The following is a 70,695-nucleotide window of genomic DNA, read 5'->3' as shown; positions in this document are numbered from 1 at the left end:
TGCTGCCCTGGAATGCCCGGCTCCTGGCTCCACACGCAGTGCCCTCCATCTGCCAGCAGGTAGAAAGAAAGGCACCTGGCTGAGCAGTCTGTGTCCCTGCCAAGGACTCCATCAAGGGCTTGGGGTGACGATGGGAGACGATACTTCTGGAGCAGGCAAGAAACATCCTTAAGACATCACCAGCTCGCCAATTTCCAAAAGTTCAGAAGTGGTATTCATTACCTCTGCTGGAAAACCTCAGAAAAATGTAGGATCCCCACGCACTCGGCAAAATGTCCCAGGAGGAGCCTCCCAGATGATTGGGGTCATAGTCATGCTGGGATTCTCTTTACCCCACTTCACATAAATTTGCAACCAAGGAAGAGAGCATGGGTAGCACCACGGGTGCTTTCCACGGGGAGTACCAAGGAGCCAGACCGGCGTTGCGGAGCAGGCACTTCCTCTGTGCTAATTCTCTGTCTGGACTGCTAAAGCCGCCCAGACGTGCCAAGTTTTAGTGGCAACAGGTTTGCCTGCCAGGAACCAGCCTCCTCGGCCTCCTGCCCCAAGCACCTACCTGCTGGACAATGCCAGCTCTCCCCTTCCCGTGCCAGGCGGAGCGGATGAGACCTCACAATGGACAGCAGAGTAGAGTGCCAACAGCCAGAGCCTTGCCCAAAGACTGGCAGGAAAGGGACCAAGCTCAGACTATGCCATTTGGCTCTTTGGCATCTGCTGTGGAAAAGAACTGGCTGAGAAGAGGTAAAAGCTGTTGGCAAAATATAAAGTTCGGGTTCTCTTGGTCCCAGCTCAGCAGGGATAATCATGAGCTGGCTTGGCTTCTGTGTGTGTGTATATGTGTCTTCACATGTTTTTAACAGTTATAAAATGAAGACAAAATCAGGCCAAAAGTTCACTTGTAAAAGAGAAAGCACCCAGGGCCTTGGATAAAATCACAACCATTCTTAGACTGGGTCACCAGGATGCGTGAACAATGAATTAGTTCATCCAATTAGAACAACCAATTGGTTCCTTCAATTCAAACAACCACCTGATCCCACCAATGAAAAAAATAAATGTCAGTTGTTAGAGCCTTTGTTGACCAAACACTCAAGGAGTTGGCTGAATTGATCTTTTACCAACTAAATGTTGTGACGCAGTACAGACACAGCTTTGGAATCACCTCTTCCAGGGTGTCACTTTGCTGAAAGAAAGGTTTCCTGCTTCTATTTCTAAATGTGTAATATTCACAATAACAATAACAATAATGCATACATGGGTACATCCATCATGAGTCAGTTCTCCATTGTGTGCTTCATATACTTGCTTTCAAGTCATCTTCACAGCCCTATGAAATCAGTATTATCATCATCTTGACTCTAAAGATGAGAAAACTGCAGTTCAACACAGTTAAGTAACTTGCCCAAGGTCACACAGCTAGTAAATGACACGTCCAAGGCTCAGACCCAGATCTATCCAGTTTTCCTCTTTACACTTGTTCACATGTATGCCCTTGCCTCTCCAACTAGATTGTAAGCTCCATGACACAAGGGACCTCGATTCTCACATCTAAAACAGTGCCAAAGACTTCCCTGGTGGTCCAGTGGTAAAGAATCTGCCTTCCAATGCAGGGGATGAGGGTTTGATCCCTGGTCGGGGAATTAAGATCCCACAAGCCTTGGGGCAACTAAGGCCGCGCACCACAACTACTGAACTCTCATGCCTCACCGAAAGAGCCCACGTGCCGCAAACTGCAGAGCCCACACGCTCTGGAGCCTGTGCACCATAACTAGAGAGAGAAAACCCGCACACCCCAACCAGAGAGAAGCCCGCACGCCGCAACGAAGAACCCGCGCTGCAACGAAAGATCCCGCGTGCCAGAAGTAAGACCTGACGCAGCCAAAAAAATAAAGAAAATAAATATTTTTAAAAATAAATAAATAAAACCAAAAAATAAAACACTGCCAGCATACAGGCAGAGAAAAGGCTCTCAATAAATATTGAATAAGTGAATGGTTGAATGAATGAATGAATCAGCTCCACCGTAACTGTGTCATGAAACCAATCAGCTCCATATCCGCCCCCTGACCTGAAGCCCCAAACATAGAGAGTACCCAATGATGGGCATCGGGACATGGCACTCCCAGAGGGCAAAGGTGAGGTATGCCCATGTTCTCTGCTGTCAGCAGGGGACAGGAGAGCAAAGACTGCCTGCCTTCCTGTCTCCTGGATATTTACTTTATCCCATCCCAATGAGAGTTTCCCATCAGTCACATGTCTCCCTGATAGGCCCCTGTGCTGGGAATGCCCTGTGCCACTCGGCACCCATTACCACAGCACTGGCATCCATGCTCCATCTTGCCAAACAGCTGTCAGAGCCAGGCAGTGGGTGGCCGCGGCAATCTTGGCAATCCAGCCAGACAAGTTTCTACCTGAACTTTGGCTCTGCCAGTGACTGGATGGAGGAGCCAGAATGGAGATGTAGGCAAAGGAAAGTGCCTTCTCATTTCTGATTCCCAACCATACAGGACCAAGGGAAAGGGATGTGCTAATGGTGGTGGGGAAACACCAATAAGAGGAGACATTCTTTGGGCAGATAGGAGCTCAGATCTCCCATTCATCCCCTTGCTGCCAGGCTCGCCTGCACACAACTCACCCAGGACAGACCTGTTCCTCCATGGCTCCCAGACAGAAAGCTCCTCTGATAACACGTCTCATCAGCCACATTCAGAACTGCAGCCCTTCCCAACGGGCAATGGCACAGGAGTGGAGAAAACCAACAGTCTGATGATTCTCTCCTGCCACAGGATGGAGAAAGCACCAATTCTCAACTTAGCCTCTCAAATACATGTGCTGTTACTGCTGCTATTTTCAAAGACCCTGGCCCTACTTATGCCTTCTCCCATGCACTTCCCTCTTAGGACACGAGAAACTGAATAAAAAAGAAGGCAGTCTTAACCTTTCCCTTGACAGGGATAGGGACTTGTCAGAGATGAGTAGGAGTGAGTTTGCAAGACGAATACCTTGGGCTTGCACAAGGTTTTATATTTGACAAAGCATTTTCTCATTTGAGCCTTACAGCTGTGAGATGCATAATACAGTATAAGCCCATATTACAGACGAGAAAACAGAGGCTAGGCCAAGGCCACAAATGTTGTTCTAAGCCTCCTTTCCTCTCCTCATTACCCAGGTTCTAGGTCCCTGGAGAGCAGGAGAAGAGAAACGGTGGTACTAACAGGCCATGTTAATTGCAGCGTTGCCCAGCTGGCAGAAGGTTGTGTGTTACTCAGTCTGCTGCAGGCTGTTCTCCTTCTGCCCTGTGAGATGAAGGGCCTGTGATGGTTAATTTTATGGGTCAACTTGACTGGGCCCTGGAGTGCCCAGATATTTGGCCGAACGTTATTCTGGTTGTGTCTGTGAGGATGTTTCTGGATGAGATGAACATCTGAACCTGCAGACTGAATAAAGCAGATTGCCCTCCCCGGTGTGGGTGGGCCTCATCTAATCAGATGAAGACCTGAATAGAACAAAAAGGCTGAGTAAGAGGGAACCCCTGCTGCATGGCTGTTGAACTGGGACATTCGTTTTTTCCTGCCTCTGAACTTGAATGGAAACATCGGCTCTTCCTAGGTCTTAAGCCTGCTGGCTTTCAGACTGGAACTGCACCACCAGCTCCCCTGGGTCCCCAGCTTGCCGACTGCAGGCCTTGGGACTTGTCAGCCTCCATAATCACATGAGCCAATTACTTATAATAACTCTCCTTCTATATCTCTATAGCTATAGCTATGCATATATCTTTTGGTTCTGTTTCTCTGGAGAATCCTGACTGCTTTCAGACAGGCTCTGATATAGGAGATGAGCTGGAAAGCTGGGCTGGACTGAGGCAGGAGGCCTCCCATCCCCACATCAATCGAGAAAGGAAAGGTTGTCTGCTCTTGCACAGACTCCTTTGAGAAGCTGCCCTTCCTCCCACAAAGAATTTCTTCAAAAATATTTACTTACCCCTGCCTTGTGGCAGGCACTGTTTTGGGAGTATGAGTATATCAGTGAATGAAACAAAGATCCCTGCCCTCGTGACACTCAGTTTCCATTGCAGACGTAATCAGGAAATTAGTATATTACAAGGTGGGAAACACTATGAAAAAATTAAAAATTGATCAAGGGGAGGGGGATCAGGTGCATTGGAGTGGGAGCGAGAGTGTTGAATCAAGGACGGCCTTGATGGGGAGGTGAGATTGGAGTGGATCTGAAGGAGGTGAAGGAGCAAGCCAAGGAGATGTTTGAAGGAAGAGCATTCCAAACAGGAAACAGCCAGTGCGAAGTCCCTAAGAGCCGAGGTGCCTAGTGAGCACAAGGGACCACAAAGAGGCTAGCTCGGCTGACTCCGAGAGAGAGAGAGTAAACAAGGGCAGAGTGGCAGGAGACAGGGACGAGGTAGCAGGAGGCTGGGTCATGCAGGGCTATTGTAGAGATTTGAAGGGAAGCCATGGCAGGGCTTCTGGTAGAGGAGGACATGATCTGATTTTGTTTTTTAACAAGATCCCTCTGGCTGTCTGTTGAGAACAGACTGTAAAGGGGGCAAGGATAGAAATGGGGAGACCAGTTAGGAGGCTCTTGTCAAAATCCAGACAAAGATGATGGTGGCCCCTCCCAAGGTAGTGTCAGAGGTCTGATTCTGGATGGAGTCAGCCAACAGGTGGAGACACCCCCCAAAGCAGAGCAGGCAAGTTCCAGGGTCTTGGGTCCTTCCGCTCTCTGCCCAGGGATGTGTCCCAATGACATCTTCTCTCCTGGGGCACAACTAGGAATCCACCTTCTTTGGAGGGGGCTGTGGAGGAGGATGAGACAGCCAAGTTCTAGCCCCTTCCTCCACATCTGGTGCAGCCATTAAAGGCTGATGACACCATACAAGTCCTAGAGCCAGAGTGGGGGGCAAAGAGGAAGGGGATGAGGGTCTCTCCCATAAGTACAGTCAGTGGTGTGCTGGTCAGTGGTAAAGGTTTAACAACTGGCTCTCCAGGAAAAAAAGAAAAGTGTGTGAATATGGGTATTTGTGATTTTACTGATATAAAGGGTACATTGCATATATTTTACAAAAATAATAAAATATACAACACTCTTTATTGTAAATTCCACATATCCAATTGGTTTTCACAGAATGCTTCTGCTGATTTTTGCAGAACTCTTCTATCCGTAGCCAACCTATGGCTGCAATTGACAAATGAGTGTAGTTCTCACATGAATGTTGGTTAATATTTGCATTTACATTAATGGGTAAAAAGAAAGTGAAAGGACAAAGACATTTGTGGGAACCTCCTTCGTCAATGATGTGACTCCTTTGCTGCGTCAGAAAATAGTTTTCAATTACTGCAAGAATATTTCCACAATTTTTTTGTGCTATTTACAATGTAATAGCTACACACACCACATACTTTTAGGTTTAATCTGCATCATTAAGATTTTCTCCATCACTGTTTTTAGGTCTAAACAAATAACAAAACAATAAATGAAGTCCTGACTTACGGCATTTGCCAATTTCCATGTTGCGAATACCCCTACTCTGGCTGATTTCAAGCTACCAAGGTGATGTCATTGAATGCGGAGTTGGAAAGAGATGCTTAGCAGTGAGTCATTACACAGCATTTCCAACATACAGATACAATCGACGTAAATAACCTCAAGAGCACAGATAATAGTAAAGTAATTAGGAAGTAATGAGTTTTGAGTATTTATTACCTCTGTGTTTAATGTAACTTATTTAATTGTAAGTTTATATAGTTTAATTTTTAATAATGGACATGTTTATCAACCGGCTCGCAAAAATCACTGAAAGTTTAACAACTGACTCTTGTGAGTCGATACCAGCCAGCTCTGGCACCCTACTGACTGTATGGTGCTTTCACAGAAATCACCCATCTTCTCAACTGGGACACCAAAAATGGGGAAACTGAGGCTCAGAGGGGTGAGGTGATTTGCCCAAGGCACCTGGCAGCTGATGGCCTTGAGCGAGGGTGGCCTTGGGTGTCTGGTACGGGGTGAGGGGAGGATGGTGGAAACCCCAGAGAGCCAGAAGAAGTTTCATACAAGGGAAGGGAGGGTCGATAGAGGCTGTGGATGGGAGGGACCCTCAAGCCCACACCCCCATTGCCACCACCTGCTCCCCCAGCTGCCAGGCTAGCCTCTCAGGATGGGACCTTGGTAGATTTCCGTGGAGAGACAGCCGCACCTAAGTTACATAGGCTGTGGTTGATTAACAAATTAGCTGTTAATCATGCACCAATCAACGTAAATAACAGGTTTGTCCACAGGATGGAAGATGTGCCAGGGCCAGCCTCTTTGGTTGGGCTCGTCATGAGGTCAGCATGTGGGGATCAGGCCAAAGGGAATCAGGTAGAGTGTCTGGCCCGCTGGCCCAATGCACTAGCGTTTCATTGTCCCAGAAATGAGCTAGGGGCCAAGGGAGGGGTTGAGAGGCAGGAGCTAGCCCCAAAGATCCCAGCTGCGCCTGGGAGGACGGCCCCCTCCCTTAAGTCCTCAGCATCCTGTTTTTGTTCCCCAAGTTCCTTCTCTACCAATCACTGTCTCCAAAATGCCTACTTGACCCTCTGGGTCCCAGAAGTGAGAGTTATGATAGCAAGGCCGGGCCCTCCCCAGACTCCCCAGGCCTACCCAGGTCCTGGACGTGGAGGGAGAAGCAGTGCGTAGTCCTAAACCCCAGGGAGGCCTTTGGTGGGGTCACTCTGAATTTGACCCAGCTCAGAAGCTGAGGGCAGAGCAGGCCTCCTGAAGTTGGGGATGCTGGAGGGGCAAGGGCAGCAGGGAGAGTGTAGCCAGGGACTGGCCAGAGCTTGGCCCACACCCTAGCTTCTGTGCACAGGACGGAGAGCCCACCAGCCTAGAGCTGTATTTTCTGAATCCATTAGCTGTGTGACCTTGGGCAAGTTAAAGAACTTCTCTGAGTTTCCATTTTCTCCATGTTAGAAAATGAGTTCACAATACACTAAATTCTGGGTTTTCATAAATTTTCTATTGTTTTTAACTATTTAATGATCTGGATGTTTTTCTGGGCAGTACCCCCTCGTGGGCCCTGTTTGCCTTCCCAGAAGCCCTTGGTCTCCTGCTTCACTAGCTCTGATAGGAGCATGGGAAGAAGGATTCAGTGTCTGCTTCTAGCCTCCATCCCCTGACTCCTCAGTCTAGAAGCTCACTCCCCCTGAATTTTCCTTCCCCACAGGATCTCAAATCTGCATTACGGCAGCCGGCAGCCGGCAGCCGGCAGCCGGCAGCCGGTGCTTTGCAATTGGTAGCAAAGCACCAGGACCTCCGCACAGGGGTCTGCATGGCCCTGAGGGGGCAGCTCTGCCCCCAGTCCCAGTGTCCAGGCTTTTTCAGCCCTGGAGATGGGGAAAACATAAGCCTGGGAGTCCCACAGACTGAGTCTCAGAGCTGGTCCTGCCACTGAACAGGTGACAGGAACCGAAGCCTCCAGGCCCCCTCCCCTCCTTTTCCACCAAGGGCCTCAGGGCAGCTCTCCCGGGACCACGGGAGGGGTGGGGCAGGGCAGGGGGAGCTCCTCATTAGCACTTCACCCCCCTCAGATCTCTCAGCAGCTAGGGACGGCTCAGCCCAGAAAGGAGTTGAAAGTAGGCCCAGCTCAGCCTGGGGCAACTCACTCTGGGAGGGGAGAACCAGTGAGAGGTGAGCGGCAGCATTGGGAGAAACAGGTGAGAAGCTGAAATGGGGGCTGGGGAGAGACCAGAGCGGGAGGTAGGAGGGGAGGGAGGCGCTGACACAGCACTGGCTGTGCACATTGCTGCCATAAATCACTCTCGGAGAGGCCTGGGAGCCCTCCCAGCGGGAGGGAGAAGACCGGAAATCCCAGATCCTAAGTGAAATCTCCATTCCCCTGGAGGCCTGGGGCCGCCCTTTGTTCTTGCCAGGGGCCTCCGTTTACCCCACTGCAGAATGGGGAGCACGGTCCCCTCCTCTTAGACCCTGGGCAGAGACTGTGTCCTGGGGACATCGAGGTCCCCACGCAGAGGTACGTGGACAAGCAACGGGCTTAGTAGTAGTAATTCTCATTCCTAACAGTATTAATTTAAAAAAAACAACCTCATACGGAGCTCTGGGACACGCCTGCTCTGGGGTGTGGAACAATAACTAACGTTTATGTAGCGCCTCCCAGCATGAAAGCCAGGGTGTATTTCTCTCCTGTGATTCCCACAATAAGGTAGGTATGCAGGTAGGGTGGAGGGCTTCTCCTTGTTTTACAAGCCAGGAATTCCCAGTTCAAAGAAGCCCCGGTATGGGGAGGGGGAAGGGTAAGTTGTGACAAAGAGAGAGAGTGGCATGGACATATATACACTACCAAACGTAAAATAGATAGCTAGTGGGAAGCAGCCGCATAGCACAGGGAGATCAGCTCTGTGCTTTGTGACCACCTAGAGGGGTGGGATAGGGAGGGCGGGAGGGAGGGAGATGCAAGAGGGAAGAGATATGGGGATATATGTATATGTATAACTGATTCACTTTGTTATAAAGCAGAAACTAGCACACCATTGTAAAGCAATTATACTCCAATGAAGATGTTAAAAAAAAAAAAAAAAAAAGAAGCCCTGGGCTGCCCAGGGCCATGGAACCAGGTAGCTGGGGGGAGCAGGAACTACACCCCAACCTTGCCCTTTCTGTGGGTCACACGGGAAAACCCGGTTAAGGTGACCGAATCCTGGGAAGGAGAGAGATCACAGGACGTTGGGGTCTGTGCCACTTCCTTGTTATAATGAAGATAATACCAACCCCCTAGGGTTATTGGGAGCATTAGGAGAGAGAATGGATTCAAAGGGCTTAGCAAAGCTCCTAGCAGAGAGTACGTGCTCAATTGACGTGAGCAATGGATTTATCATTCCTAAGATTTAAGGGAAGGGGGGTTTGCCCTGCTGGTTTGCCTGCCACTCATTGGCCAAGAGATGGACATAATGACCCTCCAGTTCTCTCCCAGGGTGAGGGGCCCAGAAAGTCATTTTCACGGCCTTTCTCATTTTCCCCTAGAGTGCCCTCCCTGTGCAGCTTTTGGGGCTTAGACGCCCACAGCCAGAGGACATTACCAAGGTGTCCTAAGCTAAAGCGAAGGAAACAGGGCTCTAGACCCTGGGGAGTTAAGAGGCTTCTGCCCTGACCTTGGGCTTGGAGCCCACCTGAGCCCAAGGCAGACCCCGGATAGATTTGTACCTCATCAAAGCTATGACTGGGGAGGAAGCTTGGGGCAGTGCGAGAGCGTGGGCTCTGGATCCCAACAGATCTGAAACCTAACTCTGCCTCAGTTTCCTTATCTGTAAAGTGGGGTTATAATAGCCATAGTGGGGATTGAATGTGGTTACCAGGGTTAAGAGTTCCCCTCCCTCTCCCTTCCCTCACTGTGGAGGCCAGAATAAAGCCTAGGATGCCAGACCACTGGGCAGAGCTACCCGACACTCTCTGTGTGGACATCCTGGGGTCAGGTTCCCTGGGAGGCAGGACTCTCATCAGGCAGGACCAGCAGGTGGGATGCTGGTCACAGGAGCATCCTGGCCTCTCCATTTTCTTCAGGTCTGGCACCTGCCCCAGTCTTCCAGGATGTACCACCCTCCTGAGGCTATGGACCCTCGGAGACGGCCCTGCCCGAGTGCCCCGGCCCCCGGCCCTCCTCCAGGGTCCCCCTGACCCCTGTGCCGCACATGAGCATCACACGTGGCCTCTTCCTGCAGCAGGTGAGCAAGTCAGGTGACACGTTCGGAGGCTCTGAGGGCCCCGCCACTAAGTGGTGTAATTTAGCTTGGGGTCTGTGTTTTGATTCTGCCCAGCTGCGTCTGTGTGCGTTTAGATTAATCCTGTTAGCTAGCGGAAGCGGGGCTACCTGCTGTTTATCAAGAGCGCTTGTGTGATTCCCGTTGAACATGCAGCCACCTTCCCTGTGCACAGAAGCCTCCTGCCTCCTCCCTCCCGCCGGAACCGGGAGAGGCGGACGGGTCCACGGAAGGGGCTGCCAGAGCCACCCACACTCGGCCTAGCACAGACCCACCTCACTTCCATCCTCAGCACCTCCCCACGGCACCACCTTCATTGCAAGGCCTTTCATCTGCTGCATCTTAGAGTCTAGAAGCCTCCAGGATTATGGGTGTGAGTGCTCTAAAGCCAGCAGGAGTCCGGGTGCTCTGAATAATGTTTGGAGACACATCCCTGACTCTCAGTTTTCTCACCTGTAAGACGGGGCTAGTGATACCCATCCTACTTACGCAGAAGCTTGTCCTGAAGGTGAAATGAGAGTATTTGCCCACAGTGCTTTGTGAGGTGTCAGCCCTGCTGCGTTGTCAGGTGCAAGGCATCCCAGAGGCAGGGTCCAGTTCTGTCCTCCCTCTCGGCAATGTGCCCTTCGACGAGTCACCAAGACACGTGGCCTCTGTGATACCTCATGTAATAGCTGCCCCATCTACTCACAGGGTTGATGCCAAGACCAACTGAGATCAGTTTTCACCCATCACTGGAACTCCTCCTACCAGGTGCTTTCAACACAGCATCTAATTTCATGCAGGGCAACCCAAGGAGGGGGAAATGACCACCCCAGACTACTGATAAGGAGCCTGAGGTCAGAGAGGTCCTCTGCCTCCAAACTCAAGCTCCCATCATTTGTGCTCCAGTCATGGGGACATGGACTGGGTCAAGTTCTGTCCCTCTGCACAAGGTCACATCAGTGGTGTGATGACCTCCAGCTGGAGGTAGATGGGTGGGCAGGGCCACTGCTCCTTGGAGCTGCAGGCACCTCATCAGAACCCCAGATCCCCCTACCGAACACCGACCCGCCCTCTCCTGCTGGAGGGTTTGAGGGCTGCCAGAGGCCACCGGTTCAGCCCTCTGCCTGCCCCGACACCTCCCAGGGGTTCACCTGCCTGAGTGACACCTCTTCCTCCATGAAGGCATTCCCCCAGGGTCCATCATCCATCCCTTGGGAAATGCTTCCTGAGTAAGGTCATCCCCCCACCACCAAGCCCTCCATTAGCAACTCCCCAGCCTCTGTCTCCACCCATACCTCGCCCCTCAGCCTCAGTTTTTTTCTATGGATTTTTTTCTCTTTTTTGAACAGCTTTATTGAGATACAACCCAAATACCCTATAATTCACCTATTTAAAGTCCACAATTGAATGGTTTTTAGTTTATTCACAAACGTGTGCGAGCACCACCACAGTTCACTTTAGAACATTTTCATCATCTCAAAAAGAAACCCCGTACCTTTCAGCCATCACCCCTCCATCCCCCCAGCCCCACTCAAGTCCCTAAGCAACCATTAACCTACTTTCTGTCCCCACAGATTTGCTTATTCTGGACTTTTGTAGGCACAGAATTGCATACTAGGTGGACTTTGGGGACTGCCTTCTTCCACCTAAGGTTTTCGATGTTCATCCACGTGGTAGCATGTGTCAGGACTCCATTCCTTTCACGGCTGGATGCTATTGTGCGGATACACACATTTTGGTCACCCATTCATCACTTGGTGAACAACTGGCTTGTTTCTACCTTTTGGCTACAATGAAGAAAGCTGCTATAAACGTTGGCATACAAGGTTTTGTGTGGATGTATGTTTTCTGTTCTCCTGAGTATATACCTAAGAGTGGAAGTGCTGGGTTATACAGTAACTATGTTTAACCATTTGAGGAACTGCCAGACTGGTTTCCAAAGTGGCTGCACCGTTTCACACTCTTACCAGCAGTGTATGAGGTTCTAATTTCTCCACATCCCTGACAGCGCTTGCTATTATGTGTCTTCTCGATTATCACCAACCTACTGGACGTGAAGTAGCATCTCATTGCGGTTTTGATTTGCGTTTCCCCGACGACTAACGGTGTTGAGCATCTTTTCACGTGCTTATTGGTCATGTGTAATTCCTTGGAGAAATATGTATTTTTTTTAAAAAGGAATTCCTTTATTTTTATTTATTATTTTTATTTATTTATTTTTGGCTGTGTTGGGTCTTCGTTTCTGCGCAAGGGCTTTCTCTAGTTGTGGCAAGCGGGGGCCACTCTTCATCGTGGTGCGCGGGCCTCTCACTGTCGCGGCCTCTCTTGTTGCGGAGCACAGGCTCCAGATGCGCAGGCTCAGTAGTTGTGGCTCACGGGCCTAGTCGCTCCGCGGCATGTGGGATCTTCCCAGACCAGGGCTCGAACCCATGTCCCCTGCATTCGCAGGCAGACTCTCAACCACTGCGCCACCAGGGAAGCCCCGAGAAATATGTATTCTGATACTTTGTCCACTTTTTAATTGGGTTGTCTTTTTATTATGGAGTTGTAAGTGTTCTTTATATACTCTAGATATAAGTCCCTTAGTCTCAGATTTTAACACCTAACTGGCATAGCTTTATGGTCAAGGGGGAGGACCATGGGCTCTGAAATGAGACCAGCTTGAGTTCAAATCCCCACTCAGGCACTGAGTCGCAGAGAATTTATTTAACTCATCTATAGAATAGAGGTAATGGCACCTGGGAAATAACACGTGCTGCTCGTGTTTAGCTGGTGCTGAGCATGGGGCTGAGAGTCTTTACAATTCTCCCACTGAGATAGGTAAGGAACTGTTATTATTCCTGTTTTGCAGGGGAGGCAACCCAGGCACAGAGAACTTGCTAAAGACTGTGAAGTGGCAGAGCGGGGAGACCCCACATCTGGGGGACTCTAGTGCTGAGAGCCACAGTGGTGTATTGCCTTCCCAAGGCAGACAATCGACAGGGGTTAAATGAATGAGTGAATGCATGCCTTCACTGACGGGGACCTCACTACTCACAAAGCCATCTGCTCTACTTTTGGACATTCCTAGTTACTGCAAATTCTTTCTTTCATTGAGCAAAACTTGCCTCCCTCATCATAACCTCTCCCACTGGCCCTGGTTCTGCCCTCTAGCAGACTCCTGATGTGCAGGGGCTTGGGTCACTGCTGCTAACTCCAACCCTGGTGTAGAAGAGGTCCCCTCTGTCCCACATTCATGCACGAGCCCCAGCCCTGCCCTGCCGACCATGCTCCAGGGTTGAGTCTGGGGAGTGACCACTCCCACTGGCCTATCCGGCCCTCCCACTGGATACAGAGAGAGCCAGATTCCCCTCCCCAGGAACCAGGGGCTGAGCCCTCCACAGGGAGATGAGGCCCTCGTCAACTGTGACGTGGGAGCCATGAGGCTTTGAGACCAGGTCGGGTTAAGGCAGGAGCGAGATTCAGGCGAGAGCCGGAGGAGCCTGTGGCTGGCTGGTGGGAGGGGGTGTACACGGGGAGCTGCTCATTCTAGCAATCTGAGCAATCCCACGCTTGGTTAGCTCTGCGAGTGACGTTGCTTCGGAGCTGACCTGTTGTGGCCCCCAGGCTGACCCAACCAGTGGGCTGTGAGACCCAATCTTGGGCTGGGAGGCCTGGGAGGCAGCAGGGGTGGACTTCAGTGCGGGAACCTCCCCCCACAATCCCCCAAGGAGCTCAATCAGCCTGTCGTGCCTTCAGGCGGGACAGCGCACCTGAGCCCCTCTGCCAGCCCCTCCAGACAAGGAGGGAGCCCCACCTCTGTCTCTTCACCACAGCAGGGGTCCTGGGGTGGGGTTCCCTTATGCCCGCCCTTGAGAATTCAGGCTGTGCTAGACAGGCTAGGGCCATAACCCCCAACAATCCAGGGCCAGGACCTCCAGCTGTGTCCTGGATGCGGAGGGAGCTCCCCTGACATGGGCAGACCCACGTTTCCAACAATACCTGCAGCTCAGTGTTAGCTGAGAGGCTGGCTTGGGAGTCAGGATGACCCAAGCTTGAATCCTGCCTCTGCAAGTTACTTCCCTGGCCTCAACTTGCATTTCTGTGGAATGGGGATAGGGATGCTTACGTTGCTGGGGTGTTGTGAGGATTAAATGAGTCCTTCAAGCCAAAACCACAAGATTACACACTCTACGATTCTATTCATTTGGCATTCTTGATACCAAAATGATAGAAATGGAGAACAGATCAGTGGTTGGCAGGGATCAGGAAAGAGGGAGGAAGGGGGAGGTAAGGGTGCCTATAAAGGGCAACAGAAAAGATCCTTTTGCTGATGGAAATCCTCTGTATGTTGACCGTATCCCTGTCAGTATCCCGGGTGTGATACTGTACTAAGGTTGTGCAAGATGGGGGGAACTGGACACAGGATACACGGGCTCTCTCTGTGTTATTTCTTACAACTGCATGTGAAACTACAAGCATCTCAAAATTAAAAGTTTAATTTTTTAAAAAGAGAGTTATCTCGTGAAGAAGATATCTGTAGAAGAATAGCATCTATCACATTAGCTATTCTTGCTCTCCGTTCCTCTGGGTTCCGCCATGAACTGGTATGGCCTGGGAATTGGCATTATATGAAGCTGTCACAGCAAAAGAGGGAAGGAGGTGAGAAGAGCCTGACTATGTGTTAGCATCTTTCACTTCTGTGCCTGCCATGAGTGCGTAATAAATGCATGAGTGAGTGAGTGAATGAGTGAATGGTCATTACAGCCAGTGAGCAGGAAATGAAATGGGCTTAAAGCAAGTGATATTTGGGGTAGACACAGGGCCAATCTTGCAGCTACTAGGATGGCCAGCCCAGGACCCTACCGTGGCTGGTCACCCCAGGCTGTGTTGTGAGGTGTGTCGGGAGCAGGTTGTGTGCCTGCACAGACAGCACTTTAATTAGTGCAAGAGTCCGTCACGTCGGACGAGGAGAGCCCCGACTTCTCCCGGCAGCATGGGGAAAATGGAAGCCTAGCATTTTCAATTTAAGGTTTAGTTACATAATGCCTATTGGTGCTAGTAGATTACAGAGTGGATATTAAATCCTGCAGGATTTGGAATCGGAGCGTACAAGTGGAATCCGTAAGTAGGAGGAAGCCGCCAGAAGGAGCTGGCACGCCGTCCTCAGCTAAGGAGAAAGCCTCTCTGTGAAGCACAGGCCTGGATCCTATAGCTTCCACTCCAGGACCATGAGGGTTGGTGATCACTGAAGTTCTAGGGGCTGGAATCGCTTTCCTTACTGGCTCCCTGAGTGGATTCTTCCCACGTTACAGATGGGAACGCTAGGGCCCGAATGCACCCCAGGGTTTTGCCGTCCAAATAGGAACTCACACTTCAAGCCCGTCCAGCCCTTCTCTCTCCTCTCCATCTGGTGGACCCCTACACTACCTTCAAAATGGCCCAAGACCCCCTCCTCCAGGCAGCTCCTGAACTACCCACTGGGGTTCGTCCGTGAGCTCAAGGGCTTTCAGGCATTCCATTCACCACGGTTATTATCACCCAGGACTTTCCTCGCTCCCCACCCCTTCTTTGAAGGGAGCATCATGACTTACCCTCCTGCAGCCTCACCACCAGGCACACAGGAGTATCCAACAAACGTGCTGGATACAAACGGGGTTTTTACATTACATTTGTATTTGTTGTTGAACAGCTGACGTTTTTTGAATATGTGATGCATTCACAGCGCTCAAGACTCAAGAGGTACAGAAGGATTAGGGTGAAAGTCTCCCTCCGCCTGCCTTGCAGCCCCAGCTCCTCCCTGGGGGCAGCCAGTCTCCTGTGTACCCATCCAGGCTTTATCCTTCAAGCAAACACGCACATGCTTCTCTCCGTTTCTTAACCGAACAGAATAGGATACACGTTATCCTCCCTTCACTATCTTCACTTTACCACCTTTCTTGGAGGCTATTTCTTATCCCTGCCCAGAGGATGTGTTCATGTCCCCAGTCATCTTTGTACCAGACCCCGCAGCTTCAGGAAGGGGAGCTGCGGGGCTGGGGGCTGCAAGGATGGACTCCCAGTTCTCCCTTTACTCCCAGACAGGTCTGAGGTTGCTTGGGCACCTTGAGACGGCCTCTGAGGCTGACCTGGACCAGCACCCTCAGAAGCGTGGACATAGGGCCTCCAAGCCTTGGGCGCAGCCCACGGGACGGCAGTGGGGAATGTGACAGCTTCCCTGGGGCCAGGATGACAGCCCAGCATGAAGGCTCAGGCTCAGGCTCAGTGGAGAAGGAGGATATAGAAGCTTATTAGTTTAAGCAGGATGAAATGTGTAAATTAATTACCCCGGCCACTGATGCGTGTAGCGGCCAGCCCCGCGTGCTGGGAGGAGGCACACCAGCCTCCATCCTTCCCGTGCGCGGGTTGCCTCCCCTGCCACATGCAGCCAGAGGGCCCGTGGCTGCATGCCCAGGCGGGGAAGGAGGGGCCCAGACTCATCTCGTCCCCAGAAACCAGAGTGGGTGGTCTTAAGGGATGGGCAGGCCCTCCCCTGGAATGGTGAGGTTGGATTCTGCCACCAGCAGCAGCAAGAGCAGGGTCAGAAGAGAACAGCGAAGCCCGACACCCACTCACCGAACACTTATTTCTCGAGGGATAAGGTGCCAGGAACTGTGGCAACGCTTTCCTTACTTCCTTTCATTTAATTCTCACAAAACACACAGGTGGTTGCGATTACTAGCCCCATTTCGCAGATGAGAAAACTGAGGGCCAGGATCTTGAGATGCCACGAATCCTGGGAATGAACGAAGGAGCTCCCACCAGTCCTGCTGCCACACGAATCCCCATTCCCGCCCCTCTGCTCTCACCTGGATCTGCGCCAGGTCATCTAGTCCAGATCCCACTCTAGGCAGGTCCCCACCTAAGCCCCCAAAGACCCACAACCTCACCTCTCGAGGAATAATCGTGAGTCCCACGTCTTCCACTGCCAGATCCGCCTTCAGAAAGTTACCAATCAGTCATGGGTTTTGCAGTCCACTGAGCGTCTTAACACGAGGATGCAACCAACCTCAGAGAAATAGTTAGCTCCCCAAGGCCAACCGCAAGGCCAGTGGGGAAACAAATTATCAGTCTACTTGGGATTAATTTCCTAATAAGCATGAGCTAGCCGAAGACCTCCCCGTCCTCCTTCACCTGGCTCCTTGTCCTCCCTGGAGAGCCTCAGGGACCCATGGCATCCTTCTCATCCCCTGGGGAGGGGGTCCTGGCTCCCCCACCCATTGCCACATCCTCTTGCAAGAGGGTCTAGTGGCTCCCAGGGTCCTGGCCCCAGCGCCTCCTCCTTCCCTTGCCTCTCTCAACCTCAGCCTAGGCAAGGTGACGAATTAGGAGCCAGGAGTTAGCACATCCATCCAGCAATTAGCATTTATCTCTCTTGATCGTGTGGCTGGACAACAGTTCATTTTCAGACTTAATAATCAACACTCAGAAAGGTAAACCTGCCTGGGTCACTCCTGGGAGGTGATGTGAGGGTTTGGTGGGAAGACGAGGACAGGGTAGGAGCTCAGCCCACATCTTTGCCTCCAAGCTCCCACCCCTCCCCAGAGTTATTCCTGAGGCCTCTGCCCTCCCTACATAGTTGATCAGGAGGAATGTACAAGATCCCCCATTCCGTGTGGGCAGGAAATCTGCGGATGACAGACATCAATGGGCTCTGCAGTTTGCAGCCCTTCGGTTTTTTCTCACTTTGGATTTCAAGGGCTCTTCCATCTCGCAGTTCACTTGGGGGTCTGCCTTGTACAGAGTCCTGCCTTCGGGGGCTGCAGAAGTGACCCTGACCAGCCCACCCAGCCCCCTTCCTCAGGCCCACAAAGACAGCGCAAGGGCAGCAGTGCCCACGTGGAGGGGACCCTCCCCATGCACCACGCTGCAACCTTCATGCCAGGCTGGACAGGGTTTGATGGGGTGAACAGCAAGCCCCTCCTTCCTGCTCAGCTGTCGTGATGCATTCCACAGCCTAGGACCTCAGGGTCTATTTAGCTAATGCAGAAAGAGGGAAGAAAGGGGCTCCCCTTGAGGGGCCATTCCTGACTGCAGGGCTAGGGGAGGGAGGCTTAGTGCCCATTTACTGTGGTGAAATGCTGCCACCTTCTGGCCATATGTCAGAACTGCAGGGATCCCTGGGGCTGGTCAGGCGACCAGAAACCGCCCAGCGGCCTGCCAGTATCCCCTGTCCAATTGCAGAAGGTTGAAAGGACCAGAAAACCGAGCTTGCTCTCAGGTTTGGATGTTGATTTGACAACAATCATATTGTCATGTATCAATTATTGGGCGCTTGCTGTGCCAGGTGCTTTTCACACATTCCCAACAATCCTGTACGATGCCTTTACGGAATGTACCCTCCTACAGGCCAGGAAGCTCACCAAGGTCACACAGCTGCTGAGCAGTACAGTCGAGACTAACTCAGGCCGTCTGGCTCCAGACTCTGTACTCCAAACTCCGAAGCCCACGTTTCGGTTCCCCACACGATGGAATGTCCCAGATAGCCCCTCACTGGACCTCTCCCCAACTCCCCTGTTTTTTCTTTCATCCCCCCGCTGCCACCCCCTCCCCCCAGATAGCTGCTTCTCCGCCTCCAAGTCCTGTCCACACGCCCACTTTCCTCTAGGAGAAGAAAACAGAGTAACCCCTGATATCACGGAGCCCATATTCCAGTGGGTCCTGAAGATCCAGGTCCAGAGCAGAGCTCCACGCTTCTGAGACCCCAGCCTCCCCCTCCTTCTGAACAGGAAAGACGTCTCCTCAGGGAAGGCCCAAGCCCCATACTGTCGGGGTCTAAAGGTGAGGTGGGGCAGCCGGGTGGGTAAGGGGAGGCCTGGGGATTCAGGAGTCCAATCCACCTGGCTCTCGACCAGGTCCTGATCAGATCCCTCACCTGGGACCAAGCTCCATTCTTCAGTCCCTTCCAACCACTCACACTATGACCTTCACTGCACAGAGCTGGGGAAGGACCCCAGGAATGATCCAGTGAAAACACCTCATTTTTTAGATGGGGAAGGTCGGGACCAGAGAGGGCAAGCAGATCACACAGCCCAAAGTGATGGAGTCAGGAAAAGAAATCCCAACTACCTGGCCCAGCTCCCTGCTGAGCCCCAGCTCTGCCGCGCCGCCTCCTCCAGCCCAGACCCCATGGGTCCAGCCCCCTGTGCCGGCAGGCTACCCGCAGCACCCCCGGAATCGCCTAAGGCACAGAGCTGGTGAGGACAGGGCACAGGGGAGCATGGATCTGAGAGAAACTAGAATAGAAATGGAGTCTTGCTTCTCTCCTTTCTCTCCCATTCTGGGGAGAGACGCCTCCCCTCCCATTCCCTGAGCCACTTGGGGCCTGCGATAGTCCCAATGTTTTCATTCACGCTGAGCAGGGAGGCTTTCTAAGAAGTGGGAAGAAAGGATTCCCTTGATTGCTTTACAATCACAGCTCTGGCGGTAATGGAACCGGTGGGGATGGATGTGGGAGCACCGTGCTTGGGGGACGTCCCCACCCAGGTCCCAGCAGAGGGCCCAGGGCCCACAGGCTGCAGGTGGCCACTCCTGGGGAGGCCCAGGCCTTGGACAGGCAGGGGCCCAGCTGCCCCCCATGGCTCTCAGCCCGGAGAATTCAGCAGGACCAGGGTCCATTTCCCCTCCTCGAGCTGGCGGGCTTGGGGAAGGGCCCAAAATGTGGGCAGACAGGCCTTTTCTCAGAGCATCTGGGCGCCCCTGGAGCCCGGGAACGGGGGTGGTGGCCCTCTTCACCATGACAGCCACAGGGACTGCAGGTCCTAAAGAAGGTGGGGGAGGCCACGGGGTGCTGGGTGCCACTGAGATGGACCTGCTGGGAGGGGAACGCTCCTCAGAGGGCATCGCTCATGGAACCAGCCCCCGGGGCTGCGGGGAAGCAGCAGCCAAGGCCGAGGACGCTGCTCCCAGACCTCAAGGGAGGGCACCAAGGTGGCAGAGCATCCCACGTGCAGTCGGCCCTGCTTCCTGACGATGGCAGGAGGTTCTCCCTTCACCTTCCCTTCCTTCCTTCCCCTCTTTCCTCCCAGTCATCCTCTTATCCGTTTCTCCTGATTCCAAGGAGCCCCCTTCTGGGAAGTCTGGCTGCTGGCTGGCATCCCAAAGCTGCCCGGCCCAGCAGGGCAGGGAGGGGAAGAAGAGGGTGTTGCCCCTCCACGATGGACCAGCTGTGAGCTCACTGAGGGTCTCTTACTGAGGTGGGTGGGGCTGCTCCCCTGGGATCATTTGGCCCCTGGCGGGGAGCAAAGAAGGACATGAGAATGGAGGGACCTGGGGGGTCCCAGCCATACCAGGGCAGGGGTGTAATTTTCTTGCACCCTCTTTCCCTCCCTCCCAAGTCATGCTTCCTTCTGTTTTGCTTGCCTCTTCCAGGGAGCCTTCCCTGACTGCCTCCCCAGGCGTCTCTGGGTTCCCAGGGACTGGAAGGCCTCATCTCCTTTCCCCATGACCCAAATTCAGGATGGCGCTGCCCTCGGGAGCTGGGCTCCCCTGCCAGGCCTCGGCTGTGAGCTCCCCTGCCCAGGAAGCCCTCCCCCTACTAAGAAAGCTCTCAGGTCTGAAGCCTCTGCTTGGCCTCCACCCCAGCCCGTGGGTAGCCACTCCTGGGCCTGGCTCCCCTCTGGGGACTCTGGGGTAGGCTGGCCAGGGGCTCTGAGCTCTCACAGCCCTCGGGGTATTCAGGTGATCCCCCGGACCCCACCTGCACCATCCTCCCTTCTGCTCACTGTTAACCAAGGCCGCTTCAGAAAGGTCCAGCGTCCTGTGTTGCCCGCTAGGGACTCAGGTGGACGTGGGGAGGGGCGGGAGGGAGACCCAAAGGAAGCACGTCTTCTGGAGGAAAGAGGGGAAACGACCACATACTCATCAGAGGTGGAAAAAGTGTGCTCCGAAGAGCTGCAGCCAGTCCGTTTGGTGACCCTCAGGGAAACGCTTGTTCAATACAAAGAAGTGAGTGATCAATGGTTTATTCAGGAGGGGAAAGCCCAAGCTGAATGTCTCCCTCCCTCCCTCTTCCATCCCCCCCTCCCTCCCTCCCTCTCCCACCCCTGCCAGCTGGCCCCCCTCCCCGTAGCCCCCATAGGCCCTTGGGAGGGGGACGGCGAGAGGAGGGATGACCCCACCTTGGTGCTGCTGGTGTGAGCTCCTCTCAAGGCCCTGGGCCCCATGACAACATGTAACATGGAGGGTAGTCAGAGGGAAGAGGGAGACTCTAGTGGGGGCAGTGGATGGGGGTGTGGCGGGGTGTAAGGCACCATTGTAAATAAGCACCTGCGGCTACCAGCCCAGCCACACTTTCGCCAGCCTGCTCACTTCCCATTCTCAGGGAGAAACACAATTATGAAACCAATGAAACATTTCCCTCGGAGCAGCTGGGCCGGTGGCTATTTTCATGGGTGGAGTATATCACCTCAAGGGAATCGCTTATCTCAGCAGGTAGAAGAAAGGAATATCTTGGCGAAGATCATCCTGCCAGCCAGGAGAGCCCGTCCTCAGGGACCGCAGACTCGCGGTGGATGTGGGGAGACCCAAGGCCGGGCAGGTTGATGCCAAGACACTGAGAGCTTTTCCACTGTGGTGGCCAAGGGCTGCAGGCCCCACCAGGCTGAGCCTGGGTAGGTAGGACCAGAGCAGGGCACACGGGGCCAGTCTTCTCCTAGGGGGCCAGGCTGCTGGGAAGAAGTGGGCCCGTGTGGGTGGGAGATGGGCAGCTGTCATGGCCAGGCACCTACTGACAGCATCACGGGCTAAGGGGCCTTGGAGAGAAATGGCCAACAGACCTGAAGACAGCAGGGGCCTGGGCGGGGGAAGCAGGCTGGTACTGTGTGGGCACCCACTACCGGCCCCAAGGATCCCACCCAAAAGGAGGAATGTGGCGGGTTAGGGGAGAAAAGCCTTATCTCTCACCCGCATGAGGGTTGGCCTCTGAGCACAGGCAAGATGGTGATCCTTAGTCACAAAGCAGGAGGGGGCCTGGATGGAGCTGATGGGAAGGAGGGGGAGGCCAGGCAGCCCTGAGAGAGCAGGGGAAGGCGGGGCGGGGGGAGGGCCAGGCCCCCTCCCACCCAGGTGAGAAGAGTAGCAAGAAGAGCAGGGCCGGCTGGGGAGGGCAGGGGTGGCGGTGCCTCGTTCCTGCCTGCCTGGCGCTCATGGGGCCTCGTTGGACCGGATACCATTGCCTTTGTTGACGGAGAAGGGCCGGTAGTTCGACTGCGGGGGAAACAGGAGTAGTTAGGGAGGTCGGATGGCACTCGAGCTTACCAGCCAGACGCCCACCCCCTAACCTCTGCCAGGAAGCAGCAGTGGTCTGAACCCCAATAATTCTAGGGCCCTGTGGCCCAACCCGCAAGCTCCATCTACCCTGGGATTGGAGTTGGGCCCCAGTATTATCAGAGTCTCTGGGTTCACATCCTAATTAGAATTCACTCCATCAGTCGACTGGTGAGCTTGAACTTCAGCCTCGTCAACCGGTCTCTCCACACCCAGGAAGCCCCTGCCAGCACCAGCGTAGCTCCCATTAATATGGTGTTCTCTACTCTACAGAACTGGTATGAGGGCTTTCCATAGACGGACTCACTGAATTTTCACAGCTACCCAATTAAGTGGGTTACTATTATCGTACCCATTTTATACATGAACAAACCAAGGCACAGAGAGGCTAAGCAACTTGCCCAAGGTCACCCAGCTGGCAAGCAGAGGAGTTGGGATTCGAGACCCAGCAATCTGGCTCCAGAGCTCAACCCCCAGCCCCTTCCATGTCAACGCACCTCTTCTGAGTCTCAAGACTTGGTCTCTGCTCTCTCTGCATAATTCTCCCTGAGAGAAGGGGTGCAGAGAGGGCAAACCACCGCCCCAGCCCAACACAGACTGGGGGCTTCCCATCCCAGACCTTCCGCCTCTCTCATCCCGGAACCCTCACAGGGATTCAGGGAGCATCTCTCAGGACAGGGCCAGCGACAACTTTCTTGCCAGCCTGTGTATTACATCCCGCAGCAATTTCACAAAATCAGCACTCCCTTCTCCTCCCAATCACTTCGTCAGGGCCCTGAGAAATCGCCCTCCAGGCTGCAATGGAAGAGCACATTTTAGCTGATGCTTGCCCCTGCGAGCACCCTTGGCCCCTAGAGGGCCTCCAGAAGTGGCTTCGCCCTTGAGCTGGGTCAGAGCCTGGGCCCGCCTCACAACCCAATGACCCCAGTACAGGAGACCCCAAGGGTGATCCCAGCCCCTGCCCTGGACCTGCCTGCCTGGAAATCTGTATCTACAGTAGCTCCTTGCCTACATCTGGTCCACAGCAGGACTGGGGGCCTGTGGGATGCGGGGGCTGAGGGAACTTAGCTCAGGCCTTGGTTAAAACACTTATTAAACAGCGGAAGAGATGGAGACCCAGGGCGGGGAAAGACATAGCCAAAGTTACTCAGCTACTCAGTGGCAGAGCAGGGCCTGGACCAGGTCTCCTAATCCCCAGGTGCCAGCCTGGACCCCAAAGGAGTCAGTAAGGCAAAGTGAATAGACCCAGAAATGGCTGAAGCCTTTCTTACAGGAAGGCTGGGTCAATCAAATGGATCGCAGGCCAGTGAATGGTGCTGTCTTGTCAAGAGTCCAGGGTGCTGGGCGGGCACAAACAGAGCACCTGGGCAGGGTGCTCTCTGCACACACCACCCCCCCATCCCCTGCCCCGTTCCCTCCCTGGCTCAGGGTCACAGCACATGAAAGTTGGAAGAGCTATGAAAGCATCCAGGCCATCTGCCTTATGTTACAGATGGGGAGACTGAGGCACAGGGGAAGAATGACTCGCATGGCAAGCTGGTGAGAGGACTGGGGCCAGACCCCAGGCCAGCCTCTTCCTACACTAGCACCTGCCTCCATTCCCCCAGTGCTGGGTGCCAGCTGGGGACCCCAGAACCCTGCCCTGCCAGGCATCTCAAGGTGATGTTGAGCCTTCTCTGCTGGGATCAGGGCTCTGGGAGGGAGGGAAAGTAGTGGGAGGGAGGGGAAGGACCAAGTCCAGGAAGAGAAAGCTTCCTTTTTCTCTCCATATCTGCTTTTTGCAGCCCTGCTGTTGCAGTGGCCCTGGGCCTGGCTCAGATTACACACACCATCACTTAGCTCCATCGCCAGCAAATTAAAGATTCTCTCCAATTAAACCAGCCCCAGTCACTCTTTGTGACCTGAAGCAAATCACCTCTCCATGCTCTGACCTCCAAATGCAAAGACAGAAGGGAGCCGGGGGGCTCCAGCCCTTGGGCCCAGCAGATGCCACCCCCATCCCAAGGCAGCTGGCTGACTCCTTCAGCAGGGCCTGGCATGGGCCTTGGAGGAGAGCATGCGGGGAAGTGAAGGCACAGCACATGAAGGACAACCCCTGATCGCTGAGGTCTCGGGCAGGGCTCAGGCATGTCAGGTCTACAGGTATTAGAGTTCAACCCCATCTCAGCACCGCATTATAGAGTCCCAGAGGGCTCTGACCCACTCAGGACCCCACAGTCAGCAGGCGGCTGGACCCCAAGACCATGCTTCCTCTCGTGCTGCTCTTTGATGCCCCAGCTCAGGGTCATTAGCTATCGAACCCTAAATATATCTATTCCTAACTTTGCAGCCTCTGCCTTACCCACGCTATCATCCCAATGGCTTCTATGCTGTCAGAGCTGGCCCCCAGGGAAGCGAGACTCATCTCTAGGATGCCCGTCCCCTGGACTCAGCATTTTGGCCATCATTCAACAAGCATAGGCAGCAAACAACCATCTGCACATAAAAAAAATCCTGGGCCGCTTTACAGATCACTTTACAGATTAGAAAACCGAGGCCCAAAAAGTATATGTTTACCCAGGCCCCCTGCCTATTAGCCCTGGGTCTTTCTTTACTACCCTTTGCTGTATGCAGGTATTCAGGCCACTGCCACCTCCATCCCATGGCCCAGAGATGTCACCATCCTCCCACAGGCCCTGGGCAAGTGATGACCAGTTGCTCCTGGGAGCCCCATTCAGTGCCCATTCTGCACATGCTCATGCCCAGGCAGGCTCTCCACTCACCAGATAATTCTGCTTGCTGGATTTCCAAGTCTGGGGCTGGGCCTTGGGGCTCTGGTTCCTGAGGAGGGAAGGATAGCCTGGGGAGAAAAGAGGCTCTGGTCAGAGGGAGCATGGGCTGGCGGTCAGGGGCCCAGGGCCGGAGCACAGACGCCACCTCCAAAGTGACTGCCAAGCTCCATCCAGCCCATTACCAAGTGCAGCCAACCCTGAGGAGGCATGCAGGAGTCAGGAGGGTTGCAATGTAAAATCTTGAGGAGGTGGGCCAAGGGGAGGGGGCACCAAGGCAGACAGAAGGAGGAGGAACAGGCCAGGTGGGCTGGGCCAGGCGGCAGGGGAGTGTCACCCCCAATCCAGGTCAGAATCACACCACTTGCTGAGATTTCCCCCACCTACCCTGAAGCCTCACCCCACAGACCCCTCCCCTCCCCAAAGCCCAGGGAAGCCACTTTATAAGCACGACCTGCCAGGATTTCCACCATTAGGCACTCATCCCAACTCCCTCCCCCCCACTGTGTGGATGAGGCTCCCCATTTATTGGCTCCACTCGTGCCAGGCACTGTGCTGGGACTCGCATAGGTTTTCCCTGTCTCTGTTGCCCTGAGCTGCACAGCTAATAATCAATGGTCAGAATTAGAACCCAGGTTTGCTGGACTCCAAAACCCATCCTCACGTCCTGTCTGCCTAGTCTGGCTCCCTCTTCCCTGCTTCACGAGCAGGAGGCTGGGGCCCAGAGAGGGGCAGCAATGTGGCTGCGGTCCAGGGTTAAAAGAGCGAGCCCAAGGGGGCCTGGAGCACATGGGCGCCATCTGGGCCTGGGGTCCTCGAGGCGCTGGTCCGGGGCAGCGCTGCCCAAGTCCACCTCCCCACCCCTCCCCCTCAGCCCAGCGGGTCTGTAAGGAGCTGCAGTCCCCAGAACTGTGAAAAGTGCCCTCAGTGTCAGCCCTCAGCCTGCAGGGACCGGCGGTGGTGCCTGGGAAGGAACGGGCTGTGACCTGGACATGGAGGAGCTCAAGAAATAAACAGCATCTGGCCTTGGCAGGGCCAGGCTGGAGCCCTGCAGGCTGGGCAGCCCTGGGCAGGCTGGCCTGCTCAAAGGCGGATGAGCTGGTCGGGCCCAGAAACCACCTGCAGCACTGCCAGACTGCCAGAGAGGCCGGCCCTTCCCCGGGTTGGCAAGGGGGTGGAAACAGAGCAGAGAACCCAGCGGTCTCCCTGCATCTGGGGATGGGGGCAGCCTTGGGAAGAGAGGGTTCCTCAGGTCCTGAGTGGGAGGTTGAGAGGGGGGGAATTCAGGTCTCACTTCTCAGTTCCCAGAAAGAAAATCCCAAGCCAGCCATGAGAGAGGTGGGGATGGGGACGGGGCAGGGGTGTGGTCCAGGAGACCAGCCTGTATAGCAGGCAGCATGCAGGGGCAGGTGGGCTAGGGATGGCAGGGGGCGAGGGGCATGCATCCTCTTCCAGGGGGCTCTGGGGAGGAGGGACCAGGACACCCTAGAAGTGGCAGAGAGCCCCATAGGGTGTCCCATTTGCCCTGCTGTGGGAGGGAAAAGGTGGGGGGGATGTAAAACAGGCAGCCCCTGCCCAGAACCCCCATATAGGCCATTCCGAGCAGATCTGGGGAGCTGATCTGCATGAAGGTGACAACATGTGTCCCCGGGTCCTGGTGTTTTTTGAGGAGAGGCTCTCCTAGGACAAGGCCTTCGCCTGGGGAGACTGCAGGCCAACTGGGAGATGCAAGGGAGCGTGAAATCTCCAAATCACACCTAAGGGCGGCCGTCTTCCCTGCCGGGGATCAGAGCCCTGACCTGCCGGTCAATCCAAGCTTGACCAGAGAGCAGGGATGATCTGTTGGAAGCCAGACAGGCCAAGGCAAGTCCCAGAACTCCCCAGGCCTGCGGGTCCTGCAGGCTGGGACCCTCTAGTCATATCTACTTGCTGGTAGATCCAAGAATCCCAGCCCTGGGTATAGGCTGGGAACCAGCCCGGAAGGGAATGCTGGATGATAAAGTCACCATTGGAGGCCACTGCCGGGAGGTCCGCCTGCCCCTTTCCCACCCCCTCCACCTGAGCCCACCCAGCCTGCTTATCCTGTCTCCCAGGCCGGATGTCTCTAAGCCAGAAGGCAGACAGGCCTGCTCCCACCTCAGCCCACCAGAGCTGCCCCATGCACCTTTCAGAAGAGATGGGAGGGCCGTGGGCCCCACTGTGAGCTGGGGCCTGGCTCAGACCTGCCCCTCAGGATGACCCCATCCCCAGGAGACAGGAGGCATCGGCTGCTCAGCCTTGTCAAAGAGCTCTGGGGGGCAGAATCAGACTTGGCAGGCCTTAGAGATCATCTCATCTGCCTCTCCCAGCAGGGACTCGGCAGGACTCTGGCTCCATGGGATGGTGACAGGTGCCATGTGGTCACAGGGTTCTAGAGTCAACCAAGGCTGGGAGTCACTGGGTGACTAAGTTAAGTAAACTTTCTGCAGTAGGAAGACTCGGTGCCTGATGGAAGCACCCTGGGGATGTCTGGGGTGGGGGGGTGTAGAGGGTGTCGTGTGTCCGCACCTCCCTGACACCGAGGCCTGTATCACAGCACATCCTGAGGGACCGGCGTGTGGTGGCCCAGCCCTCCTGACAGCAGAGATGTGGAGGCAGGGCTCTGATCCCTACAAGGTAAGAACTTGTGAGTAGAGTCCAAGGCACTCTGGACAGGGCGAGCTCACCTTTCAGGGAGAAGGAAGAGCTGCCTTGCACGGCAGGCAGGTCATCGGAGCTCTGAATGGTGGAGGAGTAGTCCCAGACCCGGGAGGTGTAGTTACCTGGGCGGGGAAAGGAAGAAGCATCAGCTCTGGACAGCTTGGCATGGGGGACGGAGGCCGGGACACGGCCATTTCTGTGAATCTCTCCAGCCCCCGCACGTCTCCAGCCAGGATACTGCTGGGCCCTCGTCACAGTTCTGGCCAATCCTTCCTGCCATCAAGTTGTCCTTCTAAACTATAAAGTGTTGTCAGGTCCTTGCCCTACCTAACAGCCCACTGCCCTCAGATTAAGGTACAAAGTCTTTAGCACGGCCCTCAGCTCTTTCATGAGGCCCTCACCCCTCCCCACTGTCTCCACTTTCTGCCTTCGCCTGGAGGCGGGCCTCCATCACTCAATGTTCCAACCAGGCTGCGCTCTGAGCTCTTGACACACACCAGGCTCTCTCTTGCCCCAGGCTTTTTGCACAGACCAGGTCCTCTGCCTAGAATAGCCCACCTGCTCCCCCATGCGTAGCAAATTCAGGTGTCGGGGCTTCAGGTGTCAGCTTCCATGTCACCTCCCCCAAGTCTGCATGTGTCTCAGCCCCATGCCCCGTATGGCATTGTAACTGCACGTTTAATGGTCCACGTCCCCCACTGGGATCTGTGGGGGCAGGTAGAATGCCCGTCTGGCCCAGCATCACACCCAATGCCTGGCACCCAGCCTGCTTCCTGGAAGGTGCTCATTGTACAGCTGATGGATGGATGAATGAGTAAAGGAACAAATAAATACAAACACAGGCTAAAACTTGGAGGCGGAAGCAGCTGATACAAGTCCTGAAATTCTGTTTGCCAGGTTGAACAGGCTGCAAGTGTCCATTTGCAGGTGGAAAAAAAGAGGCCGTGGGGACGGTGTGGCAGGGACAGCAGGGGCACCGTGAGGGCCTTCGAGAGCCCCTGTGGGCAGTGCACCCTCTCAGCAGCCCGGAGCGTGGGGGACTCCCCCTTAGTTGAGCTCACTCCACAGCGGAGCTCACCAGCCCTGGCGATTTTCTCCTGCTGCTGCCTGCGGGGTGGAGCTGGGTCAGTGGTTACATGGGGTTGGGGCGGGCGGCCTGCCCCGTCATGGACGCCCTCCCACAGGTATCTCAGGCAGACTCTGCAGCAAGGCCCTCACTGAGCACGCCTGTCAAGTCTCCAAGGGGCCAACCACCTTGCCCTTTCCTTCGCCCATTCATTGGTCCCCTCTTCCTCTCATTCAACAAATGTTTGCTGAGCCCCACCTTCTTCTGGACCCTGGGATCGCGTCGGGGAACAGGACAGACCCAGCGTCTGCCCTCACGGAGCTCACAGTCTCCTGTGCTTGTGGTGAAGCCAGTCCTGCACCTAGAGGCTTGGGCACTGCCCTGCCCACGGTGCCCCTGACCTTCCAGATCTCCGGGGGCCTGGTCCTCTCTACCGAGCCCTGACTCCCTTCCTCTTCTCTTCAGACGTCCCGGTGCTGTGTCCGAGGGGGACTCTGGCAGAGCTGGCCCGGTCCCCTCCCCCCACCGCAAGTGGCACCCATCGCAGGAGCCCCCAGAAGCCGGGCTCATCGAGGGTCGGCCCTGCCCTCAGCGCAGCGGTGCCCTCAGCGCTGTGGGCAGAGGGGACCCTGCGCTCAGCAGCTCTCCCTGGGGAAGCCGTGTCTCTACCCCCATTCCACCCCTCCCGGGTCTTAAGGATGAGTCACCCACACAACTCCCTGACAACGATACCTCCTGGGTTTCCAGGGACGGCCCATTTCATAGCATGCCTGACTTCTCGTTTCCTGCTCCCCTAGTTTGTCTTAACCACTGTATGACTTTCCGACCCAGGAGTACACAAATCAGGAGAAGTCCTCTGTGGTCCCCAGCCCCGACATCTGCTGAGGGAAGTCCCCACACCTAACCCCGGGGTTCACTTCCCCCTGACTCAGCCTTCAGGGAGAAGATCCTACGGACTCGGGGATTTCCAGGGATGCCGAGGTGCCCGGCTGCCTTTCCTCAGCCTAACGACGTCACACACACGCACACTCACGCCTGTACATGCGTATACATGCGCACACGCCCTAAGCCCACTAGGACCCCTCGTCACCCGTCTCTGGGTCCCCAACCCCACCCCAGCTCCCCACATTCACCTCACGTGGGGAGCCCAGGCCCCCTGCCCATGACCCAGCCCGCAGCCCCTCCTGCATGGCTCCCATACAGGCCCTGCCCACCCCCCAGCTGAGCTGCCTCCTACCCTTGGTGCCATACAGATTGTTGAAGGTCTTCTCCTTGGAGAGGCGGCTGGGGGACACTGGCTGGTATGATGTCTTGGCCCCACCTGTGAAGTACACGAGGAGGGGCTCTCATTGCAGAAAGGGGGACCTGGCTCAGTCGGGGGCCTGTGGCTCTGACCTGAGGGGTGTACTGCAGGATTCCTTGCCCCCAGACAGCGACCTCTGCCTGTGCCAGGGCCTGTTCCCCCACCAAGACAGCTCCCTTGGGTCTAGGATAAGGTGACCACGTAAGTTACCCTTCCAATCAGAATGGTTCTGAGTGTGAAAGGGGTGCTATGAATAGTTATGCGGAGAGTACCGAGTGTAAACCTGGAGAGTCCTAGATGGACTAAGATGTATGGTTGTCCTAATTAGGGGCTTTGAGGGTCACCAGAGCCTTCCTGAGCCAGGCCCTGTGTGACTGAGACTCCAGAGGCTGGGAAATGGGGTGCCCGTGAGGAAGCTGGGCCATGGCCACCATGGGGCAGAGGTGTAGGGCCGAATGAGGGCTGCCACCTGGAGGGGCCTGATGAGCTTGTGCCACAAATACCTCCCCCACTACGGGGATGCTTTCCCCAGGGACGAGCTCTAAATGGCACAGGTGTTTCCCTCCCTCCCCCATTCGGGCTCCACACCCCTACTTCACAGGTGAAGACAACGCGTTCCCCACGTGCGTCTGCATGGGTCAGAGTCCTCCATCAGCTCCTGCCCTCCCGCCTAGCCAGCCCCACTCCCGTTCTGGCTGAGCACCAGCTGGTCCTTCTGTAAACCCGCACCCCTGCAGTCCATCCCTCTCGCCCTGCGCCCTCTGTCCATCACAGCCACGCCCTCTCTACCGAGCCCTTGGCCCCTCTTGCAGGGAGCCTGGAAACTAACCTCTCCTGGAAGTCTCACTGCCCAGCCCCACTGCCCCAAAGCTCCCAGACTCAGGCCACTGTCCCTTGGTGGCCTTGCTTCCTGATCTCCTTGCTGACTCCCTTGGCCCCTCCCTTGCCTCTACCCTGAGCCCGGGGCTCCCAGATTTCCTCCCTCCCGTCCCCAGTGCAGGGGCGGAGACACCGGACGAACCTGTTTCTTCTCCCTACAAGTGTCACAGCCTGACTCACGGTAACAGAGCTGGAAGCTCTCCTAACAGCTGAGTCCAACCTCCTTCTTCTCAGATGAGGATACTGAGGGGGCAGTGACCAGCCCAAGGTCACAAGGCCCGGGCTCTCGGGTGACATCTGGGGGGGTCCATGCTCTTTCCTCAATCCCCCATTATTGCTCTGCTCCCCTCCGCCTTCTACAGAGCAGGCCAGCCAAGCAGGGGCCAGTCGGGGGACTTGATACCACCCCAGGGTCTGATCCTCAGAAGCTGGGGAGCCAGAAGGGTCTGGGTCAGGGCCAGTGATGCTGGAATGGGGCTGGTTAATGCAGCTCACCCTCTCACAGAACTAGACCCAAAGGACAGCACCCCGGGGGAGGGAAGGGAGCAGGACCGGCCGGCCGGGCCCAGGCCCCACCAGGAATGTAGGGCCGGGTACTCAGTTCCAGCTTCTTTGCTGGAAGCCCAGGTGTTGTTTTCAAGTTGGGAGGGGCGGCCAAGGTTCCTCTCTGCTGAGCTCATCTCCCCTGGGGCCCTCCCACCGGTCCGTGTGTGTGTGCGCGCGCGCGCGCGCGCGTCTGAGGCGTGTGGATCAGTGCCCAGGGCTCAAGGCTCCGCGCTCCAGGCCCTGGCGTCTTCCCCACGTCTCCTCTCTCCCCCTTCCCTGCACGCCCTCTCCTGTCCCGACCCCTGGGCCCTCACAACACACACACATGCACACACCCCTCTATCCACCGGGCACACCCACCCTTACGTAACGGGCATCGCTGTGGTTTGTTGCTGGTGCCAAAGAATGTGACGGGCTACCGCAGGGCAAGGACAGGCAGGCGCTGGTCTCTACCCATGCCCAGCTGGGCTGCCACCCCTCAGGCGGCGCCTCGCCAGGGCCTGGGAAGGAGGGCTGAGGGGCTGGCTTGCAAGGGGTGGGGGGCGGGTTGAGGAGTTTAAAAGAGCAGCCGTCAGCCCCCCTGCCTTGAGGAGCAGGATGGCTCTGGAGAAGCCAGCCCTCCCTCAGGACCACAGAAACCTCGGCAGAAGCAAAACGCAGCTCAGCCTGGTGGATGGGAGTGGCTGAGGCCAGCAGCCAGGAGCCCCTCCGGAAGGAAGGAGAAGGAGGGTGTGGGCTGGAGGCGAGGGGGTGGGAGGGGTGGACACAGGCCAGGGAAGCTGAGGAGCAGGTGCCAGACAGAGGGCGAGAGGAGGTGCCGCTACGTACACCGGGAAGCAGGTACGCGCCAGGACCTTCCCAGGCCCATCCACGAGGGTCACGCCCCAGGGGAGCCCGCTGCGTCTCTCCTGGACCACCCCCTCAGCGGAGGATCTGCTCCCTTCCCTTACCCTTGGGTGTGAGGTACATGGAGTATTTCTTCACCGTGTCTGGAGCACTCCACTCGCTGCTGTAGCTGTTATTGTAGCTGTTCATGTAGCGATGGTCACCCCCTGGGAAGCAGAGAGGCCGGGTCAGCAGAGGGGCAGGGGGTGGGGGATGAGCTGGCCCACTGAGGGCGTCGCTGAGTCAGCCCATAGCCCCTCTGTCCCAGGGAGAGGCGAGGTCCCTAACCTGGGAGAAGGTGGCCCCCTGCCCAGCATCCCCTCCGGCCCTGAGCTCCTGGGGGGGCGAGAGAGGGTCTGTGTGGTGGGCCATCCGCCCTCCCTGGGACTGAGCCCCTGTGAGGAAGACGTGTGCACGGCACTTTGCAGTTTGCAAGGTGCTACTGAGTTTCATTTCTTGTTTGATGTGTGCATCAACCCTTGGGCTGGTATGAAGATGCCCAGGTGACAGATAAGGAAACTGAGGCTCAGGAGGTGAGTGAAGCCACTGCCCCATGGCCAATGAGGGCAGATGTGGGGCTCGAGCCTTCATCCCTGTTTCCCGGCTCTGTCTCAGCCACTGCTGGCAGCCCAGGAAGGAGACGGAATGAAGTCCCAGCACTGGCCTCCATGGCCAGGGATCAAGCTGCGGAGCCGTGCAGGGGAGAGTGAGCTACTCAGGAGGGGTAGCTAACCCTAACTGACTCCCCCCTACACCCACCGGCAGACCCCTGAACCCAAACAAATCTGTGGCTCCAAGTTTGCCTTTCCCCAACTGCCCTCTGCCCCAGTCCGTTCTCCTGCTACTTCCCCATCTCCTACCTTCCCTCTGCCCTTCCCTCTCCCTCTCTCCCGGGCAAGAGGAGGAGTGAGGATACTCATCCTTCGTCTCCATCACGTGTGCCAAGCCGGGGCCTGGCACGCAGTAGGCACTTCACGACAAATGGAAATCCTCCTCGATGTTGGCCCCGCCCCGTCCCCGCCAAGCCCAGGATGAAGATACTCTGGTGCGTCTCAGACCCCACACCTCTGATGGTGGGGATTGAGTCCCTGGTCTGTCCGGTGGGCAGGCCACAATCAAGGGAGAGAAGACGGTCACTCCAAGGTCTGATTTACCGGCGACCCACGCCCCACCTCCTACAGCCAGACACACTCCCAAGCACACAGCAGTGACAAAACGCCAACGTGGAGGCCTGGGGCCCCAGGCACAGGTGCAGGGCTACTGACGTCAGTAACGCCCATCCTCTCCTGGCAGCCGCTTCCCAGCACACCTTGGACAGGACACAGGGCCCCACTTGCACAGAGGCCATGGCCAGCACAATCATGACCTAGAAATGGCAGAGTGGGCGGGCCGCAGGCAGGGGGCGGGGGCGGGGGCGGTCCCTGTGAGGCTCACGGGCCACCCCAACCCAGTCGGGGCTGTCCTCATCGGTCCGGCCAGACCTCAGTGGAGGGGCTCCCGAACCAGGTGTGTACCCCAGGGGTCATGATCATCACACTCCCAGCTCCTCTGCACGGCCACCAGCAGCAGCTGCTTCTCAGGTGAGAGGACACCGGGTGGGGGTGTTGAACAGCGGAGCGTGAAACCCAGCTCGCCCCCTGCTTAGCTGTGTGCCCTTTGAAAAGCTTCTTCTCTGAGTCTCAGCCTTCTCATCTGTGACGTGCAATTCATCCCACAGGGAGACTAAGATAATGTAAGGGAGGCGTTCACACAAAGCCAGCATCCAGGGAACACCCAGTCGCTGTGAGCCGTCCCCTCAGGACGGTCGCCATGGTCATTAGGAGGATTTCAGGACCCAGGTGCCACTTGAAGCCAAATGATGGTCTTGCTGCAATGGCTTATCTGTCCTCAGGTGTGACTGAATGTCCCTCACATCTCACGGGGACGCTATGTGACGTCACCATCCCCAAGATATACAGACGCTGCCCCCTGAGTCCCAGCCCTTCTGCGCACTATTACCCCCTTCTCATCTCCCAAAGAATCACATGCTCCCTTCGGAGACCAAAGACCAGGGTCACTGCCTTCGGGGTGCTGGGGCAAGAAGTCATTAGTTAGGCTGCAACCTCAAGGCCCGGGCCACTGGGTGGGGCTTGGGGAAAGTGTCCAGCTTCAGGCCCTAAAGGGACTGGGCTGGGACTGGTGGAAAAGCATTTAATGGGGCAGTTTCTCATGTTAGGACGCTGTGAGATGATTCAGTTGCCTCTGCAGAGGACAGAGTGATTCAGTAGAGAAACTGACTTCAGGGGAGCTGGTGAGTCACCGAGACACGCTGTGCCCAACCATCCCCAGCCGGGCCACCAGGCCAAGTCCACCTCTGGGCTCAACACTGCTCAGCACGGCCATGGTGACAGGCAAGTTCTCCCTCCAAGCACGCATGCAGTTCTAGGTCATGTCCACTGGAACCTGCAAAGCCACCAGGTTGGAGTCTGGCCCTTACAAGCTGCAGCATGTACACAGCTGCTGGATTGGGTGCGCCAAGCAGACACAGAGCTGAATGAAACCAATCCCTGAGTTTGATGGACAACCCACAGAGAGGACATTTGTGCAGCCAGTGCCTGGGATGCTTCCTGCCCTGGAGGCCCCTTGTAATAGCTGCGTAACTGTGGCAGCAACTTCAAGGGAGGGGGGCACCATCCCTGAATCCTAGTCCAAACACCCTTAAGTGGGATGGGTGGCTGGGAACAGTGAGGGGCCAGCTGGCTCGATGTCGGCCTGCACGAGGCAGCAGGAATTGACCTGGGAGGAAACATCCACGGCCTTGGGGCCTGCCCACAAGAGGGGACTCACCGTCCTCCATGTGGTTCCTCTCGATGAAGTTACGGCTCAGGTCCGCCTTGCACATCTTCTCAATATGGCGCATGCACACATTAAGCAGGTCGTCCTTGAAGTTGCCCAGCGACTGCCCCAGGCCCTCCCCCTCCAATAGAACATGATAGGTGGGCAGGGGCGGGGGGAGGGAGTAACTGCTCATCAAGGCGCCAAATTCCTACCAGGAAAGGAAAGAAGCCATTAACTTTCTGGGTCTTTGGGAGCTATGGGGACCTTTCTCTGCACGGGGCTTTCATGGTCCAGCTGGAAGACTCAGTACAGGAGGCAGAGGAGCTGGTCTCTAGATCTAGCTCTGCTACTAACTAGTCCCACTTTTTCCCACTAGGCGCTTGTTTCTTATTCTTCTGTAAAATGAAAGGGTTCAACTAAAATCCACTAGATGCTAATATCCCTAATGGCACTAGCACCGAGACGTGTGACTCCGTGGTTCCCATCTCTTAAACTGGGTGTGTTGTGCCTACCTCACAGGGGTTTATGGGTGTGACACAAGCTGTGAAGTCTTTGGGCGTGAAAGCACCAAAGAAAGGCAAGGAATTACTAGCGTGTGGGTCGCTCATGGTGGTTTCTCCCCCTGCACATGCCCACTCACTGCCTCTACACTTTGGCACTTCTCACCTCCCTTCCCTCTCACTGGAGAATCCCTTCATCTCAAGTCCTAACGGGCCTTCAAGACCCAGTTCAAATTCCACCGCCTCCACAAAGCTGTCTCCAGCCTGTTTGCCCTTCCCAGAGCTTCCACAGGCTCTTATCTCCTGAACCATAGGCTTTATCACTTAATTACACTCTCTTCTATATTGTTCTCTAATTGTACATGTCTTATCTTCCCAGCCGATTGCAGCTCCTTGAGAGCAATAACCATGTCTTATACCTTTCTATTCTCCACAGCACCTGATAGAGTACTGGGCATGTAGTACCCAAAACAGTCTAGCAGGTGGAAGGATGGATGGAGGAATTGACAGACAGATAAGATGAAGGATAACAAATATGCAGCGCTTGTATGTCACACACACCCCATCCCCAGTGCAGGCATCACTAATCGATCACAGAACTGTTTCCTACTGAGCCTGGAGCACTATTTGTACTTATCAGTTGAAGTTGGGACAAAGTGATATTTGTGTGCCATCTTTAAAGTAGGTAAGGAAATGGCTTGGATGGAAAAATTAAATAGACAGATGGAATGGAGCTTAGAGGGATGAATGGATGGATAGATGATGGATGGATGTTGGATGGTGGATAGACAGATGGTGGATAGATGGATGGATGGACAGATGGACACTGGATGAGGGTCTGGGTAAGTGGATAGAAGGAGTGAGGGACTGAATGACAGAGGAGCTGCTTGTTACCTGCAGAAACAGCACTGAGTCACTGATGCTGTGTAGCTGCTCCCTGGTCTGCTTGTCGTCCTGCAGCACCTTGGCCCTCTCACGCAGAGCATCCACGATCACCTCCACTTGTTCTGAAGCATCCCGCTCCCGCTGCTCCAGTGCAGCCTTCACTTCCTCCTTTTGCTTCTCCAGGTCCCGCATCAGGTCTCGGAAGTTCTGCTCCAGGGTGGCCTTCTCATTGGTAGTGAAGCTCTGCGTCCAGAGTGAGGGGAGAGAGGAAGGACGGTTTCAGGAATTAAAAATCTCCCTAGAGGGTGCATCTTTAGGTTCCCAACATAGGGTCAGGGCATTTCTACTGCCCTGACCCTGCAAGCCTGTTCAACCAAGAATCTCATTCAAAGGCATCATTGAGGGATGCCATCTCTCAATAGAGATGGCCAGGGTTTTTTTAACAGCCCACCTTTCCTTATCTGTCAGCAGCTCCTCCCCCTTGGTGGGTTGACATGAACCATCATTCCACCCTTGGGTAACTCCGTGGGCCCAGAAGTTCCCAGATGAGTCAGGGTGTGTCCATTGAAACTTCAACCAGACCCAAACATCATTCAGAAAGTGAATTAATGAGCTGTTTATGCAGCCAGGGTCAAGAGTCAGTGATTTCAGGTTGTAGTTTACAAGCATTCAAACCATGGCGGACATACATCTAGCCACACTGACACAAGGAAAGGGAAAATAGCATGCATTTGGTGGCTGGGTAGCCTGGTGGGCAGAACAGACATCGGTGGACATTGGAAGCCACACTGGAGGACAAGTTGGTCCAGGGTCTTTATTTGCTGGGATGATGTAAAATGAGCATTAGGTGCAGGGCAACATGGATGCCTGGCCCACACTTAGAAGGGGGCAAGAGAACGTAGAAGAAACGAGTGTGGGTTGTAACTGTGGGCCTGAGACCTCGAGCTGGAGCCCAGGTCTGCCTCTTCCAGGCAGCACAGGTTGGGGAGAGCCCTGGGGGCTGCTTACCTTGATGCGGTCCTTCTCCTTCTGCCACTTCTCAGCTTCATCTTCGATCTCGATGATCTTGAGCTGCAGCTGCTCCTTTTGCAGTGACAGCTCTGTCTGCAGGGAAGGAGCCAGGGTTGGAGGAGAAGTCAGGGGGAAGAGGTGGAAGAGAACCAGAGAGTCAGGGAGTGGGCCCACCCAGGGGGCAAACTCGAGCAGGGTCCACCACTCAGCCCTTCAGCCGTTCATTCAGCAAACGCTCATCAGGCCGTCGGATATGCCAGGCACCACGCCAGTCACCGAGGATCCAGCAACAAGTCAAACGCCATCTCATTGTAAACTCAGGGCTCTGGGGCTGGGCGGCCCAGCCATGTCTTCATAAGGCTGACCCTCTGCCAGGCCTTCCACCCAACGTGAGCAGGAAGGAAGCTCATTTATGGGGTTTCCACTCCTTTCAATGGACCTGGGGCCATCAGGGAGCAGCTTAGGGGAGAAAGGGGACGCAGCCCAGCTCAGCAGAGCCCAGCCCAGGGAGTGTCCCGTGGCAGTAACAGTGTGCAGCGTTTCTATGACATGACGTGAGGCTTGTGTTGCAAGCAGGAGCCTGGGTTGCCGCCAGCTGGGACTCCGTCTGGGCAGGCACAGCTATAAACCTGTTTATGGGAAAGGGAGTGCCGTCTGCAGTTTGGGCAAGATCGGGACTTTATTCGGGGTCCGTGGGGGAGGAGAGAGGCCAGCAAGTGAGGCAGTGAGGGTGGATGGGAGAAGAGAAGGAGAGGTTGTAGGCACCCCTGCTCAGGAAGAGAACATGGGCTGTCAGGGTGTGGGGTGGGCTGGGAAGAGGATCTATCAGGAATGAGCTGGGACATGAGCTCTGATGGATATGGAAAGTATGGATAATGGTTTCCTTCCATCGGAGGAATGTCCTTCTCTGAAAAGCAGCTACAACAGAGACAAAAGTGGAGGCGTGAAGCTAAGGTCAATCCAGTTCAGCCAAGAGGCACCTCTTTTCTTCTGTGGGTTCCCCACTAGTGCTCCCAAAGCACCTGCCAGCTTGGAAGACAGGTGGGTGATCTCCACCTGAAGGCAGGAAGACCAAGGCATCTGAGAACACCCCGGAGTGCTCACCGGTCTCCCCACTACCCTGGGTTTTGAACACAGAGTCCCAGCCATCTCCTTGAGGAACCACAAGAAGAGTCAAGATGTGGAAGCCACAAACCACCAGGAATGTGAGCTCTCTTGGCAAGGAGTCCTGAGCAGCTGGGCGCACACGTCACACCTCCTGGATACCCTCCCAGGCCAGGGGGCTGCTGGTGGGTCCCTGTGCAGACACCCAGGGAAGTGGATTGATGGAGGAGAGAGTGTCCTGGCTTTCTTGAAAAAGTGCCCAGAGGGCCGAGAAGCTGGTGGAGAAGGTGGGAAGGCCTCGGGCAGGAGCTGCAGAGCCCCCGGACAGACAGCCCGGGATTCCAACCCTACCCGCTCTGCCCACACCCCTGGGCTCCCCGGGCCAGAGATTCTAAGTTCTTCACAGAAAGCATGTGCCCCACGAGCTACGTGCTGGAAATCCCACAACACGGAAAATGCCATCGCCAGGGATGGAAAATGTTTAAGAGGAGGAGTAAACGCGGATGAAGAAGAGGATTTGGCCTGGTCTCTGGACAAAGGCTGGGAGAAGCCAGCTGTCGATAGACACGGTGGTGGGAGGGTGGAGAGCCAAGGGACCCAGACCCCATGTGGGCAGCGGAGACTCTCTGCGGGGCCAGAGCCAAGAGCCCGGAACTCCGAGGTTGGCAGAGCCGGTGGCCTGGAAGTTTCCTGAGAAGCCTGGGACTCGTAGGTGGGTCTGTGAGGAAGAAGCCTAAAGACCGGCCAGTGGGTCTGTGCTGGGCACCCTTCCCAGCCCTGGAGAGCCCCTCACCCCCAGCAAGCACGGCCTGAGGGGATGGGACGTTGGAAGCCACCCCTCCCCCGGCAGCTGAGACGTCCTTACCAGCTCAGCGATAGAGCGGCTGGCGCTGGGGCTTCTCACCCTACCTCAGCACCCAGAGCAAGGAAAGCAGAGAACAAAAGTGCATTCACTCCCACCCCCAGGCCTGGGGGGGCGGGGGGCAGGGGCAGGGCAGTTCTTCCATGAAATGAGCCTGGGGGATCCAGGAGGGAGCCCACCCAGAGCCCAGGACTGGGGCTCCAAGGCTTTGAATCCAGTTACCACCACCTCTAGGCAGGTGGCCTTCACAAGTTACCAAACTTGGTGCCTCGGTCACTCCGTTGTTCGTGGAGGTAGTATGAGGGCCATCTCGCAGCCAGGTGTGGGATGAACTCGGGTCAGGCAAGTGAGGCTCTCAGAGAGCCCCTGGCAGAGAGAAAGCGCTGACGAGTGGTCCCATCCCCACTGCTGGGTGGGGCACCTTCCATGGACCAGGAGCCGGGCTCGGAGGGGAGAGGACAGGGTGACGGGCGGGCCCACAGGGCACGGGTAAGTGAGGAGAGTGGGCAGGTGCAATCAGGTGAGGTCTTGGTGGTGTTCAGGGGTGCAGATGAGAGTGTGCCGTTGTGCTGGGGCCCAAGGGTGGTGCGTGCACAGTCGGGATAGAGTGAATCGTCCGGGGGTTGGGGGAGGGAGGTCAAGACATTGGGCTGCAGACGCAAAGTAGAGGCTTAGATGGTGGGGAACTGAAGATTGGAGGATATTGGGGAAAGCAGAAAGGAGGTAGGATAAAGGGGGTGGTGCAGGCAGGCTAACCCCCTGCGCGAGGGGAGAAGGTTTGCCTAGAGAAGGTGGAGGTGAGGAGCCAGCGGAGTGAGCAGAGGTGCTCGGGGGACCTGCTGGCAGCTGTGGGGCGTGGGGGATTAAGGTGAGGAAAGGTCTAACCCACAGAGCACAGACTCACTGGCCAAGAGGGAGGAAGAAGGCACTGAGTACAGAGGAGGGAGAGTCCAGGGGCTCTAGAACAATGAAGAGCCTCGGCCAAGGGTAGCAGGAGTCAGTCCCTGGGGTCCATCCTGAGCAAGAGAGGCAGGGAAGAGGGAGGCTAGCGGGGGCCACACAGAGGAGAGCCAGAGGTGTCGGCCAGTGAGCTGGGAGGGCCGGAGGGAGAGGCAGCCGATCTGGAAACAGGCGAGAGAAGGGTCAAAAGCGGAGCCGCCCTGTCTGCAGCAGTGGGTGGAAACATCAGTCAGGGCGTAGGAGAGACTAGTCTCCTGGTTTCTTTGGGGCACCAGGGAAGTCAACATCGGCTGGGAGGGGCCTTGCAAGGCCAGACTTGCAGGGCACCGGGGATCTCCGAAGGGACCTTGGGCTGGGAACTCTGTGCTACTAGAAGGGTCTGCTCTCACCTCTGGGATGAGTGCTACCCTGTCAGGAGAAGAGGGTTTGGGGTGAGACCTCTGGGGATGTGTCCAGCATCTGTTTAGCCCTTGGTAATTTTTCCCTGCTGGCAGGGTTGCACAAAAGCCAGAAAAGGCAGGATATAGGAAACAATAAAACATAGGAAGGCTCCAAAATACGGGGTTCTCCTGCAACCTTAGAAGGAAGGACCCCAACTGCTTTACTGAGCATCCACTATGTGCCCACATTTCTCCTTTCATCTGCAAAAGCCCCCTGGGGAGGCAAGCCGCGTTATCCCCATTTTACAGATGCAGAAACTGAGGCCCAGAAACACTGAGGAGCTTGCCTGAGTTCTCCCAGCGAGGAAGTGGGAAGACCACGACACAGCAACAGGACTCAGCTCTGTTACATGGCCTCAACCTCTGGGCTATTCTCTGTACCTTCCAGGACATCATCCGTGCCCTTCACTCCTGCCCAAGCTCCCCCACCTCACGGATGGGGCAATTCATCAATTCTGCCTCTTTTGCTCTCCTCCCTACACCCTCCCCGTCACCCCCTGAGGCCCCGCTTTCTCCTTCTTTCCCTCCTCCCTTGAAATCTGATTAAATCTGATGTCTGACGGGGCCTCAGCTCCCCTCAGCTCCACCCCTGTCTACACCTCCCTCCTGACTTCCTCCTTCTCCCCAGCTCACTCCCTACACCCTGCCTGGGCCTGTCCCTAAATGCCTTCTTTGTTCTCTTCTCCCACACTCCTCCATGTCGATTGCCTCTCGCCTGGTTGCCTGGGACGGGCCTGTGTAGACCACACAGCCTTGAAATCCTTCCGGCCTTGGGGGAGCAGAGGGGTGGCCAGTGGCTGGTGGTGTCTCAGCCCGGACGGACGGGGCCTTCAAGTGCAGACACACCTGAGCACTCACCTAGACACGTGCCTGCACTGCCCCCAGGGAAGAGGAGACAGGGCCCCGAAGGATCCTCCCCTGGTGTGAATTAACCACACAGGCCGTTGGCTGTGACATTTGCCAAATGAGCCAGTTAATTGCCAAATTTGTACTTTCAGACAAATGGTGATTATATGGAAAAGAATCTGACGTGCTGGAGAGATTTCCCCATTTCCACACAGATGTCAAACGGCCCAGTATTAGTCTGCTTAGTCGGGGCACACCGTTCCTTCTGCTTCCTTGGGTGTCAGGATGGGGAAGGGGCAAGATGGGGTGGGAAGAGCATCACCCAGACTATCTCCAGACCAGCATTGGGCCCTTGACATGTTACCCCACCGCCCAGGCCTCGGTTTCTTCCTGGTAAAACTGGACTAGATTCCTGATTTCCAACCTGACTACGTATTCGAATCCCTGAGGGTGACTTAAAAATACAGATCCCAGGCCCTGACCCCCTGAATCAGAACCTCCCAGGTGACCCCAAGGAGCCACTGCCAACCCTATAAAAACAACATTTAAAATGGTGGAGAGAAAACAGGTTGGGCTATGGCCACAGTGAATCTGAATCCCAGCTCTGCCACCTCCCAGTGCTATAACGTTGGGTAAGTTTCTTGGCATCTTTGAGCCCATTTCTTCACCTATAAAATAGAAGCAGTTACTCCCACCCCGTGGGACTGTTGTCAGGAGTAACTGTGTAAATGCTCAAGCTAGCGCCTGGCACATAGATGTACTCCATAAAGACAGGGGTGTCTCCTGCCTTCCTCCCTGGCACCCTCCTTCCCCGCCTCCTGTGTCTGTACCTCTTTTATTTTGTCCTTTCCTCCCCAGCGCCCACAGAGTTCATCCCACCTCCTTTCTCACCCACCCTGTCCCAGAGCAGAAGTTTTCCCCCAGGATCTATGGGGAGGATGGTCCCAACACCTGCCACCGCACCCTAGGCCTTTCGCCTGGCTCCTCTTCCCAAACCCCAGTCATGGCTGTCCACCCAAAGAGCCCCAAAAGCCCAGACCAGCACAGCTCCCAAAACTCAATGAGCAGCAACTGCCCACGCCCAGCAGCCCGGCAGTTCAGCCTTCAAGGAAGAATTGGACAATGAGACCAGAAGCGAAGCCACAGGCCATGGCGACAGAGAGGAACCGAGCCAAATGATGGCGTCAGGAGAGCGACCGAGGCACGGAATCTGAGCCGCGCTGACGAGCTAGGACCTCGCCCTCCAGAGCAATGCTTGGCCTGAGCACTCCTCCCGGCGCCTTGTCAGGCTGCCAACCCAGAGCCCAAGAGGACCCACGACAGGCAGGCCGCCCTGCAGCAAGCAGCCACGGCCAGGAATCCGCCACCCTGACCCAATGCAGCAGAAGGCACTCGGGATAGGCAGAAGGAAGGGCTCGAGACACAGGAAAGGATGGATGTGTACACTGCAATCTCATCAGTCTAATCCAGCCTGGGAAACGCCCAGAGGCAGAGGGGTGGACCACAGGACATCTGTGGGACCTTCCTTGTGACATTCGGAGTGGAATTGGAAACCTTCTGATCTTGGGTCAGCAGAGGAAAGATTGTCATGCTGGCACACCAAGTGGCCTTTCTCCAGCACTGCCTCTGCTCGGAGTCTGTAGCAAGATCTGAAGCCCAAGAGATGAGCACCGCAGCCCTGGGTGTTGTCTACACTTTTGTGCAAGTAACCAAGATAGGTCAGCGATCACCTCACCTGGGCCTCACCAACCAGGCTGCAGAACAGGTTCTGGACGGGGCTCCTTGCAAAAAGCTGTGTGGGGCCTAATGCTTGAGTCTGCAGGGCTGCCTCCAAAGGATGCCAGGATTGACATGCCAGTCCACTTTGATCTGTCAACCCATCTAACACTGCTCTGTGCCAACGTCCCTCACGTCTGACATTCCAGCAGAGCCAGACCGGGACAAAATGCTCCGCTCCATCTCCACCTCCACTCAGCTGCCCGGCACCACCCGTCCCTGCCTACCTACAATGCTGGTGTACACACACGCGTGCACACACACACGCACACACACACACACACATACAGTCTGAAGCTCCCACCCCTAAAGTCACTCCAGTGAATCAGACATTTTCCCCTGAGTCCCTGTAATCCCATCCCCCTCAAAGGAACCCTAACCCTTCCCCTAAGTTGCTCCCCAACATTGGAAGAGGACTCAGGGAACTTCTTCCTCAAACACTGAGCTTGGACAGGTCTCTTCCTTTCTCTGGGTCTGTGTCCCCATGCAAGGTGGAGAGCAGACTGATGAGATCGCTAATGCTCCAGTCTGGCATTCTGTCCTCTGCAAGTTGATGTTTACTTACAGCCACTGCTGTGTAAGGGGGGGGATACGCCCCAGACTGGTTTGTGCGTCTGAGCTCTGCCTCTTGACCTACATCATGAGCCTTCAAGGGTGAGAACTGTGTCTTTGAGTCCTGTTCCAGTACTAGAACATGAACTCCGAGTCCCAGGTACCACCAGGGAAAACTGCCCAAGACCGTCCTGTCCTCCAGGGGCACTCAGGCTTTTCTTAAGTGGAGCTACCCTTGTTTCAGATGAAATTTGGGGCCAAACCCTACAGATAAATAAGAGCATGCGCTGCTTGCACGGGGTGTGGAAACAGGGTTCCCCTGACTTCTTGGTATCAATTTGCCCCCCTCCTCATCCCTGATGCCTCAAAGACATTCCCAAGAATCCTAGGGCTCCAGGGGTCATTTGAAAACTTCCAATCTAGTCCAATCCCTTAGTTTCACATGAAGGGAAACCAAGCCTGAGAGAATGGAAGGGACTTGTCCACCATCTCACAGCTGGTTAGAGGCAAAAACCAGGACTGGAAGTCAGGTCTCCTAAAACACAGCCCGGGGTTCTGCAATGTCTTGGTTGCGGCGGCTGAGTATGATTGGCCCTCGTTCTGTTTTGATTTCCTAGGTGAGGTCCTGGAGGCGGGGTCCACGGCCCCTGCCCCATCTCCATCTCCCTGTCTGAAGCTTGAAGCCAGACTGGGGTCAGGGACTTAGGGAAACTGGGATCACCTTTTTCCTGGGCCAAATGAGGCTTCTGAAAAGGATCTTTGAGTCTTTTCTCATCTCTGACTCATCCTTTCTGCCCCAGGGGTGTGGGTAGGAGAGAGTAACCTACAGACTCCCGGTTAGGAAGGCTGGGCCCAGAGGGTGTCCTGTGCTGCCCCGTTCTGCGGGGTGCAGAAAGTCAGGTGCCCTGCCTTGACCAGCGGCTGGAGACCGCCCACGTCACAGAGCTGTGTTGCCGCGGGGGCACCAGCCCAGCATCTGTGGAGTCACGAGTGGCAGCCACAGCTGAGCCTTTGGTCCAGCACACGCTCTCCAGGTGTAAGGTGTCCATGTTCACAGGTTTCCACACGCCCCCGCTCCTCCCCACAGAAGCACATGCAGGATCACATACACAGAACACAAACGCACTTAACGTATCACATATACAGTCATACGCAAACATCCACGTATGAATATAACACACCCCTTCCCCCGCCCCCAGCTCCAACCCTCCCCAGGAGTGTCTACCTACAGGCAGAGGTATGTCCACATACAACCACACACACAAAGCACACGGGGCGCAGCAGAGGGAAGGATAAAGGAGGCCACTGGGAGGGTCAAGAGACTGGCTGGGGGATCAGATAGAACAAGAAGGAGACACCGGACTGCAAAAGCCAACTCTGAAGCCAGAAAAAAAGGGCCTTGAAGTGGTCCTCAAATTCCCTTCTCCTCACCCATGACTCATCCCAGGAGCCAGCCCTGCTCAGGTGGGAAGAATTCTCTCTCCCTTAAGTAAAAAAGAAAGAAAGAAAAGAAAAGAAAGGAAGGAGGGAGGCAGGGAGGGAAGGAAGGAAGGAAGGAAGAAAGAAAGAAAGAAAGAAAGAAAGAAAGAAAGAAAGAAAGAAAGAAAGAAAGAAAGAAAGAAAGAAAGAAAGAAAGAAAGAAAGAAGGAAGGAAGGAAGGAAGGAAGGAAGGAAGGAAGGAAGGAAGGAAGGAAGGAAGGAAGGAAGAAAGAAAGGAAGAAAGGAAGAAAGAAAGAAAGAAGGAAAAGACCCAGCCAGACACAGAGCCCAGGACTGAGTGCTGATTCCCTGACCTGACTTGAATCTATCCTATGACCTTGGCCAAGCCCCCCATCTTTGCTGAGCCCGCATTTGCTCATCTAAGAGATGCCTGGTCTCCTGAGGGGGTGGGAGGGCAAAGAACTGTTTTCTGAAAGGACAAGGGACAGCAGAGACTTAAGCCCCAGACCCTGGGAACCCGCAGTGGAGAAGATGAGGTGGGAGGACGCGTTGAGGGAGAGACCTGGAGGGGCCCACTGTTACCTCCTTCTCGGCTTTGGTCTCTTCCACGGTCACGGTGCTGTGGTTCTTGTGCTCCTGGAACATGCAGAGGTAGCAGATGCAGGTCTGGTCCGTCTGGCAGAAGAGTTCCATGGTCTTGCCATGCAGGGGGCACTTGCGGGCCTCGAAGTCCCTGATGGGCTTGAGCAGCTGGTGGTCACGGAAGGCGGCGCCCTCCAGGTGGGGCTTGAGGTGCAGCTCGCAGAAGGAGGTCTGGCACACCAGGCAGGACTTGACGGCCTTCTGCTTGTTGCCGATGCACGAGTCGCACAGGACCTCCTCGGAGCCCGACTTGGAGCACAGGAGGTTGCTCGAGGCGGCCCGGGGGGAGCTGTTCCGCTGGAGGTCCCCAGGCTCCGTGACGGACACCGTGGGCTTGCGGGGCTCCGAGAAGATGGACTTGCGCGGCTCCCCCTTCTCGGCAAAGGTGACGGGTGGCTTCTTGGTGGCCCCCAGCTGGAGCCTGGCGTAGGGGAACCTCTTGCTTTCTCCAGAGTCCATGCTGAAGTAGTTGGGGCCCTTGTCATCCACAGACTCAACAAACTGGATGATGGGCCGCCGGCGCTCGTTGCCCAAGAACAGGGAGCCCTTTCCCTCGCCTGGCTTCAGGGAGCCGCCCAGGCTCTTGCCCTCGGCCGCTTCCCTGCCATGCCCGTTGGTGATCTTGGCCTCTTTGCCTTCGGCCTTGGCCCCAGTCTCCAGGCTGCCCTTGGGGCTCAGCGAGCTGCGGGCACCCCTGGCTTCCGGGCTGGCCCCATCGCTCCTGGAGACATCTGCAGCTTCCATTGTGGGTCGCCTGGCTGGTCTGTGTCGGGCTCGCTGGAGGTGCGGTGGGTGACCTCTCGCGGCGTCTCGGCAGGAGTGAGACAGGCAGCCGCAGAGCCCGAGACACACCTGCAGGGAGAGGGGAGGCGGAGCGGAGAGGAGGGGCCGCAGGCGAACCTGACTCAACGGGCCCGGAGAGGCAAGAAGCTCCCAGAGCCGGCAGAGCAGCTAATTATACAGGGGGCCACACCCTACACATTCATACCTAGCCTGATTTTTAAACAAGTGTTTTTTCTCTCCCCCAGTTTAATTATTTTCCACGGCTCAGCAACCAGTTGGGCTGCTTCCTCCTGACTCACTTTCTTCTCATCAGGAAAGTGGGAGCCTCTGTCCTCACAGGTTTCACTGAGCTGAGCAGCCCCCGGGACAGAAGGTGAGGTGCCCGCAGAGGCCCACAGGACAGAGGGCTATTAATTGGCTCACACAAGCCAAATAACCCTGTAATTTGAGGGCCCAGGTTTCAGAGGAAGATCCCCCGCCACCCTGAGACAATGGAGTTGCTTCTCATCTTAAAGGGAATGATGGGTTCAGTTTGATTTGGATTTTAGGATTTGGAGTGAAGTGGCTACTGATCATTTAATCCTGCATGCCGACTTCCAGGCACTGTGTTAGGTACGTTACCTGTATGAGCTCACTTAAACCTTACAGCAACCTGTTCAATTATCCCCATTTAATAGATGAGAAAACTGAAGCTCTAAGAAGGTAACTCGCTGGCCTAAGTCAGCTGAGTCCTGGTGGAGCTGAGATTTGAACCCAAGGCCTTTGAGATGCTAAGGTCCCGTCAGCCACCTGACTATCGCAATGGAAGACAGCTTCTGAAAGTCACGTCTGTCCCAGCAGCGCGAACAAGATGCATACAGCCTTATGTTATTTCTCTCAGAGCAGGTAGAAATAACCTGCTTGGATCCAAAGGACAGAGAAATAGTAGTGAGGGACACGAATGCAAGCAGTGCCAGGACAGGGGGCTGCATCCTCGGGGCCCAAACACTTCACTTTCATCTGTCTCCACAGTAGGTCTGCTGTGTGACTCAGAACAAAATCTGCCCGCCCTCTCTGTTCCAGGCCACAGGCAATACCCTCCAAAAAGAGGCCAGTGAAGTGTGGACTCAGATACTCTCAGAAGTGAGACGTTTGGGTACGACTGCCATATAAACACAGACCCCAGGGGAAGAAGTGAGAAAAACAACTCTAGCCACTTCCTCTCTCTGACCCCCTGCAGGAACACTGGGGACCCTCCACTCCTGCCAGGACATGCCACCTGGTCCCCTCTGGGCTGCGACCCTCTGCCATGGTCCAGGGAAGCCAACACCTCCCCACAGAGTAAAGGGCTGTGCCTCTCCCGGGCTGGGCTGGATGGGGCAGCGCAGGAGATGGGTATGGCTGAGGTGGCAGGTTCTGGACTGCGTGTAGGGGAGTGGGTTTCCCTTCCTTCCCCTCGACTCCAGGTCGGGCTCTGGGAGCCCTATAGCCCCTTTGGCTCACCAGGCTGAACAGCAAACCGTTTGCAATAACAGCCCCTGGGAACGAGAGACAAGCTTGGCTCACAGAGCAGCCAGAGTTTTAGGAGGAGGGGGGGGTGGTGGTGTCGGGGGCAGAGAGCACTGCTTCATGATGGGGCTTCCCTCTCGCCTCATGTCTCTGTTCTCAGGCTCCAGGGGAGCCCCATCTTGTTTGAACTCACTGGTAAGTTGTCTAAGAGCTCGTGGGGACTTTTGGGGCAGGAAACCCTTTCTCAAAGTCAGGCCCAATTCCACTGGGCTCTTGCCTGAGGTGTGGAGGGAGTGAGAGATGGGGACATGCCTCTCCTTCCCCTGCTAGTGTCTCCTGGACCCTGTGAGAACAGGCTATGAGGAGCAAGGAGCAGCAGAAGGGGCAAACCCAAGTGTTCTGGTCATGAACCCAACATCAGTGCCGGCTGACCCTGGGGTGCTGCACTGGGAGACCTCTGCTTGTCCTTCTAAGGGCTAGTCCTTCATGCACCTATCTTCCAGAGGTCTGGGAAAGATTCTGAGCCTGGGGAATAGGCCGACACAGAGAAGATGCTCAGAAAGCATTTGTGGATGGATGGATGGATGGATGAACAAAAGAAATAAAAGTTAGATGGATCCAAGTGGGAAATGGATGGGTGGATGGATAGTAGATGTGTGGATGATAGGTGAGTGGGTGGCAGGATGGTGGATGGATGGATGGATAGTGGATGGATGGATGGATGATGGATTGATGGATGGATGGTGGATTGATGGATGGATGGTGGATGGATGGATGGATGGATGGATGGTGGATGGATGGATGGATGGATGGATGGTGGATTGATGGATGGATGATGGCTGGATGGATGGATGATGGCTGGATGGATGGATGGTGGATGGATGGATGGATGGTGGATGGATGGATGGATGGTGGATGGATGGTGGTTGGACGGATGAGTAGGTAGGTGGGGAACTGGATAAAAGAATTGATAACAAAAGAAGGGAAAAGGGAAGGAAGGAAGATTCGTGGGAAGGAGAGAGGGAAGAGGAGGGAAGAGATGAGCACAGTCAGCTCCGCCAGGCCACTGTGAGCCCCTCCGGCACATCACGGAGGATCAGCGGGTGACCGGGGTAGACGAATTAATGTAGGAAGGAGGATAGAAAAAGGGATGCTGGAGAATTCAACTCTCAGTTGTCCTGAGGGAGGAAAATGGGCTCAAGTGATTTTAAGGCAATGGAAGACAAGGCTACTTTCTCTCTTCCACGAGGCTTTCCCTCTGACCCAGGCCCACAGTGATGGCTCCCTCCTCGGAAACCCTGTTACATCCCTGTCTGTCCTACTCAGAGATATTTAGCTCAGATCACCCGATGGGGTTAATTACTCACTCATTCACACTGATATTTCTCCAGCCTCCTACCATATGCCAGGCTCTAAACAAGAGACTGATCACACAGGCATAAATGAGTCCCAGATCTCGTGGCTGGGGAGCTCCCAGTCCAGTGGGGAAACAAACAAGTGAGTCAGTCGTTTGAATCTGGCATGTCCGTGAATGAGAGAAATCCATGTGAGAGTTTTGGGCTGCCCAGCGGGGGGAGGGAGAGCCCAGGCCTTGCTGAGAGAGGCTGGTCCCTCCAACCCGGCTGAGCATGGCTCACTTCCCATGCACAGAAGCATCTTCCCTGGCCAGACAGAGGCAGCATTTGATTTGACTCAGCAGATTGATTCAGTTGAATTGTGTCGGTGCTGGTTTACAGGTGTTTTGGCCCTCCCAGGTAAGGGCCTCAGGCCCTTCCTTCCCTTGGTGTGGGTGCTCCCTCCAAAGGCATGGTGGACTCTACGTAGAGTCTCCTGACAATCTCCAGAATCGAAGGGCTGAAAAAGGGAAGAAGCCAATGAAACAATTGTCCTTCCAGGGACCCCATGACTCCATGCCCACCAGCCCCAGGGCTGAACTAGAGAAGCAAGGATTTCTACCCTCTGGAGTACTGAGGTCTGGTGTGGGCACTGAGGACCATCCACAGGAGAAGGATTGCTCCCAGAGCTCCCCCAAACCCCTCACTCCAGTTCTGCCATTGTGCCCCCCGAAACTACACTCTACACTATCTGCTGGGGCCTGGCTGCTCTTCAATCCCAAATCTAGTTGCACAGTTTCCACGAAAGGGTATTTCCTGATGGCTCACAGAACCTACGTGTTACGCGCAAACTGGCAAAAAGCCCCCAAAGGCTCGCATAACCATCACTGTGCCTTGGAGGTGAGGAGGGTGCTGGGAGCAGAAGAAACCTCTTTGTTTTTAAAGGCCTTGAAAGAAAGGGGCCCCTGGAGCCCCTCATTCACTCATCTCCCTTCTTATCCAGTTCTCCCTCTGGTCTAGCTTAAAGCCTTCCTGCTGCAACATTTCTCCCTATACCAAGTGATGGTGGAATGTCACTGGCTACCATGCCCTACCCCATCCCTTGCAAGGTTTAGGAGGTAAGAAGAGCTGACAGGTATGGCTTCCAGAGAAGGACTCCCGTGAAGCTGGGGCGAATCCTGCCTCTTCAGACTAGGCCTGCCCTTCCAGCCAGCCCCCACCAAGTCCCTTCCTCCCATACCCACCTATCAGCCAACCCCAAGCCTCCTCCCAGGCTTGTTTCATGAGGCATCTCCAAGCCATTCCCCTCCTGGAAGCGTCCCTTGATTCAATGGGTGGAGCAGCCTCACCCACCCGCTGCTGTGCCCTGGCAACACCTGATTCTCTCACCAGTCACCTCCAGATGAAAGAGGAAACCCCTGAAAAGGAGAAAACTCCTCCTGTTCCCTTGGAATCCCAGGGTTGAGAGGGAGCGGCCAGCTGGTCCACTCCCTGCCTCTGAGAAACACTATATCTAGAAACGTCCTCTAAAAGACCTGCAAAGAAAAAGATTTCACAAGATCCCTTAGCCATTTGATTTCAAGCTTTAGGACTGTTTGCTGCAGGAACTTCTTCTTTGAGTCTATCTGAGCCTCAAGCCCTGCGAAAGACAAGATGAGGGGCAATTGTGTCTGTGAGAGGAGGGCTCTGGTCCAATCTTAGTGCTTGCATGGGTCTTCTGAACTGCCGGTATCTCTGTCCTTTGTGTCTCTGTGTGCCTCTAGTTGTAAACAGCAGCCAGAAGCCTGTGGTGGTTCAAACTTTAGAGCAACAATAAAATCTCTGAAGTCTAATTTACTCATTTCTGCTATCCTAGTCCTACAGAGTTTGACCTGAAACTGGAGGGGTTTTGATTTTATATTGAGAAGAACTCTCTAATTTTTTTTCTTGTGGTGAGAACTTTTAAGATCTACTCTCTTAACAGCTTTCAAATATACAATACAGTATTATTAACTATTGTCACCATGCTGTACGTTACATCCCCAGGACTTATGTATTTTAAAAAGAAAAGGTTATACCCTTTGACCAGAAAAAGAAGAAGGAGGAGGAGGAGGAGGAGGAGGGGGAGGGGGAGGGGGAGGAGGAGGAGGAGAAGAAGAAGAAGGAGAAGAAGGAGAAGGAGAAGAAGAAGAACTCTCTAGACTGGGAAATACTATTTCTGTTATCAGTAAATTTTCTTATTGGAAGAACTTTAAAAACAGGTCTGATTTCTACCTGCCTAGAATGTTTTAGGCACCTACCTGGGAGGTTGATGAAGGGAAAGGAACAGACATTTGTAACACATCTCCCGTGGGCCACGGTCCCAGCCCTGGGATACAGAGAGATAAGGCACGGTCCGCACCCTCAAGGGCTCTTGGCCTACCTGGTCCCTTGGACTCAGGCAACAGTCCTCTTGCTCCTCCTCCGAGGATCGCCCTTTGCTCCTCCTAAGCCTTCTGCCTCCTGAAAAGTCCCTGGGTCTTAAATGCAGCTCTCAAGCAGACGAAGGCAGCACATCCCCAGGGGAAAGCGTTCTGGTGTGGATCTGGTGGGATAACCCTGACCTGGGACCTAGCACCTTCATAATGGGGAGATCCACAGAGGGCTCTGCCCTCCTTGGCACCTTCCCAGCACTTGCCTGGGACTCTGGGGAAAAGGCTCACTGGATCAAGCCAACTTCTCCCCATCGATATCCATAAAGGAGCATGTGATGGGTAGCTTTCTGTGTCAACTTGCCTAAGCTATAATACCCAGTTATTTAATCAAACACTAATCCAGGTATTGCTGAGAAGGTATTTTGTAGATGTGGTTACATTACAGCCAGTTGACTTTAAGTGAAGGAGATTACCCTCTTTAATGTGGTTGAGTCTCTTCGAATCAGTGGAAAGGCTTTAACAGTAAAAACTGAGGTTTCCTGGAGAAGAAATTCTGCCTCGAAAACTGCGCCATCAAATCCCGCCTGATTTCCAACCTGCCAGCCTGTCCTCTGGACTTTGCACTTACCAGCTCCCAATTGCATGAACCAATTCCTTGAAATAAATCTCTTCATATACAAATAAAGATATATAAATGAACCTCTTTATATAAATATATATGGATATATAAAGATATATATATAGAGAGAGAGAGAGTCCTGACAATTCCTGCCGCAGCCCAGCTCGGGTCTCCATGGAGCTTGACAGACTCTCCAGGAGAGAGATGCTTCCATAAAGGCCTGTGGGAATTGACTCTGTGGGCGCCACTGGGATTGGGGTGAGAGTAGCAGGAGAAGGGAGTTTGGGTGGAGGGGCCCTGGGACTTTCTTCGTGTGTGAATTTGGGTAAGTTACTTAATCTCTCCGAGCCAGTTTCCTTGCCTACAGAATGAGGCTCCCTGGCAGGTCAGTGGAGGGATTAAGGAGGTCACAATTTTGAAAATGCCTAGACAGCGCACAGCTCACCAGAACGGCTCAATCAATTTTTGGTTTAAGGACAAATGAGCAGGGCTCTCCCCTGCTGGAAGAGGGATGGGGAAGGGCGTCGTGAAGGGGAGCCTCCTGGGCTTCCTTCCCATTCTGGCGACTGGGCAAGGAGAGGCCTGAACCCTCTGCATCTGGCTCTCCTCCACACCTCTCCTGGGTACCTTCCAGCTCTGACATTCTATGATTATAGGGTGGTATCCTAAATTACAGAGAGGGCAATGAAAAGAATTAAAGACTTGGAAAACAGAATCTGAGAGGAAAGGGTTAAAGGCACTAGGATTATCTAGCCTGGAGAAGGGATGCCTTAATAACACCCTTCTTAACCTCAGGAGGGTTATTTGGATATAGGCTGGCCAGCTTCTTTCCACCTCTCTAGAGGGCCAAACAAGAGGGCACAGGCTAACAGCCCAGCTAGAGGGACTGAGGTCAGACAGACCACAGGCTGTCTGCCTCGCCCAAGATACCATCTCCTTTAGAGGACTTGGGGGGCGTGGGGTTGGGGGGGGATGGGGGGTGGGATTGCTGCAGACCTGCCTTGTGGTAGGAAATGTGTTGGATAGCCTCCGGCTTTCCTCCCGGCTGTTTGAATTCTAGAAACTAATTTCCCCAGAATTGTGAAAGATAGGAGGAAAGGAAAAAAACAAACAATCAAACCAGAGAGCAGACGGAACGGGTGTGGCAGGGCTGGTCCAGCAGCACCCGGCTGCCCTGCATGGCCTGTCAGCTGGGGAGGGCTGGAGGGGATGAGGGGGTCGGTCAGCACAAGCCTCACAAAGTGAGGGGGGGTCGGTCACAGAGAAGCCTCTGCTTTGGGTTTGCTCCTAAGACCTCCAAGGTCACCTTCCTTCCCCATCCCTTCCACACAGCTTGAACGTGAACCTGCCCAGGTTCAGGCAGTGCTAACATCTCAGGAAGACATGAAGGAAAACAAGATGCACATCTCATTCTGAGGCTGCGATAAGTAGCTCTCTCTCCCAAGGAACACGTAGGTCCAACCAGTTCCCTCCCAGAAGCAACCAGTTCCCTCCCAGAACCCTGAACTTCTTCCCCATCTTCATCATCAGGATAACAACACTAGTGACTATTTTTTATTGAAGTCATACTCTCTGCCAGGAACATTACATAGATTATCCCCACTTTCACAACTCTCCCTGGTACACAGTACCAAGAAACAGAGGTCCAGAGAGGTGAAGCGACTTGCCCAAGGTCACACAGCAGAGCTGAAACTCAGCTCTGTGCCATCCATCCATGCCATACAAACTTTACTACTCACAAGTGAGATAGCATTATCCCCATCTCACTGATGAGGAAATTAAGACCAATTAAGACCAGGAAGTTGAGCAACTTGCCCTCAGTCACTCAGCTGTTTGTTAACCAGTGATGGCGTACATCCCAGCAGAACCCCCATTCTGCCGCTCTCTCATTCCATGGTGGGGGGAGGGGGGAGTAAACCCTTGTGAAGCCCCCAGTGGGTGGCAGGCAAGGGTCACTCACCCGTCTATCAGAGGGGTTGGAGAGAATAATACCAATAAATAGCATTATTATTTTTTTTATTATTATTATTTATGAAGCCTTCACCATGTGACAGGTACTAGGCTAAATCCTTAATATGAATTATCTGATTCAGCCCTCCCATAATCTTACCAGGTGGATACTGTCATTCTTCCCATGCTACAGTGGAGGAAATTGAGACACAGAGAGGTTAAGTAACTTGCCCAAGGTCACAAGGTTAATAAGTAGCAGAACTGAGTTTTGAATTCTACATAATCTGACTCCAGAGCTCTCCTTCTAATCCCTTAAACTATACTGCTAAATTTTTTTCTTCTGAGCCAAGCATGCTAACTGATTTTAGAGTCTAACGGCTACCTTTGTAATGTCACTAAAAATTCCTTCCATATCTTCCATGTTTTTCCAGCCTCCACTTCTGGGAAGTTCATCCACAGTCTGTCTCATCACCCCGTGGCCGCCCTTGCCCCCATCCTGGCTCAGGGATGGGGGAGGCCCCTCCCCAGGAGGAGACTGAGGTCAGAATCGGCTCTCCTGGCCCTGGCAAGGCCTGGCTTCTGTGTGTGGCCTCACCTGTGGGTACAGCTGAGCCCAGAACCAGAGCCGGAACCTGGACAAGAATTGGAACCGGCACTGGAAGGGAAGCCAGAGCATTCCCTGCGAGGCAAAGGGGGCAGAGGAGGCTGCCGGGCCCCACAGAGGCACAAGGCGTGAGCCACATGGAAGGAGGCGAGGCCAGCTCTGCCTGAGTCACTGAGGGCTTCGCGGGGAGGACCGCTGGGGAAGAGGGGGAGCAAGCGGAGGGGCACCCAGGCCCCTGCTCGGCGCCGTCCCGCTCAAGTCCTGTGCTGCTCAGGGACGGCCAGCGCCAGCCACCTTGGAGTCCCCCTGGTCCAGGCAGAAGCACCACTGCCCGGGGAGGGGCGCCCGGGGAGGCCGGTCGGCAGCTCTGGCCGGGGAGCAGGGGGGTCTCCAGGCCTCACGTGCGGGCTGGACACCCCCCCTCACACCCAAAGTCTAACCAGACTGAACTTTCTGCAGCTCCCGGAAGGCCCTGCAAGGAGCACACACCCTGGGGCTGTTTCACACGCTGCTTCTTTGCCACTCCACCCACTTCGGGTCTTCGCTTAGTTGGCATTTCCTCCAAGAACTTCTTCTTGACACCCCCTCACCCCAATCCAGGCCAAGCGACCCCTCCCTTCCCGCTCCCCCCACCCCCCCAACCCCGCTCCTCCGAGTTCCCTGGTGGCCGACCCGGTCACACTGCCTTGTAACCTTCCGTTCCTCCCACCACCAGGCCAGCTCTACGGCCATCAGCGTCTCACTCGGTGCCCGGCACACAGTGGGTGCCTGATAAATATCTGTTGAGTTAATGGAGGATGAAAACAGAACAAAAGAAAGAGCAGACTGTAGGCATCTTGTGGATCCTGCCCCGAAGCCCACAGTTTCCGGAGCATCGCCAGGCACTCAGCTGGGGCTCGGCAAGAACAAATCAGGGTACAAGGGCCGAGATGCTGACGGCAGCCGTGAGGCAGTGGAGGTCGGAGTAGGGCAGGGCGGCTCCAGAAAGGAGATGAGCTGGGGTTTAGGGCTTGGGAGCCTGGCTCAAATTTCCCTCAAATCTGACACTCTTCAGGGACACCAAGTAGAGGAGACGTTGTCAGGGCAATGCAGGCTGTCCGTCTGGCTAGAGGGCTGGCTCTCAGGCTGCAAGGCAACCAGAGCAGCCTGGGAGACACAAGGGTGGCCGAGCTGCGGGGAGCGAGAGGAGAAAGCAGGAAGCAGCACCTTCCCTGACCTCCCCAAGCAGGCCGCTTGCTGTGCAGGCACACCTTCAGGACACCGCCCTCGCCCAGTCTGCAGAGCCCCAACGAGGCAGATCTGGAGGCATCAGTGGACAGAGGGCGATGGGCAGGCAGGGGGAGGGAGGGAGCTAGGCAGGTGGGAAAGAAAAAAGAAAGCAGAGCGGCAGGAAGGACAAAACAGAGCAAGAGTGCAGCAGACAGCAAGAACTAGAGTGAGTAAATGAGAGGGAGGGGAAGGCAGATCCAGTGGAGAAAGCTTGTGTCAAAACATACTTCCCTGACTCCAAAACCCTTTCCCCGGCTCTGCTTAAATGAACGCACAACAGCTCCAGGAGGTATCATTATCCTGTTCTTTCCTTTGATTTTATTTTACTTTTTATTACGGAAAACTTCAAAAATACACAGAGTAAACATAATGGTATAATTTAAATCCCTATGCACACATCGCCTCGCTGTAACAATTATCTCACTGTGCCATTCTTCCTTTCACTATATTCTCACCCACTCAATTTTTATTATTTTTTGACATAACTACTTTTAGGAAAATTTACATACGTTAAAATGTACAAATATAGCTCTATAATGTTGATAAATGTTTATATCCAAGTAACCCCCATCCCTGTCATAATATGACACATTACCGTCTCACGGGCAAGTTCTCCATGTTCACTCCCAGTCAATCCCACCACCTACCTCCACCCCAAACTGATCTAATTTGTAGCTAACAATAGTTTTGCCTAATCTAGAACTTCACATGAGTGGAATCGTACCATATGTACTCCTGAGTGCCTTGCTCCTTTCTCATGGCATATTATTTTTGAGACTCATATATCTTGATGCATGCATCAGTAGTTGGTTTCTTTTCCATTGCTGACTAGTACTCCACTGTAGGAATGTATCAGAATTTGTCTGCTGATTCTCCTGTTGATGACCATTTGGGCTGTTTCCAGTATGTGACTACTGTGAATAAAACTTCTATGAACATTTGTTTTTGTGGGCGTATGTTTTCACTTCCCTTGGATAAATACCTACGAGGGGAATTACCGAGTCAAAGAGTAGGTGTATAGGTGTATGTTTAAGTTTATGAGAAAGTGTCAAACCCTTTTCCAGAGCAGTTGTACTGGTTTGCATTCCCACCAGCAATGTGTGTGTGTTCCAGTTGCTCTATGGTCTCGTCAACATTTGGTGGTTGTCAGGCTTTTAAATTTTAGCCGTGCTGGCTGGTATGTACTGCTTGTAATTTGCATTACTCTAATGATGTCAAGCAATGTTTCATGTGCTATTGGCATTCCTACATCTTTTGTGAAGTATCTGTTCAAGCCTCTTGCCCATTTTTAATGAACTTGCTTGTCTTTTCATTATAGAATCATAGGAGTTCTTTGTTCATTCTTGTAGTCAGTCCTTTGTCAGTTATATGTTTTCTGAATATTTTCTCCAAATCTGTGGCCTGCCTATTAATTTTCTTAATGGTGTCTTTTTATCAGATTTATCAAGGCATAATTTAGATGAGATTCACCCATTTTCAGTGTATGATTCAAAGAATTTTGACAAATGTGTATGGTCATATAACCAGCATGAGAAGCACAATCTAGAATAGTTCCATCATTCTGAAAAGTTCCCTTGTGCTCCTTTATAGTGAATCCCCCTAGGCTCTGGAAATCACTGATATGCTTTCTGGCACCATGGTTTCACCTGTTCCAGAATTTCTATAAATTGAGTCTCTCAGTATGTAATCTTTTCTGTCTGGCTTCTTTCACTTAGCATAATGTTTTTGAGATTCATTAACATTGTTGACTATATAAATAATTCCTTTTTATTGATGAATAGTATTCCATTGTATGGACATTCTACAATTTATCCATTTATCACTTGATGGACATTTGGGTGTTTCTGTTTGCAGCTGTTATAGATAAAGTTGCTATGAGTATTTACATAAATGTCTTTATGTGTTTAAAGACACATAAATATTTTTATTTCTTATAAATAAATAAATATTTTATAAATTATAAAGTTATGTTTAACTTTATAAGTAACTATCAAAATGTTTTTCAAAGCTGCCATGCCATTTCTCCTTCCCACCAACTCACACAACTTCCAGCTGCCCCTCACCCTGCCAACACGTGGTAAAATCAGTCTCCTGAAGTCCAAGCCATTCCACTGGTTGTTAAGTGGTATCTCAGTGTAATTTTAATTTGTGTTTATCTAGTGACAAATGATGTTGAGCTTCTTTTCACATGCTTATTTGCTCCATTTACCTTTATTGGTGAAATGTCTCTCCAAATCTTTTTTTTTTTTTTTTTTTTTTTTCCTCTCCAAATCTTTTGCTCACTTTTTAACCAGGTTATTTGTCTTTCTACTGAGTGGGAAGAGTTTTTCTTGTATTTTCTGGATCCAAGTACTTTATTAGATACAGGATTTGCAATATTTTCTCCCCCATTGTGGCTTGCCTTTTCACTTTTTTAACAATGTCTTTTTTAAAAAGCAAAAGGTTTTCATTCTGATGAAGTCCAATATACTGATTTTTTTTTTCTCATTAAAGAGAGGTTGTGCTTTCTTTGTTCTATCTAAGAAATCTTGGCTAACTCAAGATCACAAAGATTTTAGGTCTTTGACCCACCATTTCAAGTTGTTGTTTATGGTGTGAGACAAGGGTCATTGTTTTTTCTTGTATATAGACATCCAATTATTCCAGCACCATTTGTTGAAAAGACTGCCATTTCCCCCATTGAATTAGCTTGGCACCTTTGTGAAAAGTCAATTAACTGTATATGTGTAAGTATTTCTAGACGCTTTATTCTGTTCCACTGATCCAAATCTCTATTCTACACCATAGTACACTGTCTTAATTACTGTAACTTTATTGTAAGTCTTGAAATCAGGTACTAATTCCTCCAACCTTGTTCTTTGTTTTTCATAAAATTTTTTTAGCTATTATTGTCCTTTCCATTTCCACATGAATTTTAGAATCAGCTTGTGAAATTCTCAGAAAGCCTGCTGGGATTTTGACTGGGAATACACTAGATCTATAGATTAATTTGGGGCAGAATTGATATCTTAACAATATCAATTGTTCTGGTTCATGAACATGGTCTATCTCTCTATTTATTTAGATCTTCTTTAATTTCTCCCAGCAATATTTTGTAGTTTTCAGTGTACTGTATAAATTTTGCTAATTTTCCCCTGAATGGTTCATGTTTTTATGCTATTATAAATGTTATTTTTAATGTAAATATCCAGTTGTTAGTTTCTAGTCTATAGAAATACAATTCATTTTGTATATTGAACTTGTATTTGAAATCTTGCCAAACTTACTTATTAGTTCCAGTACCCTAGCTTTCCTGTAGATTCCTTGAGATTCTCTAGATAAACAATCATGTTGACTGTAAACAAAGACAATATTGAATCTTCCCTTCAAAACAACAGGGCTTTTATTTCTTTTTCTTGAATTATTGCATTGCCTAGGACCGTCAGTACACTGTTGAATAGAAATATTTATAAAAGGGGGGTGGGCATGGGAAAAATGGGTGAAGGTGGCCAAGATGTCCAATTATAGTATTAATAAGTTCTGGGGATGTAATACACAGCATAGTAACTCTAGTTAACAGTAATGTATTGTATATTTGAAAGTTACTAAGAGAGTAGATCTTAAAATTCTCATCACAAGCGAAAAATGTAACTATGTGAGGTGACGCATAAATTAACTAAATCTTTTGTGGTGATCATTTTGTAATATATACATCGAATCATTATGTCATACATCTTAAACTAGTACAATCTTATGTGCTAAGTATATCTCAATAAAACTGGAGGGGGGAATAGTTTTTACAGATTTCCTTGCCTTGTTTCAGATCTGAGAGGGAAAGCATTCAGTCTTTCACCACTAACGATGATGTTAGCTGTAGATGTTTTTTGTTTGTTTGTTTTCTTTTTTGTTTTTGTTTTTTGGGGTTTTTAAAAAAATTTTTAAACATCTTTATTTAGGTTTTTTTATAGACATCCTTTCTTTTCAGGTTGTGTAAGTTCCCTTCTATTCCTAGTTTGCTAAAATTTTATCATGGGTCTATGTTGAATTTTGTCAAAAACTTCCTTTGCATCAATTGACGTGATTGTATGTTGTTTCTCTTAAGACTGTTTAAATGGTGCATTAGTTTTCTACTTAGTTTCCTACTGCTGCTTAAAAACAGTGGCTTAACAACAATACAGATTTATTATTTTACCAATGTGGAGGTTTGAAGTTCAAAATGGATCCTACTGGGCTAAAGTCAAGATGTCGGCAGGGCTATCTTCCTTCTGGAGGCTCTAGGAGAGAATCCCGTTCCGTCTCAAAATCCTTAAATTAATCACATCTGCAAAATCTCTTAAGCTACAGAAAGCAGCATATTCGCAGGTTCTGGGATTAAGAAATGGATATTCTGTCTATCACATATGATAAAGCATAGATTGACTTTTGAATATTAAAACAACCTTGAATTCCTGGGAAAAAGGCCATTTGGTCATGATTTGTTATCCTTTTTACATATTGCTGAAATTTCTTTGCCAAAATTTTGTTAAGTATTTCTCTATCTATGTTCTTGAGTGACGGTGGTTTGTAGTTTTAGCTTTTTTTTTTTCTCCTTATAATTTCTTTGTATGGTTTTTGTATCCAGGTAACGCTAAAGTAAGTTTGGAAATGTTCGTTCCTCTTTTATTTTCTATTAAAGTATTTATAGAATTGGTATTATTTTTACCTTAAATGTTTATTAGAATCATTGGTATACCAGAACTGGCTTGTATTGGCTCATGATAGCCTATTGTTAAATTTTTAGGAATTTTGTGAACCATTGTTAAGCACAGCCATTATTAAAAATTAAATAAGTTATATTAAAAACAAAGGTAATAAATCCTGAATGACTGTGCATCACTTTTTAATTATTTTTGCTACATTTTATTAGTAGCAGTGCTCTTGGGGACATTTATGACTATTTTATCCATGTGGTGTTCTACTGCACATCTCTCCCCAGCTCCATGATCAGTGACATCACATTGGTAACTGAAATTGATCATGGTGGGAATATTTACACCAAGGAAACTGGCAAATGCTACAAACCAGGGATTTTTTTTCCCTTTGGAAAATCACAGGTGAAACATTTGCCAGCACACCAATGGGTAGGATTCACTAGTGAAGCCATTCCTGGAGTTTTCTTTATAGAAAGTTTTTTTTTTTTAATTATTAATTTAATTTATTTAATAAATATAGGGATAGTCAAATTATTTATTTCTTATTGTGTGACTTGTGTTTCAAGGAATATGTCCATTTCATCTAAGTTGCTGAATTTATTGGCATATAGTTGTTCATGATATTCCCTTAGGTTTTTTAAATGTCTGTAGAATCTATAGCGATTTCCCCTCTTTCACTCCTGATATTGGTCATTTGTGTCTTTTCTCTTTTCTCCTGATCAGTCAAGCTAGAGTTTTATCAATTACTTTGATCTTTCTACGGTGTAAGGTCTAAAATTCTGGTCCAATATTATGTGCTGCTTTGACACCTAGTGAAATCAGGAGGGCCTCATCTGGCCCTACCTCAACTTCCCCTTCCCACTCTGTTCTTGTGAGTAAGGTCCTCTAGCCAAACAACCCACCCTATCAAGAGGACCAGGTGCAGTTCCTATTTGTCCCTGAATAGTAAGTTTCAGTTCCCTGACAGCTGGTGGAATTATTCAAACACACCAATCACATCCTAGGAATCATGGGACACCTCAACCTCTTGGTACTGCAAAGCTTGCCTCCCAACAGCCCCTGGTGTTCACTCTCTTCCCAAGTGCAACCCTTATGCAGCCCTGAATGGCATGTAATGTCCTCCTCCCCCTGACTGTGGGTATATGTGACTAATAAACTCCTGTCAGTTGCATCTGTCTGGTGTCAGGTGTTACGTGTTCCACCATTTTCCTAACTCATGGGCAAGAATCCCTGTCTCACCAACTGGGTGAATAGGGGGAAATCAAAATATTTTCCAAAGAGTAAGCTTTAGATTTCTTGGATTTTTCTCTTTTTTTCTTTTTATTTCAGTAATTTCTGCTCTCATTTTTCTTATTTCCTGCATTGGGTTTAAGCTTTTTCTGCCCTACCCCACTCTCTCCTTATGAAATTCCAATTACATGAATATTAGATTGCTTGACATTATTCTGCAGATCATTGAAGCTCTGTTCATTTATTCCCCCAATATTTTTCCTCTCTGTGTTTCATTCTGTATGATTTATATTGCTGGATCTTCAAGTTCATTACTCCTTTTTTCCACAGTGTCTAACCTGCATTTAGTTCCTTCCAAAGTATTTTTTATTTCAGATATTATATTTTCATCTGTAGAAGTTCCATTTGGGTTTTTTATATTATCCATTTTTCTCACATTATGTTAGTTTTCCTCTACCTTCTTGAATCTATGAAGCATATTTATAATATGCTTTTAACACTCTTGTTTGTTCATTTTATTTTATCTGTTTTTCTATTGGCCAATTTATCTCCTGATTATGAGTCATGTTTTTCTTAATTCATTTCATGCTTGGAAATTTTTATTAAATGCTGGGCATTGTAAATTTTATCTGTTGGGTGCTGAATTTTGTTGCATTCCTTTAAGTGCTGGACTTTATTCTGATGCACGGGTAAGTGATTTGTAATCACTTGAAGCCTTTCAAGACTTTTGTCTAAGCTTCTTTAATGTGGGTCCACAGCAACCTTTAGACCAGAATTGATTTAGCTCCACTCCTAAGGCAATACCTTTCTGAGCATTTAACCCAATGTCCCATGCATTATAAGGTTTCTCAACTCTGGTTGGTGAGAACACAAGTTCCAAGTTCTATGTGGGCTCTAGAAATTGTTTTGCCCACTCCTTTCTGGGGATCCTTTCCCTAGCTTTGGGTCATTTCCTCTCACACATTGTAAATCAATAGCCAATCAAAGACTCAAGGGACACCTCTGAAGATATCCAGAGCTCTCTCTCCTCTGTAGCTCCCTCCTCTTTGGTACCCTGCCCTGCAAGTTCTGCTCCTTGGCTTCCCTGACCTCCAGTCACTTTCTCCTCAATTCAATCAGACCACCAGGCAGTGCTTGGCTTCTCTTTCCCTGTTCTGTGACCTGGAAAATGCCTCCAGGCAATAAAGTTAGGTATTTGGAGGGCTCACTTCATTTTTTCCCTTCTCTCAAGGATCACAGCCTTGTGCTATTATCTAATAACTGAAAAACGTTGTTTCATATATTTTTTCCAATTTTCTACATGTTTAAGGTGACAGGGTAGATCTGGTCCCCATTACTCCATCATGATGAAAGCAGATGTGTTCATTGATGAGCAAAAGTTTTTTTTTTTTTAATTTTAATGAAGCCGACTTTATCATTTTTTTCTTTTTTGGTTATTGACTTTTGGGTCTTGTTCAAGACCTCTTTGCCTACTTTTGGGTCTCAAAAATATTCTCTCCTATGCTTGCTTTAACAAAATACTTTGTAGTGTTAGCTGCTACATTTAGGTCTATGATCCAACTCTAATTTTTTGATATATGATATAAAGTTCAGGTGTCAAGGCTTATTCTTTCTGGATAAACATGTACAGTTGTTTCAGGACCATTTGTTGAAATATTTTCTTTTCTCCATAGAACTGCTTTGACACCTGTGTTCAAAATTAATTAACTGTGTGAGTGCAAGTCTGTTTCTAGAATCTCTACTGTGTTTTGTGATCAATTTGTCTATCCTTATGTCAATACAACACTGTCTTGATTGCTGCAGCTTTTTAAAAAAATATTTATTTATTTATTTTATTTTTGGCTGCTTCGGGTCTTAGTTGCAGCACATGGGATCTTCGTTGCAGCATGTGGAATCTTTCGCTGTGGCATGCGGGCTCTTTGTTGCAGTACGCAGGCTTCTCTCTAGTTGTGGCTCACATGCTCAGTAGTTGCGGCACACGGGCTTGGTTGCCCTGCGGCATGTGGGATCTTAGTTCCTGACCAGGGGTGTAACCCACGTCCCCTGCATGGGGAGGCAGATTCTTAACCACTGGACCACCAGGGAAGTCCCTGCTGCAGCTTTATAGTAAATCTTAAAGTAATCTACTATAAACTCTTCATCTTTGTTTTTCTTTCTTAGGATTATTTTGGTCTTTTGAACTTCCATATAAATTTCAGAATAGCCTATAAAATGCTATTAGCAAACCCTTCTAGGATTATGAATGGAACTACATTAAATCTCCATATTAACTTGGCAAAGATTACATCTTATCAAGATTGAGTCTTTCAATTATAAATGTTATATAACTCTCCATTTATTTAGGTCTTTTTAAATTTCACTCAGGAAAATTTATAATTTTCAGTGCACAGTTCTTGCATATTTTTTGTTAAAGACTTTCCTAAGTATCTTGTTATTTATAATACTATTGTAAGTGGAATTTTTCAAGTTGTTTGCTGCTTGTATGTAGAAATATAGTTTATGTGTATATATTGACCTTGTATCTAGCAACTTTGCTAAATTCATTCATTAGTTCTAGTAAGGTTTTTATCCACATAAACTATCATGTCATTTGTGAAAACATATTATTTTACTTCTTCTTTCCCAATATTTGTGTCTTTTATTTCTTTTCCTTGCCTTGTTGCGGTGACTATGATCTTCAGTACAATGTTAAATAGAAGTAATAAAAGTAGACATCCTGATCTTACAGGGAAAGTGTTCAGTCTTTCACTAATAAGGGTGATTAAAGCTGTAGGTTTCATATAGTGCCCTTTATCAGACTGGGAAAGTCTCTTGTTTTCCTAGTTTTCTGAGAGTTTTTATCATGATTGAGTGGAATTTTGTCAAATGCTTTTTGTGCATTTATTAAGATAATCATATGAATTTTCTCCTTTATCCTATAAATGAGGTGGATTATAATAACAGATTTACAAGTATGCAATGGATAAACCTCATATACTCAGATATATGATCCTTTTTATATATTGTTGGATTCAATTTGTGAATATTTTGTTAAAGGTTTTTGTATATATGTTTATGCGAGATACTGGTCTATAATTTTCTTGTCTTTGTCAAATTTGGGCTCAAGGTTATGTTGGACCCATGAAAAGAACTGAGAAGTGTTCCTTCTTCTACATTTTCTGAAAGACCACAGGTACTATTTCTTCCTTACATATGTAATGAACTCAACAGTAAAACTACTTGGGCTTGGAATTTCCTTTGTAGAGCAGTTTTATATAACAAATTCAATGTACTGGATAGGTATAGGACTATTTTGATTTTCTATTTCTTTTATGTCCGTTTTGGTCTGTTAGCTTTTTTCAAAGAATTTGCCTATTCCATCTAGGTGGTCAAATTTATTGGCATAAATTTGTTCATAATAGTCCCTTATTATCCTTTTTTTTTTTTTTAATTATTATTTATTTATTTATTTATTTATTTATTTATTTTTGGCTGTGTGGGGTCTTCGTTTCTGTGCGAGGGCTTCCTCCAGCTGCGGGAAGTGGGGGCCACTCTTCATCGCGGTGCGCGGGCCTCACCATCGTGGCCTCTCGTTGCGGAGCACAGGCTCCAGACGCGCAGGCTCAGCAGTTGTGGCTCACGGGCCTAGTTGCTCCGCGGCATGTGGGATCCTCCCAGACCAGGGCTCGAACCCGTGTCCCCTGCATTAGCAAGCAGATTCTCAACCACTGCGCCACCAGGGAAGCCCCCTTATTATCCTTTTGATGTCTTAAAGGATCTGTGGGGATATTCGTCTATTATTATAGATACTGGTACTTGATATTTCCTCTCTTTTTCTTGGTCAGTCTTGATAGAGGTTTATCAATGTTATTAATTTTTCCAGAAAAAACTTTTGGTTTCATTGTTTTTCTCTATCATCTGTTTTCTATTTTATTGATTCTGCCCTTTATTATTTCCTTTCTTCTACTTATTTTCAGTTTAATTTTCTCCTCTCTTTCCAGTTTTTGAAGGTAAAAATTTAGATGATTGATTTTAAGCCATTATTCTTAGCTAATAGAAGAATTTAAAACTGTAAAGTTTCTTCTAAATACCATGCTACAAATTTTGATATGTTGTATTTTCATTATTATTTAGTTCAAAATACTTTTAAATTTACCTTTTAGTTTTTTCTTTGACCCACAAGTTATTTAAAGCTGTATTTTTTAATTTTCAAATATTTGGAACTTTTCTAAATATCTTATTGATTTTTAAATTAATCCCACTTTGGTCAGAAAACATCCTCAATCTTATTTCAGTCTTATGGAATTTATTGAGATGCTATTTCATCTAGCATATGATCCATCTTAGTGAGTGTTCCATGGGCATTTGGGGGGAAAATGTGTATAGCAAGTGTTATGGGTAGTATTCTATAAATGTCGATTCAACTGAGGGAGTCTACTGTGTCCTTCATATCTTCTATATTCTAACTAAATTTTTGTCCAGTTGTTCTGAGAGGAGGATGATAAAATTTGCAACTATGATTGTGAATTTGTCTATTTCTCTCTTTTCTTCTGTTAGTGTTTGCTTCATGTATTTTGAAGCTCTGTTACTAGATTTAGTACAGATTATAAACAATTATTTTGAGTATTATTATATCTTAGTACAGATTTATAATTATTATGCTTTCTTAATGTTTTGACCATTTTATCATTATGAAATATTTCTTTTATTTCCAGTACTAATCTTTGACTTGAAGTTTATTTTGTCTGAGATTAATATAGTTACTCCAGCTTTCCTATGTGTTGTGTTTAAATGCTGCCTTAGAGACCTAATAGAAATAGAACCTACTGGAGATCTATAACAATATTTCTTTATCTATCCATGTTTTCTTATGTGTAAAAAGAAAAAGAGAGATGGATAGAGAGAGATTTATTTCAAGCAGTTGGTTGCTGTGCTTGTGGGGGCTGGTAAGTCCGAAATCTGTAGGGTAGGGCAAGCTGGAAGGCTCGAAACTTTCAGACAGATGCTGAAGCTGAAGTTCATAGGCAAATTTTCTTCTTTCTTTAGGAAACCTTAATTTTGCTCTTAAGGCCTTTCAACTGATTGGATGAAGCCCACCCAGATGACAGAAGATAATCTCCCTTACTTGAAGTCAACTCATTGTGGATGTTAATCACATCTACAAAATACCTTCACAGCAACACCTGGATTAGTGTTTAATTAAATAACTGGGCACTAATCAAATTGACACATAAAACTAATTATCACAAATGGTATATATTTTTCCATCCTTTTACTTTCACTTTGTCTCTTTGGATTCAAAGTACACCTCTTAGAGTCAACACATATCTGGGTCCTGTCAGACCCAGTCAGACAATCTATACCTTTTCATTAAAATGTTTAATTCATCAATTTTATCAATAATTCATAAAACTACATTTGATGTAATTATTGATAAATTTGGGTTTAGGTCTGCCACTTCCTATTTGTTTTATATTGATTTCATCTGTTTCCTTGTTCATTTGTTCTTCCCTCCTTGATTTGTTTGGAATTAATAAAATATTCTAAAATATTTTATTGTGATTCCTCTATTAGTTTTATAGCTATATATCTTTGCATCTGTAGGAGTTGTTCCAGGTATTATAATGCACATCTTTGACTTACCACAATCTACTTAGAGTTAATATTGTACTGCTTCACATAAAATATAAGAATCTTGCAACAAGACAGTTCCATTTACACTTGCCATCATAGTTTTCACTGCATGTCATATATATTAATCTACATATGTAATAGACCCCTCACTACAGTGTTGTAATTTTTGCTTTAAATAGTCATATCTTCTAAAGAATTGAAGAAAAGACAAAATATGTATAGTCTTTTATATTTACCCACATATTTATCATGTCTGATGATTTTCACTTTTCCTATAAATCTGAGTTAACATCTGGTATCATTTCCCTTCAGTCTGAAAATTTTCCTTTAACATTTTTTGTAGTGTTAAGTGTGATGGCTAATGAATTCACCTTATTTTTCTTAAAATTTATATATCTTCATTTTTTAAGATAATTTTGCTGAATATAGAATTCTGAAAATAAAAATCAAAAAAAATTTTTTTAATTCTGAGTTCACAGGGAGTTTTTTCCTTTTTTTCTTTCAGCATTTTGAAGACGCTGCTCAGTTGTGTCCTGGCCTCCATCATTGCTGAGAAGTTGGCCATATTGTACCGTTGTTCCTCTCTAGAAGCTTTCAGTATGTTCTCTTTACCTCTGCAGTTTGACCATCTGTGCCTAGGTGTGGTTTTCTATATGCTTACTTTGCTTGGGGTTCACCGGGCTTCTAAGATCTCTAAATTGATGTCTTTCACTAAATTTGTGAAGATTTGAGCCATTATTTCTTTAAATATTTTTCTTACCCATTCTCTCTCTCTCCTTTCCTTCCTGGGCTCCAGATACATTCACGTTAGATTGCTCAATGTTGTCCCACAGGACTCTGAGGTGCTCTTCATTTTTCTTTAATATTTTTCCTCTTTGTCCTTCATATAGGATAACTTCTATTGGTCTGTGTACAAGTTCACTAACTCTATTTCCTGCCTTCTCCACTCTGCTGTAAGCCCACCCAGTAAACGTTTTATTTCATTTTTTGTAACTTTCAGTTCTAGAATTTCCGTTTGGTTCTTTTATTATAGTATTTTTTTCTGCTAAGATTCCCTATCCGTTAATTCATAACCCAATTGTTTTCCTTTAAGTTTTCAAACATATTATAACAGGGTTTCCCTGGTGGTGCAGTGGTTAAGAATCTGCCTGCCAGTGCAGGGGACACGGGTTCGAGCCCTGGTCGGGGAAGATTCCCACATGCTGCGGAGCAACTAAGCCCGAGCACGAGCCACAACTACTGAGCCTGCGCGCCTAGAGCCCGTGCTCCGCAACAAGAGAAGTCACCGCAATGAGAAGCCCACACACCGCAACAAAGAGTAGCCCCCGCTCTCAGCAACTAGAGAAAACCCACATGCAGCAGCAAAGACCCAATGCAGCCAAAAATTAAATAAATGAATAAATTAATTAATTTAAGAAAACATATTATAACAGCTGCTTTAAAATCATTGTCTACTAATTGCAACATCTGGATCATCTCAGGATGGGGGTTGGGGGTTGACTGACTGCTTTTTTTAATTGAAAATGGGTCATGTTTTCCTGTTTCTTTGTACGTCTACTGGGCTCTGATTAGATACTAGACATTATGAATGCTATGTATGGACTCCGGATTGTGTTGTATTTCTTTGAAGGGTAAATTCTATTCAAGCTGTCAGTTAACCTAGCTGGACCGAAACTCCAAACTCTGCCTCCGCTGTGGTGACATCTGAAATCTTTGCTCCGTTCCTTCAGCTTCTAGCCACGGCTTTTTTGGCAGGCTGCCTGGAATCTCCTTAACGCTTGACAGTTTAGCTTAATAACTTAAAATCAACAGAGAATATGAACAGATTTTACATGTAGGTTTGGGGGTTCACCCCCGCTACAGTTCCCTCCTTTTCAGGCCCCCCTCAGTTTTCTGGTTGCTCTGCCCTTACCAAATTAGTGAGGCTGCAGATTCTACCACTAGATCCACATGGGTATCAGAGTATTCATCAGAAAATGGCTACAGACTCACAAATCTCCCTCCTTGCAGTTCACTTTTTTCCAAGGGTAGACACCCTTGCAGTTTTTGTCTGCTTTTAGTCATTCTCCGGTGTCTTTAAATAATTTTTTTAAAATACTTTCCCAGATTTTATAATTGTTATCTGTTGCTGGTGACTGCTGGGGGGGCGGGCGGATGGGTAAGTCCCACAAAGCTATTCTTCCATTACTAGAAGCCAGAACTGTATTATCCCTTTTCACACAGTAGGAAACTGAGGCACTGAGAAATTATGTGGCTGGCCCAAAGTCTTGTGGCTAATAATCAACTTCAATACCCAAGTCTTACCACAGTCGACGGATGGGGAGCCTCTCCTGAATCTTTCTAGTTTGAAATGTCTCCATACCCCTCCCTCTTCTCACCCTACAAACACCTTTACCCTGAATCTTGTGTGAGGGGCTGGACGAAGGGCTGAATCCCACAACACTTGTCATGCACTGAATTCTGCACTTGTGTGACCCTGTCCCCATCACCACTCTGGCCTTCTCAGAAGCTTCCGGCTGCTCTCCCTGCAATGCCTCTGGCTCACTTCAATGCATTCGCCATGCAGCAGCCAGGGGGGTCTTTCTGAAACATAAATTTGAACTTGCCATCTCCTCCCTTCTTCACATGCTGGCCCTACCTAAATCCTTCCAGTGGCGCCCCACAGCTCTCAGGAATAAGACCTCGGTCCTTAAGATGGCCCAACGCCCTGCAAAGTCCAGCCCTGCCCTTGTATCCTCAGAGCTCAGCAC

At 51.2% G+C, this 70,695-nt stretch overlaps 1 protein-coding gene across 3 annotated transcripts; it reads right to left on the bottom strand.

Annotated features, from left to right (window-relative positions):
* Positions 1 to 20,797: 20,797 nt before the first annotated feature.
* TRIM29 (tripartite motif containing 29) lies at positions 20,798 to 46,903 on the bottom strand. Of its 3 annotated transcripts, XM_036860577.1 has the most exons (9): positions 45,933 to 46,901; positions 37,368 to 37,463; positions 36,369 to 36,602; positions 34,984 to 35,182; positions 32,223 to 32,324; positions 29,782 to 29,865; positions 27,505 to 27,600; positions 24,794 to 24,870; positions 20,798 to 21,971 (listed from the first exon to the last, which is right to left on the bottom strand). In XM_036860577.1, the coding sequence occupies exons 1-9, from the start codon at positions 46,734 to 46,736 to the stop codon at positions 21,909 to 21,911; spliced, it is 1,755 nt and encodes a 584-aa protein (XP_036716472.1). In that variant the 5' UTR covers positions 46,737 to 46,901; the 3' UTR covers positions 20,798 to 21,908. The 3 variants fall into 3 exon arrangements, with proteins under 3 accessions (XP_036716472.1, XP_036716475.1, XP_036716473.1); XM_036860578.1 differs by lacking the exon at positions 29,782 to 29,865 and having other exon boundaries at positions 20,799 to 21,971; positions 45,933 to 46,894; XM_036860580.1 differs by lacking the exons at positions 29,782 to 29,865; positions 32,223 to 32,324 and having other exon boundaries at positions 45,933 to 46,903.
* Positions 46,904 to 70,695: the final 23,792 nt, after the last annotated feature.

The sequence above is a fragment of the Balaenoptera musculus genome, chromosome 8 (genome assembly GCF_009873245.2).
Source record: "Balaenoptera musculus isolate JJ_BM4_2016_0621 chromosome 8, mBalMus1.pri.v3, whole genome shotgun sequence".
Classification (NCBI taxonomy): domain Eukaryota; kingdom Metazoa; phylum Chordata; class Mammalia; order Artiodactyla; family Balaenopteridae; genus Balaenoptera; species Balaenoptera musculus.
This window is presented reverse-complemented; position numbering and strand designations above follow the sequence as displayed.

Coding starts and splice junctions, on each gene's coding strand:
- TRIM29 (XM_036860577.1), bottom strand. CDS start 46,736: ATGGAAGCTGCAGATGTCTCCAGGAGCGATGGGGCCAGCCCGGAAGCC. Junction 36,603..37,367: donor AGGAGAAGGACCGCATCAAG/GTAAGCAGCCCC, acceptor CTCTGGACGCAG/AGCTTCACTACCAATGAGAA. Junction 24,871..27,504: donor CTCTTCCTTCTCCCTGAAAG/GTGAGCTCGCCC, acceptor TTTTCTCCCCAG/GCTATCCTTCCCTCCTCAGG.